This window comes from Telopea speciosissima, chromosome 4, assembly GCF_018873765.1.
Source record: "Telopea speciosissima isolate NSW1024214 ecotype Mountain lineage chromosome 4, Tspe_v1, whole genome shotgun sequence".
Taxonomy (NCBI): domain Eukaryota; kingdom Viridiplantae; phylum Streptophyta; class Magnoliopsida; order Proteales; family Proteaceae; genus Telopea; species Telopea speciosissima.
Window position 1 is genome coordinate 63,918,767 of NC_057919.1, and position 72,089 is coordinate 63,990,855.

General features: G+C 41.3%; 2 protein-coding genes and 1 pseudogene across 4 annotated transcripts; 2 read left to right on the top strand and 1 right to left on the bottom strand.

The window, feature by feature from the left end:
* Nucleotides 1–9,504: 9,504 nt before the first annotated feature.
* Nucleotides 9,505–22,097, top strand: LOC122658123 (sodium/hydrogen exchanger 2-like). The gene is made up of 14 exons (XM_043853018.1): nt 9,505–9,854; nt 9,965–10,083; nt 13,681–13,778; nt 17,062–17,124; nt 17,238–17,284; nt 17,370–17,564; nt 17,657–17,703; nt 19,812–19,878; nt 19,994–20,094; nt 20,221–20,322; nt 20,585–20,720; nt 20,809–20,871; nt 21,331–21,414; nt 21,746–22,097. The coding sequence occupies exons 1-14, from the start codon at nt 9,681–9,683 to the stop codon at nt 22,073–22,075; spliced, it is 1,626 nt and encodes a 541-aa protein (XP_043708953.1). The 5' UTR covers nt 9,505–9,680; the 3' UTR covers nt 22,076–22,097.
* A 1,298-nt stretch (nt 22,098–23,395) lies between these two features.
* On the bottom strand, nt 23,396–45,069 carry LOC122658124 (vesicle-associated protein 2-2-like). 3 transcript variants are annotated; one of them, XM_043853021.1, is made up of 9 exons: nt 44,443–44,650; nt 38,279–38,349; nt 37,826–37,907; nt 26,598–26,713; nt 26,349–26,531; nt 25,423–25,494; nt 25,249–25,371; nt 24,354–24,431; nt 23,396–23,576 (listed from the first exon to the last, which is right to left on the bottom strand). In XM_043853021.1, the coding sequence occupies exons 1-9, from the start codon at nt 44,489–44,491 to the stop codon at nt 23,463–23,465; spliced, it is 888 nt and encodes a 295-aa protein (XP_043708956.1). In that variant the 5' UTR covers nt 44,492–44,650; the 3' UTR covers nt 23,396–23,462. The 3 variants fall into 3 exon arrangements, with proteins under 3 accessions (XP_043708956.1, XP_043708957.1, XP_043708955.1); XM_043853020.1 differs by adding an exon at nt 44,740–45,069 and having other exon boundaries at nt 23,411–23,576; nt 25,249–25,494; nt 44,443–44,555; XM_043853022.1 differs by lacking the exon at nt 26,349–26,531 and having other exon boundaries at nt 23,398–23,576; nt 25,249–25,494; nt 44,443–44,649.
* Nucleotides 45,070–66,979: 21,910 nt separating this feature from the next.
* The window catches only part of LOC122657573, a 7,027-nt pseudogene continuing 1,917 nt past the window's right edge, over nt 66,980–72,089 (top strand).

Here is a 72,089-nt window from a genome sequence, read left to right on the forward strand (position 1 = left end):
CAATAGGGTAGAAAAATAAAATTACATATTATTTGATGTCTTGAGGAGTGTCAATAAAAAAAATCTCATTAAGATAACATTTATTTTTCAATGAGGCTTAATCTTATCATTTTACCTAAATAATCCATTATCTATTGCTCTAGACAATGGATTCTCTTCGCTGCAAAGTTGACCAACAAACTTTTCACCTCAAATTTAAAAGAAAAAATAATAGACTTCCTAATTTCACGATTGTGAGCAGAATTCTCATGCAGTTCAAATGACTATGACCTCTTGTTGAATTGGAATGAACGAGTGGTGGACAATTAGACACGTAGAAAATATAAATCAATGCATATAGAAATGACTATTACATGTTGAAAGTAAATTAAGAAAGGAAAATGACACCTTCTTTTAATTGCCCCTTGTTTTTTTCTCAAAAATTATTTAAGGTATAAAAAGGTTTTCGAAAAGAATTTGAAAGTGATAAAAAACTCTCGCTATGTTGCACATTCTTTGGGTACATATGTGAAATGACAATATTTATTCTCATTGTGGATAAAAGTGTGCTATACTAAAGGGCAATAAAGTAAGGTTAAAAATTATTTGACACCTCAGGGGGTGTCGATAAGAAATAAATCCCAATCTTATTATAATTAAAGCAGTGAATTAAGAAGTTGTAACTTTTTTTTTTTTTTTTGGCCCTTTTAATATAGGTAATGTCTAAATGAAACTTCTACAAGTGTATTTCGAACTTGACATCTATTTTTAATTTTTCCTTGTCTAACTTTTAAAAGGTTTTCAAGATAATGGTATAGAACGGTTTTCAAAAATAAATTGAAAGTGACCTATCATGTCAATATCAAAATGTGTCATTGTCATGCACATTTTTCGAATATACATGTGAAATGATACTATTACCCTCATTGGGAAAAAATTATGTCATATCAAATGGGCAAAAAAGTAAGGTTACAAATCATTTGATGCCTTGAGGAGTATTAATAAGAAAACCCCTTTAAGATAACACATTTATTTTTCAATATTGCCTTAAATATTTTCAACTTTTTGGAAACCCTTTTTACCTCTAAATCAAATATTGGGAAGTAGTTCTATGTCCAAGAGTGCAATGTATGCTAACACTCCCTGATTCTATCTCTTTCCTATCAATAAGAAAATCCCGTTAAGATAACACATTTATTTTTCAATATTGCCTTAAATATTTTCAACTTTTTGAAAACTCTTTTTACCTCTAAATCAAATATTGGGAAGTAGTTCTATGTCCAAGAGTGCAGCGTATGCTAACACTCCCTGATTCTATCTCTCTCCTCCCACAACAGAAGTTCCAAAATGTTATTTCATTGTCAAGGAGAGAGATAGACTCAAGGAAGGCTAGTTTACACTATGCTCTTGGACAAAGTTCATTTTTCCTTAAATATTATATGCAAAAAGGCTCTCCGAACCGTTGGGGTAGGTACATTAACATTTTTGTATTTATTTCTCTCCTCTTCACATGAAATGAACTTACTGCCCTCTTATACCAGATACCATTTTGACATTGGTATGCTCCCTCGTATGCCACTTGCTCAAAGAACTCTCTCCCATATTATATTAATTAACATTTGAAAATAAAACAAGTGGTAATTAAAAGAAGGAAAAAAGTTCTCTATGGGGAGTATATTGCCCATGCCCAAACACAGTGGGGGCGAAATGATCGCCCCACCCCCTATGAAAGGCAGAAATTCTGCCTCCCAAGATGCTTCCTCATGTTCTCATTGTTCCCCCCGCCCCACATGCAAGGGCCATACTCCCCCACAAAGAGCGATCCCCCTTAAAAGAAGGGAGATGGTTGTCTATGCATGCAACATACAGAAGTCCACCGATTAGATGCAGTGAGAACATTTCATGGGAGAAAGAGAGAGATGGAAACAAAGATGCTAGTGAGAATCTTCTCCCTTGAAAGAAAGTTACAATTTCTTACTTGATCATTTTAATTGTCCTGTCCCCTAGGAAAGGCGGAAATTCTGCCTCCCAAGATGCTTCCTTATGTTCTCATTGTTCCCCCCTCCATATGCAAGGGCCACACTCCCCCACAAAGAATGATCCCTCTTAAAAGAAGCGAGAGGGTTCTCTATGCATGCGGCATAGAGAAGTCCACCTACTAGATACAATGAGGACATTTCATGGGAGAAAAAGAAAGAAACAAAGATGCTTGTGAGAATCTTCTCCCTTGAAAGAAAGTTATAATTTCTTACTTGATCATTTTAATTGCCCCGCCCCCTATGAAAGGCAGAAATTCTGCCTCTCAAGATGCTTTCTCACGCTCTCATTTTTCCCCCTCCCCTCCACATGCAAGGGCCACACTCCCCCCACAAAGAACGATCCCCCTTAAAAGATGGGAGAGGGTTCTCTATGCATGCGGCATAGAGAAATCCACATATTAGATGCTGTGAGGACATTTCATGGGAGAAAAAGCAAAAAAGAAACAAAGATGCTTGTGAGAATCTTCTCCTTTGAAAGAAAGTTACAATTTCTTACTTGATCATTTTGATGACAAGAAGTTGCACCCATTATTTAAAAAAAAAAAAAGAAGAAGAAGAGAACATGAACTGTTTATATTACTAATTGGGGTGGTGCAAAGCAGGCACAGACTACATGCCGTCCAAACTGGTCAATGTTCCTCAATGCGCATCCTTGTAGTGCAACGCTTGCTAGCTATTGGTTTATACTTTAATTTATAGGTGGTATTTAATGTAAACTATACAATACATATAACTATCCTTGACTTCCTCGAAGGTGAGATGTGTGACCAAGTGTACGTACCACAATACGAGATGTTTTGGAATCATTTTCAAACTCTTTTTTTTTTTTTTTTGCAAAGCGGGTGGTAAGGCTGTGTATGTTATGAATCTCTCTAAACCCCACAGTGGTGAGAACCTTGTGCATTAGATACCTCCTATTTGTTCTCTCTCTTATACCATATGTGGGTTTTATATAGATGATACCGCTTTCTACATAAGAGATTACTCCATAATACTGGCGCTATTGGGAACGAATCCGAATCAGCTACCCACATGGGGATGGATGGGGACAGATCTGACCCCTCCATGGGGTGTGGATCCCACACCCTAGAGGTGGGTCCCACACCCCCATGGAGAATTCAGATCTGTCCCCACCCATCCCCATGTGAGTAGCAGATCTAAACTCAGAACGAACCCTCTCCTAATAAATATTTGGAAGTCCAAGTACATGAGTATAGGTGGTCATTCACCTAGGCACATGTCTAGACCCTAATTACACCCATAAAACTAACCTAAACATGGTTGTATAAATCAAGTCTCAAATGCCAAATATTTGTTGGATTTCATTGGGTCTATGTGTATAAGATTCCCAATCAAGTCTCGTATTCGTTTTTTTTTTTTTTTTTTTTTTTTTAAATACTATGGGTGAAGAGAATCTAGCCATTTGGGTGTCATTATTTTTTTAATTTTATTTTCCGTTAATTGCATTCTAATCTCCTTCACATTAATTCAAATCAAACATAAATGGTTTGTTTGAACAATTACTACAACATCATAAAGCTCCAAGATTGGTCAAACCCCATTGTAGCCCACTTTTTTTTTTTTTTTTTTTCTCTCCTCTGGAGGGGATGGGAATTATTGTTTCCCCAATTCTCAAATTTTATTATAATTATTGGGTAGACTCCATTTGGTTGCAAGGGGAAAATTAAAGAGAAGGAAGTGAAAATTTTAAAATCTTAAAAGGATTTTATTATTATTATTATTTTTTTGTAATCACTATTCAACATGATTGTATAAATTACTTAAATTTTTCACCATTTTCAGTAATGATACTTCGTAGATGAGATTTTTATTTTGCTTTTGAAATCTAATGAGGATTTTGGATGTAAAGCCAAAAATAAAGAAGTTAAAATTCACGATAGAAATATATTCCCCATTTAACTTTACAAGGGAATTGAGAGCATAAATAAATATAAGAAAAGAGAACGCTTCCTGAGTGTGGAATAATTGTCTTATCCTCAAAAATTTCCATCTTTCCATGGGGGCACGGCGATAATTCCATGCGCATCCATGTAACGTTCTTTCTCCAATAAATATATTTAAAAAAGAAAATAGAGTGGTAAATGTGGAAGATAGATCCAGTTTGAAGGATTGATCATACATTTGGTAATTTGTCAATAATGAAACCCTGTTGTATTACATCTCATAAAAAAATATTATATTTATAAGGTTAGAGATTTTATACATAGCTGTGCAAGCACACACGGTCATGTCCCCTCTTACAAAAAATTGAAAAATCATAAACCCCCCACCCCTATTTAATGCCTCAAAACTCTCACCCTCGTGGCCCTGCATGAAAACTGTTTTATTAGAAACAGAAAAAAACAAAAACCCCCCATATAATAATTGATAATTTGAACACAAAACAAACAAAACCATGATAAGGACCATGGCGTGTAATGTAAATTGGAAATATAAGTAGAAAGGTGGATGAAAAATATATGTATAAGTAGAAAGCAAGATAATCACAGAATATTAGTGGATATCTATGACAACCATGTTTGAGGCGGCCAAGATCTGATATTTTCCAATTTTTATAGGCCATGTTCCTCTGTTCTCTTTGTCCATTTGCTGGCCCACTTCATTATTCTTGGTGAAAAAGGTCCTGGCCTTTTTTGGCACTTTCTGCCTTTATTTTAGAAGGCCAAATTTAAATGATGGGAAAAGGGCAATAGCGGTGTCAATCGGTTGGGCTCGATCGGGTTCGGTCGGGTCTAGTCAGGCTTCACGGTGCTTAAACCCTGCACTGTGATCGCCCATTTAAGTCTTCGAGTTGGGTCTGGTCGGGCTAGGTTGGGTTTTGGGCTACAATCGGGCTAATGTAATCGGCTATTAATTGGGATTTAACCAGGCTGTGGGCATGTTTAACTCTAACCAAGCCTTAACCGGGCTCTAAACGATGTAGCCACAGATTCAATGAATATTAAAAAATAAAAACTTGTCACTTTACAAGAAACATCAAACTTGCAATTTGCACATGAAACCCAAACCTTCATGGGTACTTGTTTGGGATTAGAGACTTGTAACTCCAAGGGATGTGGGTGACTTGATGGTGGATTGAAGGAGGAGAATTCGAATTCGGATTTCCCATCTCTCACCCTCTCTATGAAGACTTTAAACTAAAGAAACTCAAACACCCCAAATGGGTATTGTAGAGTGTAACCATGAAAGTTTGAATTATTGAACAATGCTTATGGTTTATTGTTGATTTCTAATATTTTTTCTAAGTCAACTATAGTGGTAATACACCTGACAATCATCAGAACCGCTTATTCCTGTGTTTGAGAGAGAGTGAGAGAGTTGGGGCAGCAAATTGGGCTTTGGATTTGAGAAGAGACTGAGGGGTGAGAACGTTGATGAAGCACAAGATTATGCCACATTTTATAATCTAGTAGTACATGTCAAGGAATTTTCCTAATAACCAATAAAAATATGCCACATAGAATAAAATTAACAAGTAGAGAAAGGGCTAAACAGTGTCTGAAAGGAACAGAAAAGGGTCGGGTTAGATCGGGCTAGGTCGGGCTACCATTCGGTCGGTCCAGTCGGGCACCCGACGGGCTAAAACCCCACACTGGGACCGCCCACTTACTAAACGTGTCGGGCTTAAGCCTGACATGTTAAATAAACGGGCAGGGCCGGGCCTGGAATTGACACCCCTAGAAAAGGCTAGGTATGTTAGCGGTAGACTATATATAGGGATGTAAATGGATCGGATTCGGCTCGAATAGTGCTATATCCGCATCTGCATCCGATTAGCTTTTGGACGGATTCGGATAGTACTAAACGGATACGAACACAGATACGGATTTGATATTTTATCCATTTACATGTAAATATAGCTTTTCGGATACCTATAGCTTATCTGTATCCGCATTCGTTTAGCTTTCGGATGGATTTAGATAGTGCTAAACGGACACGGATACAAAAACAGGTTTTGACTATTCATTTACATCCCTAACTATATACTAGCACCCTATATGTCTATCTCTCTCTTCCTCTTTTTGAGAGGTAAGAGAGTTATTTCAAAGGAGAAGAGAGAGATAAATACATAGGGTGCTTGCATATCGTATATCGCTAGCATACCCATCCTAGCCTCTCCCTTAAAATATCAAATCTATTTTGATGTTGATTTTTATTTAAAGAGAGGGTTCCTAAGAGTAGTGGCGGAGTACATAATGATATTATTTACATGAGGTCCACAGAGTCAAGGTAGGAAAGAGTAAATAAAAAAAAAAATCATATGAGAGGATAATAATACATTGGCATTGTGGGAAATATATTTTTTTTTATTTAAAATTGTGTTTGGTATGCATTTTCAGAAAAAAAAATTGGGTTTCAGAATTCTACGTTCTAGAGCCATAATCTCTTTCAAGAACTCATACCAAACACAACTTAAAACTAGGCAGCTAATAAAAATCTAAGTTCAACAAGACTTGATGCACCAACCAGTCAAACAACAACTCAGTAAAATACAATTAGGTTTTCAGTTATGGTTCAATGATAAATACAACTTTTAATATTATATGATGAGAACTAAGCGACACATTTTTTTCGTAAATTTATGATTTATGACACATAATTAAACATGTATTATTGGTGGAAGATAGTTGATGTTGTTTTGTGCATGGGAAGAACTGAAGAAATCACAAATCAGGGTTTCAAAAATTGGGATCAGATTAACCGGGTCATGCAACTCCCTTTTAAAAACTCGGGTTATTGGTGGAAGATAGTTGATGTTGGATGATAATGACCATTTGATTTACATACTTAAATCATAGTTGGAAAATCAAGTTTTCTAACTCGACACGTGTTTCAAAAAAATCTGGTGACTATGCCTTATCAAACCTGGTCAAGACAAGTCACGCTTTTTTTTTTTTAAATTCAATAAATATGTATAAATTAGTAAAAAAAAAAAAAAATACAGAAAAAAAATATGGAAAAACCATAAAAAAATATTCAAGGAAACACACATCAGTGCATTTTTTAATTTATACCATTGAACAAGAGAAGAGAGTCGAGGAGTTGAGGGTTTCCAAAAATTTGACTTGACTCGGACGATACACCCTAATCAAAACCTGGTTTTCCAATTATGACTTAAATACAATATAGGATTTTTTTTTTTTTTTTGGTAAATACAATATATGATGTTTCTAAGAAGTTGATGTGGCCCTCTATTGCCAACAAAGCTTTTGTATAGATTTTGTAAAATAAAATTGAAAAAATATTTAGGGATTGAGTTCTCTGTTCGCTGTGTAGCGTTCATTAACGTCCCTTCCCAATGTCTATCTCTCTTCTCCTACAATATGAGGTACATATGTCATTTCATAAGAAAGAGGAGAGAGATAGACACACGGGAGGTGCTAGCATACACTACATAGTCTGACATCGTTCTTTTTTCCAATTATTTATTAACAAGAAAAGAAGAATGAGCATCCGCCAACCAAGTCATATTTGTCATGTGATAGTTTAGTGGAATCCAGCTATTAATAATAGTTAAAATCCATGTTGTTTTCCATGTGGTGGCAAGTGTCATGACAAATTAAAAAGAGTATGAAGAAAAAAAAAAATTTGAACTAACTTTCCCTTCACCCTATAGAATCTCTTCTGATTGGGGATTTGACTCTTTGTTCTACGAAATCTTTGTCGAGATAGGAATTAATGAAGAAACTCACAATTCTAAAGAGTCAAATCACAACGTCAAATTACAATAGATTAAAATATTCTAATGCCCCAATGAAAACAATATTTGTCATAAAATTATAGGATAAAGTTCCCTGAGCCGACGATGGAGGGTGCACTAACATTCTCTTTCACACACATACACACACAAAATGACTTATTTACCTCTATTTATGAAACCATTTTACTACTCTTCATTGGTGCACTCCCTATGCTGCTTAGTGAAAAAATTCTCTCCTAAAACTATAAGCCTTCTTAATTTAGCATCTAAATACCTTAGATTTGAAAAGTAGAATAAAAAATAGATGTACAACGTATCATTAATTTTAAGTGGTTTATACAATCATTTTAGATAATGATTACAAAAGTTTTTTTTTTAAGTTTGAAAATTTCTCCCAAGGAAAAAAAAATTCTAAGAAAAAAAAAAATGCAATGAAGAGGGTGAGAGTAGGGATGTAAATGAATTGGATTCGGCTCGAATAATGCTATATCTGCATCCGTATTCGATTAGCTTTCGAACGGATTCGGATAGTACTAAACAGATACGGACATGGATACAGATCGGATATTTTATCCGTTTACATGTAAATATAACTTTTCGGATAGCTATAGTCTATCCGTATCCGCATTCGTTTAGCTTTCAGATGAATTCGGATAATGCTAAACTAATATGGACACAAATACGGACCTTTATCCGTTGCAGTTATAGTAGTGTTGCTGTGCGCATGATGCGGCGTAGCAGTGGCCATGTATGCACAATGGGGCCCACCGTGCATCGCACGATGCGCATAACAGCGCCGCAGCTATAGCAGTAGATAAAAATTCCACAAATACATAAACGAATTTCGGCTATTCATTTACATCCCTAAGTGAGAGGGTTAGTAAAATCTAAAAAGGGTCAATTTAGAAAAAGTGAAATCAATGTGGTGATGGGCCCACTCTATGCACACCGTTACATCAAACCAAGTGTCCCAAAATACATGGAAACCACAGTTATGGTGTAGAAGACCAAAAAAAAGTGAAGGCATCCAGAAAACAAAGAAAACAAAAAAAAGGAAGTAACAATTAAGGTCTCCTATTGGCTTTTTAAAGTTATTAAAAGGACTGGGGAGAGGGGGTTATTCAAGAGATCTCCGTTTCGGACTCTCTCACTGCTGATAAACAAAGCAAACGATCACAAAAATCTAAAAATAGATTCTCACCGCTTTATTAGATTCTACACTATTTATGGAAATACCGGGCCTTTCTTTCTTTCCTTCTGAGTCGATCCATCTGCGTAAACAAATTTATTCCTCTCTCTCTCTCTCTCTTTTCTATAAAAACCTCTTTATTTCTTCTCATCAATCCGACTTTCACTTCCCCTTCCAGAGCAGAAAGTGACGACAACGTTTACTTCAGGTCTGTGATTCTGTTTTCTTCTTCCAACTACATCGCAGAATTCGTTTTATAAACGATTTCTAGCTCATTAGCTGTTCGGAATCCTGTTCTGCTTCCCCAAAAAAAAAATAAAATAAAATAAAATAAAATTTCCCTGCTGGATTAGGGTGGGAATTCTCAGACAATTCGACCGTGTGCGCTTCAATCGTGTCGAAATCTGATGGTATGTGTACTTTGAAATCCTGAGATTTCTAAAACTTGTAGAATTTGATTGCAAGCAAATTACCTTGTCCTTTCGGGAGCTCGGTGCAAGGTCGAATTTTTTTTTTTTTATAAATTTGATTGTTCTGGTTAATAGTTAATACAGCTATTCGTTGTTTTGCTGCAGAGTAAGAATTTGAGTCCGAGGAGTAGCGTCTCTGAGATGGATAGTTCGGAAACATAGTATTCGTAATTTACTTGCAAGCTTAAGTTTTTGCCTCAGCCAGAGCTTTTAACTACTACCTGTTGGATTTTTGTTTTCTGGGTCTTGTTTGGTTTGGTTTCTCAATCGAGGTGGCAGACATGGGTTTTCCCCTCAGCTCTCTTTTGATGAAGTTAGAGATGGTTTCCACATCTGATCATACCTCTGTGGTTTCAATGAATATTTTTGTTGCTCTCCTTTGTGCTTGTATCGTGCTTGGTCATCTACTGGAGGAGAACCGATGGATGAATGAGTCGATTACTGCTCTAGTAATTGTGAGTTGCCACACCACTTCCTTCCCCCTCCCCCCCCCCCCCCCCCCTGAATGTAATAATTTCACATGGTTTTGCTAAATCATGATTGGATTTCTGTATGTTCATGGCAGGGTCTTTGTACAGGAGTCACCATTCTACTATTTTCTGGGGGGAAAAGCTCTCATATTTTAGTCTTCAGTGAAGATCTCTTTTTTATATATCTTCTTCCTCCAATTATATTTAACGCTGGGTAAATATAATTTTCTAGATTTGCTTTTTCATGTATTTTATATGATATTCTTCTGTGTTTTATAACAGTTCTACTGCAATGTAATTTTATCGAATTTGCAATTCCATTCTATGTACTGTTGTCTCCTTTTTACTCATTGGTGCTCTACATTGTTAAAGACATTAAATTGAACTTGGATTGATGATGGCTTTATTCTTCTTTTAGTTTTCTGAAGTACTATTCAGCTTTCCATATTTTGCGGAAATAGTGAAAATTTAATTGAGTTGATTACTTGAGTTGAGTGAAAATTTAAGATAATGAATTTAAATATATTTGCTAAATAATGTAGCCGACCCCATTTAGATGAGATTTTGCGGTGTTGTTGTTGAGGGATCCATGTAGCCGACCCCATTTAGTTGGGATAAGGCTTAGTTGTTGTTATTGCTGCTAAATAATCTATTTTTTTTCAAATAAGTTTCACATACATATTGTTGATAATAAATTCCTTTAAATTAATTGTGAATACATATTGTCACATACTTGGTCAGATACAAACTATTAAAATTTTGAAAGACCATTTCTGCCTCAATTAAATATAAGGGCAGAAAGAAATACTAGTGCTGTTAATCTCTGATCTAGGGATCACTAATTGTTGACCTCTAATTGTATCAACCACTGGCTGTGATTGTTCCACCCTTAGTTTACACACCACTCCCCTCCCCCCCCCCCCCCTCCCCCCCTTTTTCTTGTGCTACCTTTAAACTTTTGAAACATTAAAATGGATTCTTAGTAGTGAATTCCATTAAGTAGGGGACTCACCTGCAGGTGATGCCGTCATTTTCAATAGTTTTTGATTAATAAACCTACTCTAATTCAAGTAGTTTGAGTTAGTTATGTTGTTCAATTATTACTGTTCCAGGTTCAGTGCTGAACTTGGTCAGCATAGAAACTGATGAGTTGATCCTGACTTGAATCAATCTGTTGTTAGTTGTATTAGTTGCTTGAAGTTTGTATCTTCTCACCACAATGTTTAGTTCCTACCGAAACCACACAAAAATTGGAGACAACTCAGCCAGTAATGTAGTACTGAATTTGAATGCTCAAATCAGTAGCCAATAACAAGATCTTTGTTCAAAGGAAGATTCAGGTTGTTGGTAATTTTAAATAACATAAAATCTGATAAGTGAAAGAGATAGAAAGTGAAGTTGAGTGGAGTAGGTAATTGGGGGGAATGATGGCTGAAAATTTCAGCGCAAGCGGATGGGTACAACCGAAGTTATGATCAACTCCTAGTTACAATCGGATTGGTATTTTGGTAATATCGGGTTATGAAGTTAGGGTTTAGAATGGGGAACTAGGTCACTGGTTTCAGAAGGATTGTAACCTGTAATCAGCTAGCTAATATGGGTATGAAATCAGAATCGATTAAGGTTTATGGAAGGTCTAACAGTGTGTTAATGAAGGTAGGGGCAGAATAGGGATATTGGAAATATCTTCAAATCAGACCACAGAAATTGGGTCAAATTTGAATCAAGTTCCATTCTAGGGTTGATGAAGATATGGTGAAAATCTTAGGTCAATTGGGTGGCTGGTTTGCTTAATCCTGAAAAACACCTAGTATGTGATCTTCTAGAAAAAGTGGGGGGGGGGGGGGGTTAGGTTCTAGTTGTAGGTTTGAAGGTTTTACTTACTTGTTAATGGCAGTGACTTGAAAATAGAATCAGAATCAATAGAACCAGCAGTAGTAGAGCATGTAGAAGAGCAGCAAACGACCACCCAGGCTTCACACCAAAAGGTGTCAATCGGATTGACACCGATTCCTTCAAACCTTGATCAAACACAATATTTTTTTCACGACGAAGACAAGTTGCAGGGACAGCAGCTCAGATTTTCTTTTCTATATTTCGTGGGCTATAGAATGAGCCCTCTATTGCTACAAAAGGAGTTAGAATCTGAGTAGGAAAAGTCCCCATCAATTCTAACTTAGACTAAGCCTTGAAGTCTTAACAAGCCTAAAAAACGAACTCAGAGCTGGAATTGGAATTCCCCCTAACCGAGCTTGGTCAATACATAGCTAAGAATTAAAATTAAGACAACTTAAACTGAACTGACATTGGACCAACATGGACCATGGTTCAATTGAATTTAAAACATAACCAAAGACATGAAATATATGGGAAATAGTAAATCAGCAACAAGTTAGGCCACAACTTGGCCTCACTTGTTCTTCTTCCTACGGGTGTAGGTTTTCAGATCTGCATCAGCCAGTTGGCCAACCTGTTTGAACTTATAATATAGTAATAATGAATCTTTTTCCCATGTAGTTGAGGTAAGGCTGCGTACATTATGACCCTCCCAGACCCTGCAGTGGCGGGAGCCTCGTGCACTGGGTACGCCCTTTCCCGTGTAGTTGAGGCTGTTGAGCAATGCCTGGGTGTTTGAGCATCCTAAAGTGAGAGGTTGACCAGGTGATAGCTTGGTGCTGACCAGGCAACCAGAATCCCCAAATACTCAATTGGATTTCGATATGTCATATTTAGGTGATAAAATCAAGTAAAAAAATGGAATCTGTTTCTAACGTTCGTGTTTTAGGACGATTAAAAAAGCAGAGCTACTACCAAGTTTGTCAATGTCCCTAACTGAAAGGATCATTCAACTTTTGAGGGTTAGTTGGCAAATTACTTATTTTCCCCCACCTACTAGGGAGATAAACAGTTTAACATATTATTTTCCAATCTTGTTGTATAAATGGAATACAACACGTGATTAAATTATTGACCAGTAGCTAGTCAATGACAATTCCACTTCCTTTTTATTTATCAAACAACTTTACCTCAATCGAGGCACTTGACAGGCAGGTCTTTCCATGTCTATATTAGAATAAATGACATGTTAAAATTCTTATAGCAGATCACTAAGTCACAAACGTCAAATGCAAAATGCCAGTCTGTAACAAACAAAGTGAGGATCTTGGCCTCTTTCATTGTAAGCTGCCTTAAGAAATTACTTGGAACCTTGCCTTAAATTAGCTGTCGCTACAAGTATGTACTTCCCCATGACCTCTTTGATCTGCTTCCTGCAGTCACTAGGTTGTGAATTTATCATCTAGAATCATCCATTGTGGTGTTAATTTCAACTATTTAGGTGGATTGTGATGTGTATACATTAGTTAATAATTGACATTACCATAAGCAACGGGAAAAAAAATTTATTGAATTACTATTGAAGATTACTCCCATTCTTAAAAGATACTTAGATCTTATTGCACTAAATTTATGACAGTGGGATTTTACATCTATTAGCACTCAGAAATAATAAACGTAGGTTTGTTATCATAATTATAATTATAACCCTTGACCACATGCATATGATAAAAACTTAAAGCAGCTCTAAACTAGACTTCTAAAGTTGCTAGAGTTCATTTGTTTCAATCCTAGACATTGGTTTTCGAGCATTTTCTGATCTTAATTCTCATTCTCTCTCTCTCTTCTCTCTCTCTCTCTCTCTTTCTATGGGTGTCACACTCACACAAAATGTCTTCCCATTCAGCAATGCCAACTTCCTCCCACCCCCAATATGGATGATTTTGATCTTTACTTTCTTTATCCACCCCACCAGGTTCCAGGTGAAAAAGAAGCAATTTTTTCGCAACTTCATGACAATCATGCTGTTTGGTGCTGTTGGTACTTTGATATCCTTTGTCATCATCTCATTTGGTAAGTTATTTTGATTTTATATATATAGTTATTCAGATAATACACTTTGAATAGAGTTGATGGCAAAAGAGGATCCATGTGGCCAACCCATATAGTTGGGATAAGGCTGAGTTGAGTCAAGTTATTCGGAAAACTTTATTCTTCTGTAGTTCCATTCAAAACTGCCTCTAAAACTAAAATGTCATACAAAAGTTTCTTAAAACTTGTGATCTGGTTAATTTGTAAGTTGAAGACATGGAATTTGAGAATGAGGAAGAAAAAAGTTTTCAGGATCCATGACTTGTCATTGCATCAAATTTAATCAGGAATAAACTTTGACTTTCCTTTTTTTTTCAAAAAAGAAAAGGTTTCAAAAGAAATCCAATATTTTAATTGCAAAAGTATGGACATATGGTAAATGAATGCTGTTCTAAGCATCCTCATTTTGAGAAGCCTAGTAAAGGAAGAAAGGCTCTAATGGCTACATGGGATGATATGGATGATAGTGACTAGTGAGTCTGAACTGATGACTCCGACAACGAAGAATGCCAACTGTGCTTCATTGGTTTAGAATCCCATAGTGATGATGATGAGGTAGTTGATGACCCTTCCTATTAGGAATTGTCAAATGCAGGTGTTATATGATTAGTTGCCTGTGCTTGTTATTTGAGAGGGAGGGGGGGGGGGGAATTATGTTCTTCTAAATAATAACCGTCACCTAGAAATTTTCATGTGGGATCTCTTTTCCTTGTGAGGATCTGAATTAGAGGAGGCTGAGAGCTAAAATAACCATCTCTAGGACTTATTGAAAGGAGCTTGAAAGAGAGGAAAAGGAGGAGCTTTATTCATCATAAGCAAGCAAACACGAATAGTTTGTTGGAGGCTGCAGTTACTGTTTGAACCTTCTTTCTTTTGGGGTTGGGGGTGTTTGGAGGTGAGATTGGTAGGTTGCAAAAAAATCCAACTGAATTCATTCAAAGAAATGGAATGGAACACACACCCCCCAACACTGCCACGGGGAAAGAAATTTATATTTTGGGTTGCATCTACTGTTGCAATGCCATTATAAAGTCTTTTTTAATTATAGTGCCAGAGGTTTTGAAAATATTTCATATGTGCATCTGGGTGGTTAGCAAAATTATCTCCTTTCCAATAGTTTAGGTTTTGTTTCCTAACAACCTAGGCTTGTATCCAGTATGGATCCAACGTCAAAGTATAAGTCATGGCAGCCTCCGACTGTTCCTGTTCCCTGTTGTTTGTAGCAGGGACGCGGTGGACCTCTCACTATAGCCTATCTCATTGGATTAGGTTCATGTCCATCACGCCAGGTAACCTAACACGGAATCAGGCCAGTTATTTCGACCTGAACTTGGTTAGTGTCATCGGCATGGGAGCTCATCTATCTGACTCACTCGTGTCTTCAGCATAATGGCATCGCCGGCAGTTTCTGACCCTATCCAGTCTGAATGAAAGGTAAGGCACAGTGCTTCTCCAAGCCAACCTGAATTATAGGAAAGGAGATAATTTTCCTAACAACCCAAATGCACATAGGAAATCTTTTTCAAAACCTTTGTGGCACTATAATTAAACAAGACTTCATGTTGGCATTGCTAGCATTTTGTTTGAGGGCGGACCTCGGCACAACGGTAAGGTTGCTCCATTGCGGCCTAGTGGTCGCAGGTTTGAATCGGGAAACAGCCTCTCCCCAGAACCCATAGTGGCGGGAGCCTTGTGCACTGGGTACACCTTTTTATTCTAGCATGTTTGTTGCTTGGGCTCTGTTTCTAGGTAAAAAAATTCATGCGTGTAAATTTTTACTTCTTGGAAGATTTTATTTATTTATTTTTTTAATGTAAAATGTCCTGTAAAATTTTCCGGTGCTTTTTTGACACTCATTTACATGATTTTTAGTTTTTACTGTAAACCTTTCCTGATATGTAAAACATTGGAAAGTTCTTTTGCTAGACAACACAATTTTCATGAGGAAATAACTTATGCTCAATTTGGTCATTAAATGCTTCACTCAATAGGTAAAATATGTGGGGACAACTGAAAATTTTTCATCCCTTATTTTGAAACAAAATTTTACAAAAAAAAATCTTTTAAATGAAAATTTTCATTTTACAATGTTTTTACTTAGAAAATGAAGCCTTAGCAAAAGAGAAAAGGATGGTAGACTTGAAATAATGTGTTTATAAAAGTCTTTGCAATCATAGAATTAACTATGAGTAACTGCTAGATATATCTTATTAATTCTGTAAGGGTGAGGGTTCAACTGCTAATTACTAACTGTATGTTCCTTTTTATTGAAAATTCACATGCACAATTCTACATGTATGTTGTTTTAGTGCAATTAGTATTAAATAAAACTTATTTTTCTTATTTCTATCTTATCCATAGAAATGATATGGTGCAACCAGCTGTTATTAGGATCTGTTTTTGTGGCAAAAATAACACTTATGTATTAACAAATTTACTATTAATATAGATTTTCCAATACAGAGTATAGTGTGTGTAACAAAGTTACACTAGGATGGATAATGAGGTGGTGAAACTTGATGAGAGGTGGATTCCGCAAAGTGATTATTTTAGGTATTTTGGCTCAATCATAAATAAAGAACGTGATATAGAGGATGATGTTTCACAAATAATTAAAATAGGATGGATGAAGTGGAGAGGTGCATCCGGAGTTTTGTGTGATTGGCATATTCCTTTGAAACTTAAAAGGAAATTTTTATAGGACAATCATACGACCAACTATGATGTATGGTGCGGAATGTTGGGCAGTTAAGAAGCATCATATAGATAAACTCTGTGTAGCGGAGATGAGGATGTTGAGATGGATGAGTGAAAAAAATAGGAAGGATAAAGCAAGGAGTGATCATATTAGAGCTGGTTTGGGAGTAGCTCCGATACATGCTAAGCTACGAGAAATTCGTTTGAGGTGGCATGGCAATGTTCAACGAAGGCCTTTGGATGCTCTAGTACGGAGGACTGATTTAATTCAGATTGAAGAAACTAAAAGAGCCAGGGGTAGACCTAAAATGACCTTAGGAGAAGTGATGAGAAAAGACATGCATAGCTGAGGTCTTGTACAAGTATGACCTCGAATAGAGCTGATTGGAGGGCAAGGATCCATATAGCTGATCCCCATTTAGTTGGGATAAGGCTGAGTTGTTGTTGTTGTATAGATTTGCTGATACTCGAATTCTAATTGATATTGATGCTGCAATGACTTGTGATTGTACTTTGCTGCTATTGTGTTATTTGTTTATGATTGGATCTCTCTTATTTTTTTATCCAGGTGCCAAAGAACTGTTTAAAATGATGGATATAGGTTCCTCCCTTGATATAGGGGATTATCTTGGTACTTTCTATATAACCTTTTCTCCCCCCCCCCCCCCTCCTTCTGTTTTCTGCTGCAATGTATAGTGCAGCTCTTCTTGATTTCTCATCTTTAATTGTCTTCATCATTTGTAGCAATTGGAGCAATCTTTTCTGCGACTGATTCCGTTTGCACCTTGCAGGTATGGAAAACCTTAAGAATCATTTACTGCTGTTTCATCTAAATTAATAGCTCTTCCAATTAATTAATTCCTTCTGATGGTGCAGATTCTCAATCAGGATGAGACCCCTTTACTCTATAGTCTGGTATTTGGGGAAGGTGTTGTTAATGATGCCACATCAGTGGTACTCTTTAATGCAATTCAGAGCTTTGATCTCACGCACATCGACTCCAGCATTGCTTTGCAGTTTGTTGGCAATTTCTTTTATTTATTTCTGACAAGCACCATGCTTGGAGTTTTTGTGAGTCTCTCTCTCTCTCTCTCTCTCTCTCTCTCACCCCATGTGCATCTGGGCCAATCTCCTGGAATTCACGTTGACATTCACTCCCGCAGGCTGGATTGCTAAGTGCATTTATTATCAAAAAGTTGTATTTTGGAAGGTATGCAAATGCCTTGATTTTAATTTTTCCTCATTTTCTATTCCTTGTGTTTTATGTTGGATATTTTATTCCATGTGTACTGCACGTTCTCATCTGTAATGGTTATGGTGTATTTGTATTTCTTTCGCATTAATTTTTTAATGTGGGTGACTAAATTTTTAAAGGAAATTTAAGGTAGGATGACAGTGTGTACCAACTCAGCATTGGGAGTGGAGGTCCTCCCCAGTGTGGGATTCACTGGCATTCCTTTGTGCTGATTGCAGAGTCACAAAGGATATGCATGCGAGGGGCAGTGTCAGGTTCTTAGCCGGTAGCTCCCTTCCTCCTGCTGATGCATGTGCATCCTGTTCATGGTTTTAGTGCACGGTATCAGATTGGGTATTGGTCACCTGCAAAACCGATACAATATCAATAGGGTATCGGCATGGTAGGCTGTATCGGACAAATTTGCCCCTGATTTCCCTTTAAAAAAAAAAGGGAAAATTACGAGATTAGGCAACATTGGGTTTTGGTTTACAGATTTAACCACTCAATGTTTAGCTTAACGGAACTAGACCGATCGAGTTTGAGTACTACAAAAATAACCAAAACAGTACCCCGCCCTCACCGGCATATATTTATTTGACATTTTTATCCCTTTCCTCTTCCTCCCCTCGATCACACCGTGACTGCCGACCTCGCCTCTTCCCTTCGTTGTGAGCTCGCAGCCCACTCTCTTCAAACCCCATTTCCTTCTCACCACTCTCTTCCCTGATTCCCTCCCATTCTCCATGCATTTAAAAGCATACCAGAATCGTCAAAATTGAACCTCCACCACTGCTTCGTTGTTCACTGCTGAAAGGTTTGCAGGTAGACGAACTTCCACTTTCAACCATGAATCTCGCATCTGGATTATTTATGTTGAATTGGATGCCTTTACCAACTGCCTGAAACTTATCATTGAAATCATGGGAATGATTGGCCCCAGAAGGCTCAGGAGCTTCTTTACTGATCGATTGAGCAAGTTCGCAGAGCAGGGACCAAGTATACCGAATAGGGAATGAAGTATACAGAGTTGGGCCCGATAAATCTGTGACGTTCCAGAATCTGCAACATGGCTTGCAAATTCACCAGCCAGTTAGAGGAGGGTGAAAAACAAACAAACAAATAAAAACCAGAACAGGGAGGATGAAAAATACCATCACGAATCATTTAGGGGATGAAGGAAAATAAAAAGTTGAGGCTCTTCCCCCAGAAAAAAAAAATTACAGAAGCACCTCACGAAAGCCGATTTGTAGGTTCCGAAATTCACCCCTGTGATGACCATAATGGATGATTTTAGTAGTTTTGGGGCTCTACTTTGGTCGTTTCGGTGAGGAATGTAGGAGCAACAAGAGCCCCACAATTATTGAAAGAAGCACCGAGTGGGGGTTATGTGAGGAAGCAGGGGCAGGGTCGCGGTGTGGGCGGGATTAGCGACAGAAGTTGCAGGGGGTGGGGTGGGATTGCAGAACGACGGTAGGGGTGCATAACATGGGGCGAGGGCCAGGGAGGGATGGGGTGTTGCTGAGTTGGGCGAGGTGATTTCAGGAGAGTGATCGGAGAAGGAGGAGGTGGAGGGTAGTTTGGGGGGTAAAAATGGTAAAATATATTTTGATGAAGTGAAGATTACTATTTTGGCTTAATTTTGTAAACTCAAACAATGACAGGCTAGATTAGTAAGGAGAAACTCAAATGTAGATAATCATATAATTTTCCCCAAAAAAAAACAGGATTTTTGACTGTTTTACCCCTTTTCCGTACTGTGTCACTGATATGGTATTGGCACGGTATCAGGATCAATGACTAGCAAAACGGTATGTATCGCCCGTATCGCCCGATACAGGTGATACGATACCGATACCGATACCGATAGCTCAAACCATGATCCTGTTGGTTCTGCATCCCGAATATCTTGCTACAGCTACTTCAGAACATTTTCGCTATAAAAGCTAGTTTATTGTAGCTCATGGCTTCATGTGTTTATTTTCTTGCATGTGAAAAATAAAAATACTGGAGTCTGATGTACAAAGAATTTCCAATTTATTTTCTGTAAATACTCTAATGGCTAATATTCTTGAAACTTCCAGGCACTCTACTGATCGTGAAGTTGCACTTATGATACTCATGGCCTACTTATCTTATATTTTGGCTGAGGTAAAATTTTCTCTCTTAACTTGTTCCCTTCATGAAGGCTATTTTCTGGATGAATTTCCAAAAGGAAAAAAATATCACTAGTAACAAAAACTGATGACTTAAATTTGTATTGCAGTTGTTCTATTTAAGTGGTATCCTCACTGTATTCTTCTGTGGGATTGTAATGTCCCACTATACTTGGCATAATGTGACTGAGAGTTCAAGAGTCACCACCAAGTATGTTGAATCTCCTGATAATTATCCCTTTACAATTGAAATATGTTCCTGTTCATCTAATCTTGTTTTGCCATAGTTTAAACTAGTTATTAACTATAAAATGGGCTCTGCTACTATTTTTTGCAGGCATGCCTTTGCAACATTGTCATTTATTGCTGAGATATTTATCTTTCTTTATGTTGGTATGGATGCATTGGACATCGAGAAGTGGAGGTTTGTTAGCAGCAGGTATGGTTGATATTCCCTCTGATGTCAAGCTGCAGATAGTTAGACCTCTATAGTGTAAGAATAATTTTGATAAGACCAATAGTGTTTATCTTATTGCCCCTTGCCCTCTACTTTTGTTTTAAGTTTTGAATGTCAACTACCAATTTTAACTCACAAGACTATTCAATATGTAAGTTGCAAAATAGAGCTTGCTAGCTGCAGATGTTTTTTTTTTTTTTTTTAATAATTTTTTCATCCTTAATTTGTATTATGCTCTTTGTAGTCCTGGAAAATCAGTTGGAGTGAGTTCGATACTCCTGGGCTTGGTTCTGGTGGGACGAGCAGCTTTTGTCTTTCCATTATCATTTTTGTCCAACTTATCTAAGAAGCCTCATGAAAAAATTCACATCAAGCAGCAAGTAAGCTGTTGATCTTTAATTGTTCTTTTATTGGATTCCCATCCTCCTGAAAAGATTGATGTACTATTTGGCAATTTTGGTCCTGCAGATTACAATATGGTGGGCTGGACTCATGCGGGGGGCAGTATCTATTGCACTTGCTTATAATCAGGTGAAATTTCGTAAATATTTCTGTTTATTTTAGGGGCTGATGCAAGGGTGACAGGTTTATCAAACCAGAAAGTTTAGACAGCTCAACCAACTTTTTGCCCAGAGCAATAAGGGAACTGCGAACTTGCTTTCTTCTGCTTGCTTCACTGGTCCAAAAATATTGAAGAAGGAATTAAAATCTGCAGGAAAAATAAGGAAAAGCAAGTAGCACATTCCCTTAAGGGTAGTGCAATAGATATATTAAGATTTCTGTTTGATCTGGGAAAACTGAAATTCTCCCCCCCCCCCCCTCTCTCTCTCTCCCCATGTCTATCTTTCTTCTTTCTTAAGCTAGATGATTGTGTTGCCAATAGACCTCTCTTCGACAAAAAGGCCAACCTGTTTATTATTATATGTTTTGTCATGGTTCATTTAATGAATTTTCCCCCTCTGTTTTTCTTTCTTTTTGGTTCATATGCAGTTTACTCGGTTGGGCCATACTCAATTGCTTGGGAATGCTATCATGATCACCAGCACCATCACAGTTGTCCTTTTCAGTATGGTGGTAAGATTGTCATCCCTTAAAAAATATTATATATTTGCTCTGTATTTGGTAAGGACTCCATGTTGGATTGTTGTGGCGTATGGCGACATCCAGCAAATGTTTTTGCCCAATCTGTGTCCATAACAACAGGTCCTTGAAAAAGAGTAGACTTCTTTTTCTGGGGAGAGTTGTGTATGAGCAAAGCTACTATAAAATTTCCAGTCCTTAATATAGTTTATTGGTTTAGACTGTTGATGGTTTGTTGATTTCCTTCTTGTCACCTGAGAGTATCCAATATTATCCTAAGTTCTGGAAAGTGGAATGTATAATTCTCTTCTTTCGTTTTACTCAGGTTTTTGGGTTGTTGACTAAACCTCTAATCAGGATCCTACTCCCTTCACCAAAACCTTTGAGTAGCATCCTGTCCTCTGAGCCATTGAGTCCAAAATCTGTCACCACCCCACTTCTTGGAAATGGGCAACATGATTCTGAAGCTGATCTTGGTGGCCGTGATATCCCCCGCCCAACCAGCTTACGCATGCTCCTAGCTACCTCATCTAACACCGTCCACCACTATTGGCGTAAATTTGATGATGGCTTTATGCGTCCTGTGTTTGGTGGCCGAGGATTTGTACCCTTTGTCCCTGGCTCACCAACCGAACGGAGTGTCCCACAATGGTAATAAGAAGAAAACGGCTGAGAAAGACGAGGTAATCTATGGATCTCCCTCCTCAGAAGACCAAACAATGTTCTTTTCAGGTCCACTGTGCAATGTTTATCGGTGTTTAAGAGTGTCCCACAATGGTGATATGAAGAAAACAGCTGAGAAAGACTAGGTAATCTATGGATCTCCTCAGACCAAACAATGTTCTTTTTCAAGTCCAATGTGCAATGCTAAAGGGTGTTTAAGATTTTATGTTGGTGGGGCTTTGATGTATGGGGGTTTGTATTCTTCCTGGGCTCTGATTGTAATATTCTTTCTTCTTTTTCTTGAAATTACTAATTCCATTTCATACGAATTTCTGTAATATTTTTGTAGAAGATGAGTGTAATGTAAACTTTCCCTCCAATCAAACGTGTTTTATATATTTTATCTTCTGTACTGTGTTTCATTTCTAATGGGCAAACACACACACACACACACACACACAAAAAGGGCTATCTATTCAAACCATGAAGACTACTGACTTGGCAACCGATATGAGAGGCTGATTACTGGAAATATTAGCCCTTATTATTGTTTAATTTTACAGTAATACTTGCACTAGTGTCGCCCTTTATTTCATTGGCTTATTTTCATAAACTATTGATTTCATGAAAGTCCAATCCGATGGCAATGGATGTTGGAGTTTTAATTGAGCTAGCCCAAAAACAGGGATGGAGAAGTCAGATAGTTGTCCTACGACAATTATTTGATGTAATTTGTAATGCAATATTGATGTGAAATGATAGGAGTTACCCTCACTAAAAAAAGAATTGTTTATATTAAAAGGGTAAAAAAATAAGGTTACAAAATTTTCATCTACTTCGATTATAATATGATTTTCTCTTATGTATAATATATCATTGTTGTAAAGTTTCAAGCATAGTTGGAAAACTGGATTGTGACTGAGACGAGTCGCCCAAGTCGAGTCAAATTCTGAAAAACCTGATCTAGAGTCGTGTAGATTAGGCATGACGAGTCCAGGTCATAATTGGAGGTAGGCTATAAATCACTGAGTCACAGAGAGAGAGAGAGAGAGGGTAAATATTATTTCCATTTTGCCCTCAATTTTGGGAGGGTGTTGTAGTTACTGTAAACAACCATACCACTATTATTCATAGAACGTAGAGTCGTAGACTGCTTTACAAGACGTTTCTACCACCACTATAAAGGGTTCTCCTTAATATTCACAACTAAATCAGTTTATCACTAGATCTGATTTGCAAAATCATCATAATAAAAAAAAAACGAAGATCTCCTTAAACCACCATCAGTTTGACCTTACACAGTGGACGAATAATGTCTTTTCCTCTGAATTTCTAATTAGCACAGAACTAGTATTTCTCCAGTTGCCTTTCTGGACGAGTCATCTCTTCAGAATGTATCCAAGTACCACACCAATAAGTCCCACCATACAAACAAACAGTAAGGGGAAACCCACATTAACTCTTCTCACACCGTTCTTCCTTCTCAAAACAGCCTAACAAGGGGAAAAAGGCGACGTCAACAGCAGAATTATAATCAGGAAGAATTTGTAGTCACAGGACTCTTAGAAGACAAAATTGCACTTAAGTAGGGTTAAAAGGGAATTAAATAAAGATTATCCATTTACCACAGCGGTCCAGATGGGGGGGAGGGGATTAACAAATAAGGCAGAAACCAGTAAACAAGCAGCTTCATTTATAATTTATACTTGGTCAAATGAAGATGAACCAAGCAGTATGATGCTGCAAAAAATCTGGTAAATGGGAGGGAAGGATCACTATATAGCAGCAAGGGATTCCTGAATCAAATCAATTTCTTGGAGGTTTGTGGATACAAACTCTTTAAGTTGTTCAAAGTACTTTGGATTGATTGAATCATGGTGTAAATGGAATCCTACAGGATATTTGAGCTCAAGTACCACGCTAAAGCCAAAGGGTGTACCCAGTGCACGAGGCTCCCGCCACTGTGGGGTCTGGGGAGGATCATAATGTACACAGCCTTACCTCCACTTCACGGAGAACCAGCGACCACTAGGTCACAATGGAGAAACCTTAGTGCAGCCACCAAGACTAAAATCAATAACAGATAGATCTACTCACCATATGGGAGGACCTTTTACCAAATCACGAAGATTTTATCTCACGTTTCACATATTTAGTCCTAGTGATGGCAAATTAGTGATGACTGGAAGATTTTCAGGGTTTAAACCTATAGTCGTGACCATACAAAAATAGTGAAAACGTCAGCAGGGTACAATCAGAAAATTACTCACAAGTTCTTGCCGCAATGCTTCTCTCTCTTGAATGATTGTGTTCCCCTCAGCTTTTAGCTTTGCAATGGAAGTATCAGCCTGCAAAGAAAATCTGACACCATAAATATTATTCTGCAGATTTAGCAAGGAGACTTATGACTGTGAACATGTAAGACAAACCCCTCCTAGGTTTCCCTCCAGCACCTGATGAATGAAAACCCACCATCCTAGGGTTGGCAAACCTCTCCTAGGTTTTAATATTTTTCCCTAAATACCCTCCGATACCCCTGCGCGCATCTGACCCTGCCTCAGTGCATGGATTCTCATTCATTGTGGCTGAATGGAAACTTGGTCCAAAACAATACTAGCGAAGATCACGTGAAAGTGAACTCCAGATGCAAATTTTCAAAATTTATCTCCCCATCATCAGAAAAACAAAAAGGGTGTACCCAGTGCACAAGGCTCCCGCCACTGCGGGGTCTTGGGAGGGTCATAATGTACACAGCCTTACCCCCGGTTCGCAGAGAGGCTGTTTCCCGACTCGAACCCACAACCACTAGGTCGCAATGGAGAAACCTTACTGTTGCACCAAGGCCCCATCATCAGAACAGCATTAAAAAAAAAGGGGGGGGGGGTACTCATGCTGATTAATTGACACAATTATTGTTCAGATATTTCCTGTAATTCTGGATAGAGGGGTCTATAACTAGCTTATGAAATGATTTCACTATCTCAGGAGATAGACTAAGAGGCCAGATAATCCCTCTGGCAGTTCCCAACCCTTTGCAAAGACATCGGAAAAAATCCATTCACAGATCACACAAGCACATGGGAGAAAGCAAGAAAGCAACCGGTTAGAAAGTCTCAGGTTATAATTCTCCTAACTTGGAAACAAGAAGTTGTAAGATTTACTGACCTCACTAAGCTTCACTTTCCATTCTTTTAGCTTTGAATTCAACTCCTCAGTAGCCTTAGCCAGCTTTTGCTCCTCAATTTCCTTTGCTAGTTTCAATTCCTCTATTTCCTTTGCTAATTTCAACTCTTCCACACTCTTAGCTGGTTTTGAATCCACAACTTTACTAGGTTTCAACTCCTCCACACTCTTAGCTGGTTTTGAATCCACATCTTTACTAGGTTTCAACTCCTCCACAGCAGTAGGTACCTGACCGGGGTGGGGGTGGGTGTGGGGGTGGGGGTGGGGGCGGGAGGGGACGGGGAATATTGTCATGTGATAGGCAATCTAATGACATCTACTGTAAGTCCAACTGAAGAAAAAAGTTCTCTAGTATAATTGTATTGCTGAACTTCCTTTTGAAACAAGAGGCCTCAAAAGGATATACCAATACTTGATTCCTGGTTGATTTGGAAATCACAATGTTCCAATCATAAATGAAATCTAGGCAATTTATATAATGCATGGGAGAAAGAACGTCACTCGGTCACGCAGCGCACGCCGCTCCTGCACCCTGACACGGGCGCACAAAATGACCACCACACCCCTGGTCATTTCCGGGGTTCCAGGGAGATGCGGCGGTCATTTCGCGTGCCCCTGTGTCAGGGCACAGGGGCAGCGTGCGCTGCGCGACGGGGTGGCGTTCTCTTTTCCTAATGTTAATTACAAAACTTATCAAAAAAAAAAGGGGAAAAGAAACATGATCTTCACAAATGCTCCACCATGCAGCCACCTAAACATAGTTTAAGAAACCACTGCTTAACTTCAATGACCCATAAATGAATGAAACACTGCCTTCACTAAAGTCATTGTAGGAAACAAGAGTTTTGAAGTAAAGTAGGACAGATGCAGTGAAATCATTGCTGCAAAAACAGCAGGTGTACCACAATTAGCAAATACATCCGCATTAAAAACGACCCCAATGGTTTTTCAGAAAAATTAAGAGGCACAACTGCAATGGAAAGGAGAATTAAAAAAATGAAAGGTAAAGTTAACTAATTAAATTATAAAACAAAAATTATGCCTGTGTCCCTATCTGCCACCAATGGAATAATGTAATTTACCATATGAGATGGAGGATAGTTTTCAACTCCATTGAGTATTTGGTCTCTTGAAATTGAACCGTCATGTGCTGAATCCAGCTTCCCGGTTCCATTAATAGGCTGCAGTACTGGCGAATGAGCTGGGCTAACAAGAACCACTTTCAACTTATTCTCTTCAATATATTTGAAACCATCCTTCATAAACTGTCAAAGGAAACAATAAGAAACACGAATAACAATTTAAATACAATTGCAACAACTAAAACTTACCATGCTAGGTTTAATATCCTCCTCTGTTGTCCCAAAGGGAACTATTGTGCTCTGGATTAGGAATTTATCTTTACACTGCATATCAGGTGGAGCTTCCCGTTGAGCTTGCATTGTAACTATGTTGACACCAAATGCAAAGTGTAAGTAACCGATTTAAGCAAGCCATGCACCTATCTAGTCAGTAGCATAGCATCCAAGAGAATAAGAGCATTACATGATAAATGCTACCTTCTGTGATTTCTTCATAATATTATTCTAACTTCACCATTCCTTCAATATATGAGACACCAAATGGAATTCATTACTATAGAATAAGAAATATGCAAGGTCATTGTATGATCCATAGACATCAGTCATCAGGCATATATGATTCACAAAACTCACAAAGAGCACATCAACTTCAAATTGAAGACAGAAAAGAGTCACAGAAGTTACAAAGAGAACATCAGTTCCCCATTAAAGACTGAAAGAGACCTACAACATGAAAAGGGGAGTAACAAATTAATGTGTAACATGATTTAGTTTCACTGTTGTTCCACTAGGAGCTGCAATCCTTTTCTTTGAGAGAGAGAGTGTCCCAGTGCACAAGGCTCCCACTACTGCAGAGTCTAGGAGAGGCAAATGTATGCAGACTTACCCTTTGTTCGCAGGAGAGGATGTTTCCAAGTTTCGAACCTGCAATCAACAGGTTGCAATAGCGCAACTTAACCGTTGCGCCAAGGTTCGCCCACTTGGTTGCAATAGTTTGTAATCCTTTTCTTTATACAGGGAAATTCACATCGGAGCTGGAACAGTGTCATAGCAGCTTTATTTAAGCAGCTCAACTCTTATTTCTTATTTAAGGAAATAATGTATTCTTGGATACTGTAAATCTCAAACTCTCTTAGCTTAAGTCAATGCCACTGGAAATAGAATGATTGACAAAGACCCCCCTTTCTGTTTTGATAAGCTAAAGGAAGTTGTTTTCCTCGTTTTATAATTAAGTTCAGAAATAATTAAAAATTTTCCTAGGCAAAGGTTCTTTGAGCAGACATAGGAAGGCCTTCCTGTGTGGTCCTGATGCAATTGAAGAACAAGAGTGTTAACAAAACAGGTTTGTGGAATAATGCTTAAATGATCAATGAGATCAGTCAAGCTCTCTATTTATAATAATAATAAAAGAGATTACAAGGGAAAATACTATTCACGATACTGTTCACGTGAACAGTGTCACAACCCTAATTACATTTCTACCCTTGCTCATAAATACATAAATAAAAAATAAATAAAACACCCAAAAGGTGTACATAATTTAACACTCCCCCTCAAGTTGGTGCAAATATATCAATCATGCCCAACTTGACTAGAATGGGATGGAACAATTTCCCAGATAATCCCTTAGTGAAGATATCAGCAACCTGATCAGCAGACTTCACAAAGGGAACACAAATCAACCCTTCTTCCAGCTTTTCCTTGATGAAATGTTTGTCCACTTCAACATGTTTAGTGCGATCATGCTGTACCGGGTTGTGTGCAATACTGATTGCAGCTTTGTTATCACAGTACAACATCATGGGAAGATGAACAGGAACACCAAGATCTTGTAGCAAGCCTTTCAACCAAAGTAACTCACAAATACCTTGTGCCATAACCCGAAACTCGGTTTCAGCACTAGAACGAGCCACCACATTCTGCTTCTTGCTACGCCAAGTGACCAAATTGCCACCTACAAAAGAATAGTAACTAGAGATAGACTTCCAATCTGCAGAACCAGCCCAATCAGCATCGGTATACGCCTCTACCTGTAGGTTACCATTAGGAGACAAAAGAATGCCTTTTCCAGGAGCTGACTTCAAGTAGTGGAGAATCCGTAGAATAACCTCCATATGGGAAGAATAGGGATCATGCATGAACTGACTCACAGCACTCACAGCAACAGCAATATCTAGACGAGTGTGTGAGAGATAAATCAACTTTCCCACTAGGCGTTGGTACCGGCCTTTATCAATAGGTTCACCCTCCTTTTCTTTGAGACGAACAGTAGCCTCCATAGGAATATCTGAAGGGTGACATCCAAACAGACCAGTTTCAGCCAACAAGTCTAGGACATACTTCCTTTGGGAGAGAAAGATGCCTTTAGAAGATCTGGCAACCTCAATCCCAAGAAAGTACCGTAGCGGCCCTAGATCTTTAATCTCGAATTCCTGCCCAAGAAACCTCTTCAACCGGCTGATCTCATCCCCATCATTGCCTGTAACCACAATGTCATCCACATACACTATAAGAACAGTGAGCTTCTCACCAGCCCTCTTTATAAAGAGAGTATGATCAGCATTACTTTGCTTGTAGCCAACAGATGTCATTGCCTTGTGGAACCGACCAAACCATGCTCGAGGTGACTGCTTCAGCCCATACAATGCTCGCTTCAATTTGCACACCTTGCCTTCATTATTGTCAGAAGAAAAACCTGGTGGAATATCCATGTATACCTCCTCACAAAGTTCCCCATTTAGGAAGGCATTCTTCACATCCAACTATTGGAGATCCCATCCAAGATTAACTGCACACGATAGTAAAACCCGAACTGTATTCAATTTTGCAACAGGGGCAAAAGTCTCCTGATAGTCAATCCCATATGTTTGGGTGAAGCCCTTTGCAACCAAACGTGCCTTATACCGATCCACAGACCCATCAATCTTTTGTTTGACCACAAACACCCACTTAGATCCCACTGGTTTTTTTCCTGGAGGGAGGGTTACAAGATCCCAAGTGTTGTTTTTTTCTAAAGCTCTTATTTCTTCCAACATAGCTGCCTTCCACTTTCCATCTACATATGCTTCCTGCCAGTTTTTAGGAATAGGAACAGAAGAACGAGATGACACAAATGCACGAAAAGATGGAGAAAGAGAACTATAAGAAACAAAGCGAGAAATGGGATGCAGGGTGCAAGTCCTAGTACCTTTTCGATGAGCAATAGGTAGATCGGAAGGAGAGGTCTCACCACAAGGAGGAGGAGGATCTGACTCCTGGGTCGGCAATTGGATAGGTATTGATGCCACAGTGGATTGATGCTGCCCTCTATTGGAGTGTCTCTTGTAGGTGATGATATTAGAGTTGTCAATTCTCTTCTGAAATTCACTAATAGTTCTCTGGACTGGAGTCAACTCCCCCTGACAATGATCATTACTACCATTATTTCCTACATACTCCCCCTGTAAAGGAGTCCCTACAGATGAAGGGACAGCAGCCAAAGGAGGCTGGGCAGCAACCAAAGAAGGCTGGACAGCAGCGGTAGGATGGTGGGCAGCAGCGGTAGGAGGCTGGGCAGCAGCCAAAGGAGGAATTTCAAGGGGAGGAAACACAAGCACATCTTCACTGGAACCAAAATTCTCCCCCTGAAGATGTGTAGACTGATAATAGGCAAGACTTTCATGAAAGACCACATCCATACTGACCAAAGTACGACGAGAAGGAGGGTGGTAACACTTATAACCTTTCTGGGTTGGAGAATAACCCAAAAAAATACACCTTAACCCACGATGATCAAATTTGCCATGAGGTTTAGTGTCTCTGGCATAACACACACAACCGAAAACTTTGGGAGGAACCACAAAGGTGGAATTCTAAGGTAAAATATCGGCCGGACTGCAGGAGTCAAGAACACGGGAGGGCAACCGATTAATAAGATAGGTTGCAGTAAGAATAGCATCCCCCCAATATTGGGATGGAACATGGCGCGAAAACATCAATGCCCTGGCCACTTCCAACAAGTGTCGGTTCTTCCTTTCAGCCACACCATTTTAGGCTGGGGTATCAACACAACTTGTCTGATGAACAATCCCATTATCAGCAAGGTATTTCTGAAGTTGAGTCTCTGTTTACTCAGTTCCATTATCACTTCTCAAGACTTTGAGAGTAGCATTGAACTGAGTTTTGACCGTGTTATGGAAATGCTGAAAACAAGAAAAAACTTAGACTTTTAGTGTGTAAAAGATAAACCCATGTGTGTTTAGAATGACAATCAATAAAAGAGACAAACCAACGGTGACCAGAAACCGAAGTCTTACGACTGGGGCCCCAAACATCAGAATGTACTAAGTGAAAAAGTGAAAAACTCCTTTTATTAGAAATAGAATAAGTTGAACGTGTCTGTTTGGCCAGAACACAAGCCTCACAAAAGAAATCGGTCTTATAATAATGTTTGACCAAAGTAGGAAATAAAGATGCTAAGATGCTTAAGGGGGGGTGACCTAATCTAGAGTGTCACTGATAAATTTCAGAAGATACTAAGGAATTCTGATGTAGTGGTAGTAATGGAGGTGGAGTGAGACGTCCATCATCAAGCAGGTACAGGCCACCATGCACTTTACCCAATCCAATCGTCTTCCCAGAGTCCAGATCCTGAAAAACACAATGGGAAGGAAAAAATGTTACTTTGCAGTTAAGATCAAGAGTTATACTACTAATAGAAAGAAGGTTAGTAGTAAAATTTGGAATATGTAAAACATTGGACGAAGGAAGGGAAGGAGTGCAGTACATGATTCCTTTTCCAGAAATGGAGGAAAGGGAACCATCAACCACCTTGACTTTGTCTTTCCCAGAGGTAGGAAAATAACAATGGAAGAGGCTAGAGGACCCGGTCATGTGATCTGTAGCTCCAGAATCAATGATCCAAGGATGGAAAGCTACAGAGGCACAATAACCACCAAACGAAATACCTGACCGAGCAAAGTGTGAACCTGAAGGAGTAGACGAAGTGGCGAGGCTGGTGTAGTAGAGGCGACAAATGGAAGACTTTAGCACACGTAGGAATGCTGTAAATCCTCCTGAGATAGGCCGGTGTCAATAGTAGGGGCTGCGATGTGACTCGATTGATTGGCCTTGGTTTTGGTTTCGTTTGGCAGCCCGTTTAGCCTCAAAGTCAGCGGGCTTCCCATGAAGTTTCCAACATTTGTCTTTGGTGTGATAAGGCTTATGACAATGCTCACAAGTAATGGTGCCGATAGTAGTACCACCAACACAGAGAGTGCCAACTGGTGTAGAAGGAGCCAGTACAGTAGTCTGGAGGGCTGATCTGTCAGGGACAGCAGGGTGCAACATAGCAGCTCGGCGATTTTCTTCAGAGGAGACCAAGGCATAAGACTGCTCAAGTGTGGGAAAAGGGGAATGGCCCAACACTTGAACACGAATTGGGTCATACTCAACATTCAACCCAGCCAAGAAGTCATAGACCCTGATTTTATCCGCATGTTTCTTATAGGCAGCCAGCTTAGTAGCATTATCAGGTTGGTAATCAGGGAAGTGGTCCAACTGTTGCCAAAGGTTGTGCAGAGTAGCATAATATTTAGAGACTGTTAAGTCCCCCTGAGTAGTATGAAGAACCTTCTTCCTGAGTTCATAGACCTGTGCATCATTACCAAGCTGTCCGTACGTTTCCTTACAGGCTGATCAAACCTGAGAAGCTGTATCAAAAAGGAGGAACCCATGTGCAATGTCCGAAGTCATAGAACCAATCAAATAAGACATGAGAACACCATTGTTAGCAAGCCAGCGAGTCAAGGCAGCACCTGGGGCAGCAGGCATGGGAACAATGCCATCAATGTGGCCAGTGAGACCACGGCCAGCAATAGCAAAAGAGGCTGACCGAGACCACAATAGGTAGGTGCTGCCATCAAGTTTGATGGGATTAGGCTGAAAAGTATGATAATCTGATTTTTCATGTCCAGGTTGATTAGAAGTTGCAGTGGAATCAGCAGAGTCACCCATAGTTGCAACAAGGCTGTGGAGAATGAAAAACCAGCAATTACACCAAACCAAGAGCTGAAATCAAGGTGGAGTGGGCCAATATGAAGAACAAAACAGCTCCCAAAAAATCAGCAGCAACAGAGAGATCCCTTCTACTGAGATCGACAATGTCAGGATTTTGGAAGAGAACCCGAAATTGGAGATCGATGTGGTGATGGGGATCCAAAAAAAATTTGACGAAGAAGCTTGATCGAATCTGTCCAGAAACCTGTAGAGGATGTCCTTAATGAAGAGAAGAAGCTCCAATAAAAAAACAACAGCAAACAGCCCAACTCCCAAAAATCGATAATGATCAGGGTTTTAGAAAACCCTAAAAAGAGGAATCGATTGGGAGAAGGGGTCTTCAACAACCAAAAGAGGCTTGAGGGCAGCTGGTCCAGATCGCAGATGAGTGTCCAATATGCAGAAAACCAGCCTTGATCAATGGTAGTGGCTAGGGCTTCAAAATTTTGGAAACTCCAAAAATCGTAAACAGGAACCAGCAGCAATCGAACCAAATAAATTATCTCATAAAGGGGAAAAACAGAGGTGGGAATAGGGCAGCAACTAGATCATATGATCACCTCTGTAGAGCTGCCCTTAGGAAGGGAGGAGAAGCAAAGGGGAAAAAAGGAGAGACAAGAAATCGAGAGAAGGGGAGGAAAGAAAAAACGATAGGAAGGGGGTGGGTTTTGAAAACTTAGATCAGAGAAATTTTGGCTCTGATACCATGTTAACAAAGCAGGTTTGTGGAATAATGCTTGAATGATCAATGAGATCAGTCAAGCTCTCTATTTATAATAATAATAAAAGAGATTACAAGGAGAAACACTATTCACGATACTGTTCACGACACTGTTCACATGAACAGTGTCACAGCCCTAATTACATTTCTACCCTTGCTCATAAATACATAAATAAAAAATAAATAAAACACCCAAAAGGTGTACATAATTTAACAAGGAGGATCTGGCCTGCGAGGGTGTTTCCTTGTGAGGTTAGGAGTTCAATGACAATACTGGTCATGGTTAGAAAACAGGTATTATTTTGAATTTTGATTGTTACTCCACCTCATAATCATGGCAGCAATTGAATCAATCCTTTTTCCAGTTTGATTTTGAATGTAGGTTAGGAGTTCAATGACAATACTGGCCATGGTTAGAAAATAGGTATTATTTTGAATTTTGATTGTTACTCCACCTAATAATCATGGCAGCAATTGAATTAATCCTTTTTCCAGTTTGATTTTTAAATGTTTTCTTAATCCTAGATGCACTTGGAGTTCTCAAAGCTGTGTGACAGCCTGGTGCAAGTCAGTCTTAGTTTGAACTTTTGTTTTCCAATATAACTTAGTAATTGGTCCAGGTCCAAATCAAGGCCTCTTCTACTCATCTATCTTATCTATCTGATGCGGATCCGGGGTTACGAAACCAGACTCAGATCGCTTATGGGCCCACCAGAGTACTAGACGGCGCAATTACAAGAAATAATGCCAGGTAATACTTGAAAGGCTATTGGATAGGAACAAGAGGGAGGACACAAAAGGTATTAGATTTATTGATCTAGGATAGACTTGGAAGGGTATTTAAAATATGGACTAAGTGGAATAAAGGGAGAAAGGAGCGGTAATAAATGAAAAGCTAAAGCTATCATGGGGAAGGAAAAGTCATCTTTAACCTCACAACTCCTAGTCTCCTATGGTCAGGCAATAAAACCGAACTGGATTCAAGTAGCAGATGAGATCTCTCCTGTTTGGAGACCATTCAATAGACTCAGCCCTATTGATAGCAACCAATCGCAGACTTGGAAGACCATCTAACAAGCTAATAGAGTTTCTGCAACTCAGAACTGACAGTGAGCAGAAACCAGATTTGGTTTTGAGTTGATTTTTTACAACAGGAGAAGACCTAAGACTAGAAACCTGAGGGTTAAGGTCAATTATGGTGAGACCATCTACGCCAAAATATGAAGAGGAACAAAGGGAAGGTAAAGGAAATCGATGGACTCCTCCTATGTGCTGTTACTATCGTTAGTCGCAGAAAACAAAAGGTAAAGCCAATATTAACAGTAATGAAAGATGAAGAAGATTTTAAAGGGAAGAAAGAAGGTGAGAACATAGATGGAAGGCCACTGAAACAAGAAAGAAGATCTCGCAAGGGGAAAAGGAGAGGAAGGAGGAGAGAGAGAGGTCACACGACCTTGTTATCGTACCAATCCGGCACAACTCAAATAAACTTCATTCTCAAATCTGAATAAAAGGAAGGTTACGAACTTGTATTTAAAGATGAAATTAAAAGACTCCCAGCCATTAACTAAAACAAAACAGGACTCTAACTTGGACTCTAAACTGAATTCAAACTTGGATTCAAACTCTTGCAATACTTAACGTATTAAAACTTTTACAGGAAATTACAAGATAAACCCAACTAATAAAACCCGAATAAATAAAAACTAAAAATCCTACTGAACTCAAAAGCCCAATTGCAATACTTAACCTATTAAAACTTTTACAGGAAATTACAAGATAAACCCAACTAATAAAACCCGAATAAATAAATAAACTAAAAATCCTACTGAACTCAAAAGCCCAATTGGACCCTGTTTATCTTCATATGGGTCCCCCACAGGTTTGGCCTGGTCCAAGGAATTGCTCCTACATCACTATCAATCACAACAGGTCATCTTAATCGAGTATTCTAACAAACACGGCACCCCCCTGTTTTCATTCAAGTTTTCAGGTTGCTGTCTAGCTCTCAGGCTACTGATCAGATTTGGCTCAAAATTCGCATACAAGTTTCTGATATTTTGCTCTCTGGAATTCTGATTTGTTTACTGAGAACTACTAACTAGAATTCTAGCTCCAGATCTGTACCTCTGATTTCCTAGTTATAACTTATAACTAGGAAAACTCTGCAAAGCCCATACTAGAACTTACTGAGATTTTCTGCAGACATATTCTATTGATATAAGAGTAGCACTCGACCAAACCTATAGGCCTTTCTGATCTCTCTGTTCCAAGTTATCATTTATTCAATTTCCTCCCTAAGCGGCTCTATTTCTCTGCTTTGATGATCCTGGTTCTGCTAGTCAGTTCTGGTTCTTCTAGTTCGGAACTGTTATTGCATTAGGTCCACCAAATTGTTCCATGTGGAAGGGTGATATGGCAGCTCCAACTTCCAACTGTTGGATAGATAGGGTATAGTTTGAAGTTTGAACTGCCCATGTATAGACCATGCATCGAATTTCAGATCATACTCGGTCATATACCCATCCCCCCATGTATTTGGTATTCTCCATCATATATTCAACCGTCCATCTATTCTCAACCATTGTCCGAAAAGTTTCATTTCTATTTTTCCATATGGCCAACTACTTCTGGGCTGAGCTTGACATGTAATCAGCAGACTTTAAGCCCTACCTGTCCACAAAATGTGTGCTCCTCCAACCCACCCATGGCAGTTATTAGGGCCATACAGGAGACTCTTCCTATGTGGGAGTGACCAAACCAAAGCCCTTTTTCCCAGGCAGTTTATTTTTTTCTTTTATGGTTTCAGTAAAACACATTCACCTGAAACAAATGGAGCCCAAAAGAAGAAAAGAGTTTTTTTTTTTGGTGGGAGGCACAGAGAGAGAGAGCAGAAACCCAGATGCTGCATAATAACACCTAGTTGAACTGAATTTACAAACACATAGGGTTCTAGTTCCATGCGTGGTCTTTTATCCGTCACATGGAAGCTTAATTAGCTACCGGAAATGGTTTACATGCTGGCCACGGCTACACCCACTCTGGCTTATGAGGAATGTTTTTCACATGGCAACAGAAATCCCTCATTTGGCAAAATTAAGAATAAATGTCAATTAAATAGTGTTTCCTATAGTTGAGTTGCTCATGAAATTTAGCATTTCAATGGCCACATCAGCTTCCCAAATGGCTCGAATCAAGGAGCTACCTGATTAAAAATAGTGAGTGAATCATCCACAAAACTTTTCCAAGGGCCTGTGTGTCAGGTTTTAAGGTCTTTCTTCCCGACTTACCTAGCCATTTTCTCAACTGCCAATTCTTTCCATTCCAAGCTACAGATATAGTAGAGAAGAACAGACGCCAAGTTTCTCTTCAGCTTTAGGGGAACAACCATCAGTTGAACATTGCATCAGTTTTCAAGGCCAACATCACATGTTCATTAGAAAAGCATTAACAATGGACTAGTTGTGCATAGGTAACACTTCCATGAATAAAAAATGAACCCAGGCAACAAAAACGCTCCATTTGCTAAAATTCGGCAGTATCAGATACGGGATAATGCAATCCGAAAATCCAGATTTGGATCTTAGATGCAAGCAGGCCCAATAATCAAATATGTGATCAGATCTGAGATAAAGGAAGCAACTGCGTTATTAATAGAAGAAATCAGATCGGTGAAAAGGGAGGGAAGAGAGATGAGATCAACCTTCTTGGGAGGAAGAAGAGAAGAGAAAAAAATTGGATTTAGGATACCAATCCTGTATGCACTGCTCAACAGCACCAAAACTCTTAGAAAAACTCATATTTTTCACTTCAATTATATCTAATCGATGGGGGATGTATTAGTTATTACATATGTATAGACCTTCCAAATTCCTAATTTGACTCGTAAAGACTCCTAATCATTCTAATACCATTCAATAAAATAAATAAACTCCAAACAGAAACTCTATCTAGCTATTAAGTATCCTAATCTAACTAAACACTAAACTTAACTACTAATCTCATGCACTAACTTTATCCCCATACCAAATTGGTGGAGGTCCAATGAGAGAAGGGAAAACACCTGAGATGGAACTCAGAGTTGCAGGGAGAAAGAGAGTCACACCACACTCACGTTGAGCAAAAATCCAATATCAACTTTCTATTTTTCAAATATGTCCATCGGTTACAAGCAATGCCCATATTTAAAGTTGTAGAATTAAGACTCCCAACTGGAATGTAAAACCCAACTGACTCAAACTCTGTCTCCTGTTCCAACTCAAAGCAAAACATGAGAAAGAAATAAAAAATCTACATATAATTAACTAAACTACTACCAGTCCTTGTTAGATCAAAAACCCGGGTTGGATCCGTTCCGTTTGGGATTGGGTTTCCAAACCCGGTCATGCTGGTCCAATCAGTCAAGTGCTACTGCATCATGGGGCAGTTTTCAAACGTCAGATTTATTTTAGCAAAAAACGAACCAATTGATGTAATAAGAGAGAATTGTGCATCTATCCAAAAAAAAAGAAGAGAGAATTGTGCCAACGATTCTGTACTATAGGCTTTTCCAAGTCACAATATGACACCCCATATCAGTCTTTGAGATCAACAGGTGTCCTTGTTACATATAATCTAGACAATACCTGGAAGAAAGTATTCACTCGAGAGATAATTCACTGTCATGAAACAATTCCGTAAGGTGGAGTTATTGAACCATATTTAAGTGGAAGGCACATACCTGTAAAATTACAAGTTGAAGTTGGCCGGACAATGCCAATATTGGGTTGCACACAATAGTTCTTTGGCGACGTAGTTTTAACCTGCCAATATGACGCTTGAGATAAATTAGTTGCCATCAACCTCTTTCTAGGACAAAGATTAATGGTCCATTAAATTAAGAAGCTGCATTATGCAGCAACAAGGATTTAAAAAATTAAGTAGGTGTAGGATACATTGTACAATATCTAGAGTTTGCATTTCATAATTACACCCACTTTCATAATGCAAGTGCAGAGATAAATGTTAACAAAAGGAAGAGGGGGGGGGGGGCACCAAATCACAAAACTTAAGAAAATATATACATTGTGGTGAGAGGAAATGCAACCTTAAAGGACAAAAATTTACTAGAGAAAACTAGGAAATTCTACAACTAAAGCAATGTCCTGATATTCATGTAAGAACTTATTCACACCTTGAATGCAACATACTGATTAGAGTTGTTGATAAGTTGGATTGAGCACGAACTTCGCTTCTTCCGCTCAACTAGCAAAAATGAAAAGATGTAATATATCAGATCCGTCAGCTTTAAAATATACTTGATAATAAAAGATGTATGGAACAAACTTGCAAAAGATACAAAATAACAACATGAATTTCCTGGCATTCCTGCATTTACAAACATGAACCAAAGGAAGAACAACTACATCGCATTGTACAAAGAAGAAAAGGGAAGAATAAACAAGGCAGCTCATATAACTTTGATGACTTTGTAAAAACAAATCAAAAGGTACTAATTGAAAGAAGCTAGATTAGACAGTTTTAACATCTGAACAACATGAGGATAAACTAAAAATGGATTAAGTAACTTCAAGGCAAATAGGAGAGAGCTTCATGAAAAACAACATCATACTCACCAGGGTATGATGGATGGGTGGATAGTAACATTTATAACCCTTCTGGGATAGAGAATATCCCAAGAAAATGCAGCGAAGGCCACGGGGTTCAAGTTTGCTTAGGTACCAAGTATCCCTAGCATAACGACACAGCCAAAGACTTTAGGGGGAACCACAAAGGCTGAAGAGCCCTGTAAAATGTCAGCCGGGGTTTGAGAGTCAAGAACTAGGGTATGGATCTTATTAATAAGACAGGTGGCAGTAAGGACAACATCTCCCCAATATTAGGGAGGAACAGTACGGGCAAACATAAGAGCCCGAGCCACCTCTAAGAGATGGCGATTTTTTAGTCAACGACACCATTCTGGGCAGGTGTATCAACACAACTAGTCTGATGAAGGATCCCATGGGTAGCAAGATATATTTGGAATTGACCTTCATATACTCCTTGCCATTGTCACTTCTCAATATTTTGAGTGCGGCATTGTATTGGGTCTGAACCAACTTGTGAAAATTTTGAAAACACGAGAAAACATCTAATGTAGTCCTAGATAGGTAAAAAACCTACTAGGAGTCAGACAACCAGGACATGTTAAACTATTGGTTCGATGGGGGTAAAGTTGAGGTTGTAAGTCAATTTTAGGGTTAGGGTTAGGGTACAACAACAACAACCATAACCTTATCCAAACTAAATGGGGTCGGCAGGGTTAGGGTTAGGATTAGGGTAATGGGGATTATCTTATATGGTAAAGCTAGGCAAGTGTAGGGGAGTCTAATGAACTAGGTTATATGGGTTTTGAATGGGTAGAAGTAGGTTAGATTTTTTTTTTGGTAAAATAGAAGTAGGTTAGATGGAATTGGGCAGCAACTAGGGTGAGGGTTTTGGGTTTTAGGAAAGAGGAAAGTGATGGAATCTAGGGTTTAGAGGTGGAATTAGGGCAAGGGCTTCAGGTCGAGTTCTCTAGGGGTAGAGAGAGTCACTCGGCCAAGGTATGGAGGTCTGATGATGGCTGGATGTGGCTGAACTGTAATTTAGGGTTTTGGGTTTTAATGGGGGTTGAGGGAATTTAGGGTTTTGATGAAGGGATGGGTCTGAAATTAGATCGAGTGGGGGGAATGCTGTGAGGGTACTGTAGTTGAAAATTGGATGAAATTTGATGGTGGAATTGTGTTGGACAGAATTGTGAAAGTTTAGGGTTTAATGGATCAATAGGTTTTAATGGTGGATGACAATGGGGATTGATGAGGCTGTGTTTAGAGGATTAGGAGAAGGGGAATGGCTAATAATATTGACCACTTACTTGGAGTTGCAGGTCTTCAATGGCAGCAACTTGAAGACAAGTAGCAGGTCTTCCCGATCTACAAGATGCAAGGAGTCAACTAGAGATCCACCAGTCCTTTCACCTTGATATGACTCACAAGACAACACTCAATAGAGCAAGGCAGCAAGCAAGAGACTGATTTTTAAATTCTGAATGTGAGGGAGCCTCCCACGATTTGTTTTATTTATAATATGGCCAATGGCCTAATTCCTTTTCAGCCTAGGAGTTTGATCACTAGGCTGATTCCTAATACAAGCCACTCCCTCTTTAGAAATCGTGGAGCGGTGTGGGGACTAAAAAACAACTTAAAATAAAAGAATATTCCCTGAGCTATAAAAGAATAAAATCACTTAAATTGGACCAGGGTTTGAACCGGTTCAATTTAAGTTTACAAAATAGACTAAGTAAAGAAAAATAAACTAAGTATGAAAACTAATAAACTAAGGCTCCAAACACTTGGCCCTGCTCCTAGGGCTGCTTCTTCTTCTTATTCTTGCGGATGTAGGCCCTTGGATCTGCATCAAATACACCCAAGTACTCCTAGAATGACAATCAATTAAGGAGACAAACCAACGATGGCCAGAAAGGGAAAGTTTCCGACTAGGACCCCAAACATCAGTATGAACCATATGAAAAAGAGAACATCTTTTATTAGAAATAGAATATGTGGAACGAGTTTGTTTGGCCAAAACACAAGCCTCGCAATAATATTCGTCCTTATTACAATTTTTAACGAATGTTGGAAATAAGTGTGATAAAGTTTCTAAAGGGGGGTGACCTGATTAGTTATGTCATTGCTAAAGTTCAAAAGAGACTAATGAATTTTGGGGAATGGGAGATAGTGGTTTCGGTGGAGGAGGACAACCATCATCAAGCAAATACAATCCACCATGTACTTTACCATATCCAATCGTCGCCCCATTGCCAGATCCTGAAAAACACAGTGTGAAGGAAAAAAGTTACTTTGCAATTCAGGTCACGAGTAAGACTACTAATGGATAGAAGATTAGTAGTAAAGTTAGGTATATGTAAAACAGAGGATAAGGTTATAAAAGGGGAGTAGCTGATAGAACCTTTTCCAGAGACAGATGAGAGAGAACCATTAACTACTCGAACTTTGTCATTCCCAGAAGTAGGTGAATAACGATAAAAAAGGCTAGAGAAATCCAGTCATGTGATCAATGGCACCGAAGTCTATGATACAAGGAGAGGAGACTACCGATGCACAATGACCAACAAATGAAATACCTGAATGAGCAAGATTGGAATCTGAAGTGGTAGAGGGATTGGCAGGAGTAGATGTAGTAGATGCAGCGGAAGCCTGTAACATACGACAGAATGCCTGAAGTTCATCCTGGGAGAGACCAGTGTTAGTAGTAGGAGCAGTGGTGAGAGCCTCAGTATGATTGGCTTTGTTTTTTGATTTCCCACGAGCAGCACGTTTAGCTTCAAAATCAGTTGGTTTACCATGAAGCTTCCAACAAATAGCCTTTGTGTGATAGGGTTTGTGACAATGCTCACACTTCACAGCCCCTTTTGTAGAATCACCAATAGTATTTGGCCCATTAGATAAGGGAGCAACAGTGGCAGCAGTATGTAAAATTGATCGGTCAATTGTGGGAGTGTTCAACATAGCAGTCCAACAATTTTCTTCATTATGTACTAAGGCATAGGACTGTTCCAAAGTAGGAAAAGGGATTCGGCTGATAACTTGAACCCGAATCTGATCATATTCCATATTCAAACCAGCCAGGAAGTCATATACCCTGATCTTGTCAACATGCTTGCGATGGGTAGCAATATCAGTAGCATTAGTGGGCTGGTAATCAGTGTAGTGATCCAAATGCTGCCATAGACTACGTAGGACAGCATAATACTTTGAGATGGAGAGGTCCTTCTGAGAGGTTTCATGAATCTTCTTGCGTAATTCATAAACCTGAGCATCATTACCAACCTGTCCATAAGTTTCCTTCGCAGCCAGCCATATCTGGGCAGCAGTGTCTAGAAGCAAATAGCCGCTGGCCAGATCTGGTTGCATAGAGTTAAGAAGGAAAGACATGACTTGAGAGTCATTAGAAATCCATTGATCCTGAAGAGGACCATCGGTAGAAGGCTTTTCTGCAGTGCCTGTAATGTGTCCAATGAGACCACAGCCAGCAATAGTGAGATAGGTTGATCAAGACCACATGAGATAATTAATTTCATCAAGTTTGATGGAGGCAGCAAAGGCAAGATACTCTTTTCGAGGTTGTCCATCAAATCCAGAATTGGCTTGACCATCCGAACCAGTAGAGATGTCAGAACCAGCCATGGGAACCTAAATTCGATGGAGATGAGGTATGAAGAAGATCTCACAATCCAGCCAGCAATAAGTACTCCAACTAGAACCGAGTCTCCTCCTTATGAAGATCAGATAGTTCCCCAAAAAAAGCCAAAATAGAAGAGCCAATAAGGAGATCGACTCCAATTAGGGTTTTGAAGAAAACCCAAATCACAAGAGCTGTAGAGGATAAAGAAGCAAGTAGAACTGATGCAAAGAGGCCACAAGCTTGATTGAGTTCCTCTGGAATGATGATAAAACAGTCCTCCAAAAATCAGCAACTTCTGATGAGTAAATAAAAAATCCTAATTTTGTCAGAAAAATTAAGTCAAATTTTGTTTATGGAGAAATCGCAGGGCTGAAATTGTACTTGATCCAAGTCTGCAATCTTCAAACAGGAAGAGTGTGCACCAATAATAGCAGCAAACAATCTCCAAAAAAAAAGGAAAATTGATCTTCAAGGATGGAGGAGACCTGCCGGCAGAATTAGGTCACATCAATAGTCTTCAGTCTTCAACGAGGTAGAATTGAGGGCAGCATCTAAATCTTCATCAGATCACTTCATAGTTGCTGCTCTGAACGAGAGAGAAGAGCCGAGAGTGGTGGAGAAGAGAAAACCAGAAACCGTGGAGAGGGGAAAGTGAAAACAACCAGAAAAAACTGAGAAAGCTGCTCTTAGATCAGAATTAGCTTTGATACCATGTTAGCAGCCCTTAGAACTGAATGCTTGAGTGTGTAATGAACACTCAAGCCTCTTTATTTATAATAAGAGGAAAAATACAACTCACACTCCTAATCTGATTCTACATAAGTAGAATCAGTAAAGGGAAAAACATAAAAAAGTAAAAAAAAAAAAACCCTAAAATACCCCTATCGGGTAGAAATACATTGTTTCAACAGAAACCATGGCATAATGAATTCTGAATATAATTTTATTCATTTGCAGAAACTCATCTAAGAAAGCATAAGATTGGGGGAGTGATTTTCAAGCTTGAGAAGGATCGGAGAGAATGACATATTCAAGACTTTGAAGACCTACTGAATGTCACAAAAGACAGCAACAAAGTGGAGGCAAGGGAGGTTTTTTGTTAGAAGGTTTTTTTTCCTCAATGAATGAAAGAGATTCTGCTTGTTATTACTACAGTGATTCTGTTATCATTTAACATAACTCTAAGCATACATTTCAGTTTACATAAGGGAGACCAATGCATTGGAATTACAGTAAAGAGTAAAGACTTGACATACTATGTACATGGAGCTTAATTCTAGTGAATTTATTTTGGAGGTTTAGGGAATGGACAACGGTGCATGGGACTACAAATTGGGTGTATACAGTAAAGTTTTTTTTTTTTTTTTTTTTTGTGGGGGTGGGGGAAGAGGGAATAGGAAATATATATTACATTTTTAACAACCTCCTAGCCTCTCACATTGAATGTGAGATTTACTCCCAAGAACTCACTGCAACCAGCTCAGGCGCTTATCCACTGCACTAGCCAGCACCTTCAACAAGTACTCCATTTGATCAACAGCATTGTCCCATGAGATTTCCTGGACATCGAAAATTTTGTCCTTTTCTAGGCACTATTTGGGGTGGGGGAAGGGGGAATAGGAAAGATATATTATATTTTTAACAACCTCCTACCCTCTCACATTGAATGTGAGATCTAATCCCAAGAACTCACTGCAACCAGCTCAGGCGCTTATCCGCTGCACTAGCTGGCACCTTCAACAAGTACTCCATTTGATCAGCAGCATTGTCCCATGAAATGTCCTGGACATCAAAGATTTTGTCCTTTTCTAGGCACTATTTGTATTATAAACTTAGCGTGGGTTCAGTTTCTTTAAGAAAGAAAAACTATGAAGCTTACTCCGAGGGCCAAAAAGGACTTCACGCTCTAGTAATTGAACCGATACCCTTTTTCAAAAGGCTATTCAAATCTACTAGATTTCTTCGTTAAAAGGATAATGATGAAAGTTGGGTTTGAAATTGTAAAGCTCCTTATCCACTTGTTGCTTGAAACGGAAAAAAGGGAAATAATCTTAAACCAAGACAGAAATATTGAATAAACAACATGGAAAGATCTAGCTTTTGTGAACTTACACGTGAACTTAAGCTCGCGGGGTTGGATATCCAAAAGCTCTTTATTCATGATTCTTATTTACAGGGAACCTAAATCGAGGAGTAAGCTGTGATCGAACTCCAAGCCGTTTGACCTGCAACAACAAAGTGGACAACAGAAACAAAATTTTCACATTTAGAAATCGAGCCTTAAGCAGATATTACTGGCCTAACAACATCATACTAACGTAAGAAGGCTCCAAATCTCACTGATGCAAATAGATTAACAGAAATAACTATACAACTGATAATAGCGTTCGTAAACGAAGGAGCACACACCGCAATTACTTCGTAAATGATCTTTCTACTAATCTGCTGCAATAACGTGCCGATTGCCAAAGGAGAACACCTTTAAATTCAGTTCAAAAGCCACTCAAACTTATCCAGAAATGGTGAAACCATTGAAGCCTCCAAATCTCATTGATCCAAATTGAAAACAGAAAACTCCGTACAAAAGACAGAGCGTTCGTGAATGAACGAGCACACACCAGAGTTGCTCCGTAAATCGACTTTATTCTACTCTGCTGCAATAACCTACAGAGCGCATAAGAAGAACAACTTCAAATTCCGTTCAAAATTCATTAAAACTAATCCGGAAATGCTGAAATTATCCTTACCACAATTTCCAAAAGCATTTGCACTAGGACCGTCCGAATGACTTAGGAACAACGAGAGGGGAAGAAGAAAACGAGGAAGATTGGAAGAGAGAGTTAACGACGACGAAGAACCCTAGTTCAGGAAATTACCGGTGGCAAGTAGCTGTAGCGACGAATTTAAGGAAGATGAAGTAGCAAGAAATAAATTGTTTACGAAACGTAAGATCCTTACTGGAATCAGGAAATGAGGAACCCTAAGTTGCAGTTACACACAGAAGAGTAGAGAGAGAGAGAGAGAGAGGGACAGAGAGAGATGCGTTCGCTGAGGGAGTCTGTTGGACCAGAAGTGAGAAGACTCTGTAGCAGTGGCAGAGAGTGAAAGCTACGTATGGAGACTCTAGAGTTCGGTTGTGCTGTGGAGAGAGAGAGACAGTGAGAGGAAGATTGTAAAGTTGATTCGGCTCCACAGTCCATACCGGCTCGGCTGATTGAGCCACCGAAAGCAAGGGGTTGTGCAATCAGTAGTTCAGTACGGACTTCTGCCTGTACGTACGCCTTTAGAAACCATCCGATTCGTGCTTGTGAATATCTATTTTACTAAGGATCAAATGGGATTCGAATCTGACGGTTCATCATTGATATTCAGATGCAATCAGACGTTTCCTACAAAACCAAAGCTATGACGTTATATTCCTTTTTTTTTTTTTTTTTGTTTAACGAAAGCGCACTGGGGGTGCGGTTAGCGTTAGGCATTATTAGTTAGGACCAGAAAGAAAACTTTCCCCAAGAAAAAAAAAACAAATCCTAGGTAGAGGTTTTTTTTTTTTGTTTTGGTAAAAAATCGTAGGTAGAGTCGGAGGGGAGAGAGAGAGGTCAGAGAACGGGAGGAGAAACAGCGGCAGTTAGTCGTAGTTGGTTCCACGTTTTATGGGTCCCACACAAGCCCTTTACCCAATTCTCACGTGTAGTAGATCTCGCAACGCCAATGTTCTTGACCGGATCATTAAAAAAGGTCTTTTGATTTTCATTAAAAAAATGAACAATTACTACCACATCCTTACACTTACTCTATATTTATTAAAACTCTTCCATCCTAAATTTTTTTTTCTTACACTTACCCTATATTTATTAAAACTCTTCCATCCTAAATTTTTTTTTCTGATTTTTCCATCTATGCAAACTTTTACCTCTCTTTCTCCATTGACAATTCTAAATTCCCGAGCTACACCGTTCCCACTCCACTCTTTCTATATTTCTCCTTTAGCAGCAGTCCACCAGCGTCGTCCTCTCCTGTCGAGCTGCCCCTACTATCGTGTGCATCCTAGACTACGAGGTAGCGAAAAGACCACCTTACTCTTGTCCAAGTACCTTGTTCGAGAGGGGGTAAGGCAGTCTTTACCGCCTCGCTATGTCTAAGGCACATGTCAACAGAGACAGCTCGGAAATAGAAGATCCAGATCCCAGCCCACCATCACCCTGACCCTACCCTTTGCCCTCTACATCCCCCAACCCTCCTTGCTTCCTGACCCCGGTTCCACCACAATCCCCACTCCCACCTTCATTCCCCACAACCGTCCCGACCTCCCAAACCCTCCCTCACCCCCGTCTTCTTCCCCAACCCTACCTCTTTATCTCGCCAAATATTGACCAATGAGCAATGAGGTGGCTGTAGGCCCCCTTTGTCTACTTGATCCCCGGGATTTTGACATTCTATATCTTTCAACTCTTACCTTGAAAAACAAAGCTCAATAAATACATATCTTTGCTTTAATATCCATGCTCGTGTTGTAACTAAGTTTCAAGATATGTATTTGTATTCTTCTTTTTTCTTTTTTTTTTTCTGTGCCCCCTTCTCTTGGTGTTATAGTAATAAAGTTAACAAGTTAAAAAATGGTCTCACATGGTTCACAAACAAGTGTGAGAATGAGCTTATAAGTATTCATAAGATTTATAAGGGATGTGAATTTAAAAGGAAAGTATCCCTTGTTAGGGATATTCGAGTTGGGGACGGGTGATTTTTCACACACGCTCACATGCATCGAGCTTAGTTGAGCCGTGGTTGAGGCCGAGGTCGGTGTCAAGGTACATACATAAAAACATATTTATATGTGTACAAACAGACACACCTATATGTATATAGATATATTCGTATCTATATAGGTATGTTAACTATTATATCGACTGAGATTGTTTCTATTCCTGCAAACAGTGTTCTATATGTGTGTTCATACAAGGACCGTTCTTCTTTCTCTACATTATTTTCTTCTTTACTTTAGTCAATCAGTGAACTATTAAGTATAGCATTTAGATTCTCTGCGTAATCACATTTAGTACTACAATTTATGTGATTTGAGAATTGTTTTATCTTAGAGGTATAGATGTTTGGTCAACTCAGATTATAAAATTGGGACATCTAAAACCTTAGGGACAGTATCTTCAACGCAACTCAACTCCACACAATAGGAGGACTACTTTGAACGACGGTTCTTGGTGTTGTTACATTCTACATCAACTACAACATTATAGTGATATACATATTGCAATACAGTAAACAGATAAGTCTTATACTTGTTGTCCATCTAATTATTTTAAGCAATTTTCATACATTTTCCTCTCTTTTGTGTGTGTGTGTGTGTGTGCGTGTGCGTGCGAGACCCAATTAACGCCTCATTTTGGTTTAATTTTTGGGGGATAAGAAGGTTATTTTACAAGGAGGAGGAGGAGAAAGATAGACAAAAGGGTGCAGGCGTGGGTGCCACGTTCCTAAATAGAAAATTTTCTTCCATAAATTAATTGGAGATTCTCCACACTAATATAAAAGGGGAAAAAATAAAAATAATCAGCATTTGTTCGCTACAAAAATATGTCTTCCTTTAGATGATTGGAGTAAAATATAACAATCATTATTTACTTTATAGGGATTATTAGAAAAATGAAGGCCCTTTCACTTGAAAGAGATTTTAGACTTACTCCATTGGCTAAAAAGATACTAACAATCACATTATCTCTTTTTTTATTTTTTTTTATTTTATTAAATCATCAAATATGTGGCCCCATGTAGTTGCTTGTTTGGTACATGTTTGGTCTTGGAGGATACAATTTTTTTGCAAATACTATTAGATTTCAATCACTGGTAGGAAAAGGAAAAACTTAAAAAGGAGTTATGTCCAGTAGATGATTTGTGAACCACGATTTCTGCATTTAGAATTCCGATTGGACAAATCAGAACAATTGAATGCAAAGAGGTCATACTGCGTTGGTTATATGTTAAAATTAGGGCCCTAATTCAATGTCATCCCCCCCCCCCTTTTAAACTAAACTCCAAAACCTATGTAAATTATTCATCAAATAGAATTATTTTTTGTTGGGAAAAAGAAGATTGTCAGGCGTTGCACTCAGATACATTAAGGATAAAATAACTGTTTCTCCCTTCATGGAATGAAAAATCTCATCCCCATTTCAATAACATCCCTCCCCCCTTAACTAAACTCCAATACCTATGTAAATTATTCATCAAATAGAATTTTTTTTGTTTGGAAGACGAAGGTTGCCATGCATTGCACTCAATTACATGAAGGGTAAAATGACTATTCCGCCCTTCATGGAATGAAAAATCCCATCCCTATTAGTTGCCCCTATGCACGCTCTCATTGGCCTGCACTTTGGTGCAGGGGTCATGCAGACTACAACAATCCCCTCCCTTAAAAATTTTTTTTTTTTTTTTTTTTTTTTTTTTGAGAAGTTTACTTTGTTCTCCCAATCACAAGAGCAAACATTATCAACCCTAGGATGGTGGGTGAACCATCGTCCTCTATGGGTGGAGGAAAATTGTCCTTATCAGACTAAACCACCATAATAAACTATTATTAATCCAGATATATTAATAAAATAAACGCAATTAGTGGCAATAAAAATTATCGCTAAATTAACCATTTTTAATGATGATAAAAAACCATGGTTGAAAGGTACATTATATAGGATCTTTATCACCTCCAGTTCCCTACCGGACCCAATTCCTCAGTTCCTCTAACAAGGGGGGGTTAGAATGACCATCCTACCTCTAGCCAAACACTCTGTCCAGGTGAGATCCACAACCCCCTATTATAGGAACTAGGGAACTGGGCTAAGCAGGAACTGGAGGAGATAGTAACTTAAAACAACTTTTGTGTCGCATTTAGTAGTGGATTTTTGACGATGAAGAAATCTCTAAGAAAAGCTTGACTGGTGTTGAAAAATCCACCACAAAGCCCTACCCTATTATCTTGTAATATTCTCAACCTAACATTCATTTTATATCGAAGCTTTATTTTGCAATTTGACTAACTAAGATTCTATTAGGCTGAAAGCCCTCAAGTCTACAAGTTTCCTCCTCTGATCCTCTTAAACTGGTTTCCCTTCTGTAGGAATGGCTTGATGATCTCTCCCTTTCTGAGTCTGAGAGGATGCAATGTTTGAATTTTGCGGGTGCTCCTCTGAATAATACTGTTACCGAACTAGATGCGATACTAAATCCAATCCAGGTTTGCTTTTCTGATTTTATCCTTGACTTATATACTTTCTTGTCGGTTTTTGCATTTTTCTGTTTGCTTGTCTATCTCATGGTTTCTTTTGTTTCGTAAAACTGTGTCATTTCTTTCTTGTAGGTCAGTTAGGGGTCTCAATAGCCCTTTTACTAAGCAATGTCTAACTCATCACTTAAAGAAAATTAAACCTAACCTTATATTTTTGTGTGAGACTAAGTGCAAAGACCATGCAAATCTGAAATTTAAATTCTTTTCAGATAGATTTCAATCAATTACTTTCGTGTTAACAGTGAAGGCACCAAAGGGCTGAAAGGCGGTTTATGGATCCTCACATCCCCGAATATTAAATCAGAGATCCTTTACACCCATCCTGCTTTCATTGCTCTTAACATCTGGGATGAAACAGGACTCAGTTGGTGCCTGGTCTGTTTATATGCCCCTCCACAAGCCTCTAATCGGATTTTAGTTTGGAATGCTCTATCGTCTTTCTTTCAATCGTTTCAAGGCAGCTTCATTATTTTGGGAGACTTTAATGAACTTACTAAACCTTCAGACAAAATTGGCGGAGTACCCTTTTCCCCTCACCCCTCTTCCAATGTTCTTCTTTCCTTCATCTCTAATTTCTCTTTGGAATTTTTAACCTACCATGGATCTCCCTTCACTTGGACCAACAAACAAAAACCCCCCAAATTGGTCAAAGAGTGTCTTGATAGAGCTTTAGCCTCACCAAATTGGACCCACCTTTATCCATTGGCCTCCGTTCATAAACTTCCTTCTAATGGGTCGACCATAACCCAATTTACATTCGGACAGTAACCCCAAGAAGATCTTTCAAAAAATTATTCCATTTTCAATTAGCTTGGACACACCACCCTGATTTCCAATCTTTTTGTGTCAATAAGTGGAAAACCCTTCACCAATCCAATTTTCAAACTAAACTTTCTTCACTCAGCAGGGTGCTTCACCAATGGAATAAACATGTTTTTGGTCACATTAATCTTTTATGTGATAATTTTTTCAATCAGTTTGGCATCATTAAGGAATCTGATGTGGGCAGTGTTAATTTAGATTCTCTTCAGCTCATTGCATCCAAGATCAAATGGATTTCTACCACTGAGGAGGCCTTTTGGCTCCAGAAATCTAGGCATGCCTACATTGTTGATGGAGATAGGAACACAAGATTCTATCACTCTGTCTCCAAATCTAATATCAAGAAACGGAGCATCCTTTTCCTCCTTGATGACTTAGGCAGTAGAGTAGAGGATCCTCGGGGAACTGTTAAAATTTTCTCAAACCACTTGGGTACCATTCTTATCACCTCTAACCCCTTGGACACTAGTTTCATTGAGTGTCTCTTTGACAATGTGCTTGAACCTGGTATGGTTGATTCTCTCACCAAAACCCCTCTCCTTGAGGAGATTAAATCAACAACCTTTTCTATTGGAGCTTATAAGGCTCCAGGACCTGATGGCTTTCAAGCTTGTTTCTACCATAAATTTTGGGATGTTATTTGGAAGGACATTGAAGTCTTTGTCCATTCCTTTTCTGAAACCGGAAATCTCCCCCCTGATTGTAATCATACCCTTTTATGTATGATTCCCAAAAAGGAAAATGTCTGTTATGCGAATGATTTCCGACCTATTAGCCTTTGTAATGTATCTTACAAAATTATTGCAAAAATCCTAGGTAATAGACTCAGGCATACCCTGCCAAATTTATTTCCCCTTTCCAAGCTGCATTCATTCCTGGAAGACAAATCATTCATAACATTTCGGTGGCATAGGAAATTTTTGGGTACCTAAAGAAACTAAAAGGTAAAACTGGGTTTGCAACCATAAAAATTGACATGGCCAAAGCATATGACAGAGTGAAGTGGAGCCTTCTCCAAAATTTATTTCAGTTCTTGGGCTTCAATCAGAAATGGACATCTCTCATTACATCCCTCATGTCAACAACTTCTTTCTCTTTCAAAATTGATTGCAGCCCATCTTAATTCTTCAAACCCTCTCGAGGGTTGAGGCAAGGCTACCCACTGAGCCCCTACCTCTTTCTCTTTACTATGGAGGTTCTCTCACGACTGTTGGCTGCATATAGAGAACTTGAAATGTTTAGAGGAATAAAAGTTGCTAGAAATGTCCTAGAAATTTCTCATCTTTTATTCGCAGATGATACCTTCATTTTCTACAGAGCTTCTGAGGATGACTTTCTAACAATCAAATCCATCTTGGATCTCTTTTTTGACCTTTCTGGGCAAGAAATCAATTTCTCCAAAAGTGAAGTTTTTTTTAGCAAAAATGTGTGTGGTTCCCTTCGCCGGAACCTGTGTTCCCTCCTTAAAATGAAAGAAATGGCTCTTGATTTCCTCTATCTAGGGACTAGACTTTGCCATTCTCGATCCAAGAGCAAGGACTTGGCTTTCATTGTTAATAGGGTAAGATCTAAACTCTCTCTCTGGAAAGCAAACTTTTTATCTTATGCTAGTAGGAAGGTTTTGATTCAATCTATTTTAGCATCTACACCTTCTTGTCTTATGTCTTGTTTCTTATTTCCTAAGAATATTTGTAAATCTTTGGATTCGATTTACTTAAGATTCTGGAATAATGACAATGACAATAGGAAAAAAAAGTCATTTGATTGGATGGTCAAAAATCTGCAAACCCAATTGCTCTGGAGGTCTGGGACTTTGCAAATCAGAAACACATAATAAAGCCCTCATTCTTAAATTGAGATGGAGGCTTCTCACTGAAAAATCTTCCTTGTGGGCTAGAATACTCAAGGCCAAATACTTCCCTAAGGCTTCACTTTTTGACCCTAAAACACTTGCTAAACATGGCTCTTGGATCTGGAACAGTATAGTGTTAGTCCTTCCAAACCTAAAGAAAATAGTATACTCTCGGATTGGTAATGGAAATGATACCCATTGTTGGTTTGATCCTTGGATACCATCAGAACCTAGTCATACTTTTCCCTCAATCAGTTTTTTTAACTCAAACTTTGTGAATGTCAAAGATTTGATCTCTGATGATAATTGGAATCGAAATGCTCTTTCTTCTTGTTTTCCTAATCATGTTATTAATAATATTTTGAGGCTCAATATTTCGGAATCTAATGATCTTTGGAGATGTTCTCTTTCCAATTCAGGGGTGTTTTCCACTCAACAAGCAGCCAGGTTCATTTCCTCATCTAATCCATCCAGCCCTATGATTACCAAATGGTGGGGGTTTTTTTGGAAAATTAAGATTCACCCAAGATTTAAAATGTTTTTTTGGCGTGTCTTACATGCAGGACTTCCTGTTAAAGCTACTATGTCAAAATGGATGCCCGTTGAATCTATTTGTGTTCTCTGTGGGTCTTGTGATGAATCGATTTGGCATCTATTCCTGTCATGTGATTGGACTAAGTGCATATGGGCATCTAGTCCTCTAGGATTGAGAACCGAGCATCTATCTAGTCTTTCAATGACACATTTATGTGCCTCTCTTCTTTGCTCAAAATGCCTTGATAAACAATCTTTGATCTGGTTTTTCTCAGTGTTTATTATCACCTGTTATTTCATCTGGTCTGTAAGGAACAAAGTTGTTAAGGGTTTGGCCAAGGCTGATCCCATGCTGGTTTTGAAAGATGTATTTCGGTGGATTTATGATCTGCAAATTCAACTCCCCTCTTATCCTATACATGCACCCTCACCATGCACACATTCTTCCCATGAATTGAATCTTGTTTCTACTCCTGACTTACAATTCCCTGGTTTAATTTGCGCAGGCACTTATAATTATGACCCTGAACTAAGATTATCCAGTTGGGCTTACTCCATTTTGCTAGATGGCCAGAAAGTTCTAACATCTGTAGGTCGCCTACCAACCAATGACGAGAAGGAGGCAGAATTTTACGGGCTACTGCAAGGATGGAAACAAGCTGTGAAGGCGAATATTAACATCAAAGAAGTGTGGTGCTACAACAGGGACCTCTGGTCTCTTTTTTATCCAAGTGACAAAATGTGCTTACCTTGGAATTTACTTAAAAACTATTTCACTCTAGCTGATGAAACTACAAATTTCTCTAGTGTTAGTTTCAAATGGTGTATTAACAACACCTTCTACGATACAGTCTTAGATTCAGCTAGAAGTAGGATCTCTAGTAAATGTCTTACTCCATACCATAGTGATTTACATTTTGTTTTTAATATAAGGTTTTATTCTCATAAAAAAAAAAAAAGTCTACATATCCATAAAAACATCTTTCCCATACCAATTGGGAAAATAATCCTCTCCAATTTCCTAAAAGTGTGCAGCGCAACAGTGCCAGGTGGAGATGTTGACATTTACTAGCTCGGATATCCAACGGTGCTGAGCTTGAGAAGAAAAAAGAATTGGACCATCAGATGTCTGAGCTGCCAAGTGTCAACATCCTCACCTGACATTGCAGCACTGCACACTTTTAGGAAATTAGAGAGGAATAAAATCCTACAAATTGTCACATGGTTGTTATTTGTTGTTTTAAAGGATTCCATAATGAACATGCCATGAAAACTAGAGCTCGGATCATACTCTCATATGGGAACGTAATCTTGTATGTATTCCCTTAGCCAGCCATATGGATCCACTCCTCTCTCCCATTAGTGGATTGGATTTTGATCTTCTACAGTCTGGGGTTGAGCGACCATCGTGTTGTACTCAACTCCTAGGTCATCAAGTCAAATTCCATGCCAACCCAATGGTTGGGATACGAGCTCCAATTTTGAACGACAATTTTGAATTTTGAATTGAGCTCGTTTACCAACCATTGGATCGGTATGGAATCTAATGTGGAGGCCTGAGAGTTGAGCGCAACATGATGGCCGCTCATCCCTAGGCCGCAGAGGATACAAATTCTAGTGGATTTCATGTGGCTAGCTTTTCATACAAGAAAGTGATCCGACTTGAAGTACTCTAATGTTCCCTTATTTAAAAGAACCGAGTTTCCCTCCACCCACGGTGAATGGGATCTCATTCACCATGGGGTGGGAGAGGGCGAGAATGAGTATCGTGAGGGTATATTGGAACATACAAAAACCCTAGAAGGGGTTTGTGAACCCTAGGATGGTGAGTGAATCTCTATGAGTGGAGGAAAACTTTGTCCCATTTAAAAAAAAATGCATGAACTTTTTTTAATTTCCACTTTCAGAACCGCTGTCCTTCAAGAGTAGAGAGTGGTTTAAACTATGACACGTAAGCTTCCACGTGTTTGCTTAAAATGCATCACTCTGATCATTGTACATACAGACGTTGTTGGTGAGAGTCATAAATCTCACCAACCCTTGTGCACTAAATCACTAATCATTCAAATGGCTTCATTTTGCCGAAAATACTGTTGCGTCAAGAAATCATCGAGCAGTCCTGCGAGTGCCGTCACCTGCAAGTGGACCAAGGGGTCAATAGAGAGAACTGGTGTGGTTCCGGCCTAGGGCTCTCCGATGCCAAAGTTAGATCTCTTAAGCAAATAGATGAATAGTGATTATTCAGTATGAGTTTTAATGTCCTCTGATGGGGGTGTGTACCTTGCCTTTTATAGTAGTGTATGGCGGTGTGGAGAGTCCCAGTTTGATGGCGATTGTGCCGTTGAGTGGATAGAGGCCCTGGGTAACGGGGCTCTATCCTTATTGGCCATATCCCTGGGGGAGGGAGTGTCCTGGTGGTATCAAGATCCTTGGTGGATAGATACCCGCGTGTGGTGATAATGTCATTGGTGCTTGAATCCGTCTGGGTGATGTGACCTCTGAGCGGTGGTCCAGAGTCCTCGTGGTGGCATAAGTCTATAGTGACACGATTGGGTCATAGATGAGCGGCCTCGGTGTCCATGTACATCACGTCTGCGTCCACGATGCCGTGCCTGGGTGCAGGCCGGCCTGGGTGTGGCCACGCCTTGGTGAGGCCGCTCCTGAGTGGTGGCCGCGCCTGAGTGTAGGCCACGCCCGAGTGGTGGCCACGCCTGGGTGTGGCCGTGCCTGGTGCAGGTCGCGCCTGGGTGAGGCCGTGCTTGGGTAAGACCGCGCCTGGGTGCTGGCTGCGCCCAAGTGCTGGGACCCCGGTTCGTTCCCCTTGGTTTTGAAGCGGGTCGCCTTGTGACACGTGGCGGCCGCTGATTGGCCCGGTGAATATTGGATGTATCATTTGCCCCCCACTCTCTTGGGATAGGATGTCCAAGAGAGTAGATGCCTTTACATAGTGAGGGGTCCGCTACGAATAGACTTTCCTTGCGGGGCTTGCCTGTAAATCTAGTAATGAGGTAGGAGAGGTTGGGGGTTCAAACCTTTCCTCCTGCACTTTTTCATCTTTTGTTTTTTGTAGACATATGTCCCTCTCCTTCACTTTCTCTTCTTTCACTTTTCATTTCTCTTTCTTGCTTTTTGTCTCCCATTTTGCTCTTCTTCAACTTTTCCTTTGCATTCCACTTTTTGCCTTTTGTCCTCTTTTTGGTGCCCACCATGTGTTTGTTTTTTGGTCACCTAGACTAGTATCCATTTTTGCTTGATTTGGGTTCCCTGTGTTTGCTTTGTGCTCCCTTGGTGTCTTGTTTGCTGGGAGAGCTTGAGTGGTGCTTGGCTTGAGTGCTTTGCCTCTGGTGGTCTCTCTCACCTGATCATGCTAGTGGTGTGGCCTCGTCATCGTGTGTTTGCCTCCCCGTGCGATCGCCTTCCCCCTGAGGTAAGTTCGATCCCTTTTCTTTCTTTTCTCTTTTTTTTTTGTAGGGCGGTGCCTAGGTGAGGCCGTGCTTGGGTGGCCGTGCCTGTGGGGTGGCCGCGCCTGAGTGGCCGCACCTACGGCCGTGAGGCCGGGGTCGCTGCTCTTGTGGGGCGTGAGGCCGCGCCTGGGTGACCGCGCCTATGGGGCGTGAGGCCACCTAGTTGCCGTGCCCGGGTGGCCGCCGCCTGCGGGTGTGAGGCCGTGCCTATGGTGGCCGCGGCGTGGGTGTGATGGACCCTCACGCTTCTTCACTTTTCTTCTTCTTGTCTGTGATGGATCTGCTGTTTATACTTTGCAGGTGGCCCTCATTTCATTTTTTCTTGCTAGCTTCTGGGAGATCGCTTTCTCGAGTAAGTAGTCCATTCCTCTCTTATCCTTCATGTCGTTCCCGGGTGACCTTGGCCCTGCTTCAGTCGGGGTTGGATCTTCAGAGGAGCGTTCCCCAGGATTGCCTTCTTCTGTGGGTACTCCATCCTTTATACCCTCCCCTAGTGCTATTGATGGAGGTGTGGGACCTTCTAGTGTCTCCAATCCCAGTAGGGATCGTCGGTCCTCTGGGCAGCATCCTCAGCCGCCGGTCCTACTGATAGGTTGGGCCCTGTTGCTAGCATCTTGTCACCTTCTGACTTGGTCTCCCTCCGTGAGGAGTTTTATATTCCCGCTGAGGTCATGTTGCATGCTCCTGGGCCTGGCGAGTATGCCTTCTCTCACTGTGCGGATGAGATCTATCTCTACCATTCATTTTTTCTCCAGGGCCTTCGCCTTCCTATCCCTCGCTTTGTCGAGTTGGTGTTAGAGCATTGGCACCTCACCCCTGGGCAGGTGTTGCCCAACTCTTGGAGGGTGATCTTGGGTTTCTATGTCTTCTTCGCCCACCTGGGGCATGCCGCCACTGTTCCCCTGTTCTCCCACTTTTATCTATTGAAGAAGGGGAACCATGGATGTTATCACTTTGCTCGTCGTGTGCTCAAGGGGCCCTATGCCTCTGTGGAGCTTCTCACGGGGATCACTAGCAACGTGAAGTATTGGAGGGATCGCTTCTTTTTTGCCACGGTCCCCCGATGCCCACTACGGACTGTTAGGGAAGTTATTGACCTCAAGAGGGTCAATCAGGGGCTTGAGCTGAGTGATTTTGAGGGTGACTCCCTTAAGCTGTGCCTGGGTCGCGATCCGTTCCACATCCAGGAGTTGGACTCGGAGGCCTTCCTGTCCCTCTGGAAGCTGAGTCTTGGTAAGAACACTGTCTTTTGTACTTGATTGGCATGTTGGTATCTGAATATATATGTCATCTGATTGGTTAGGCGGTCTATGCAGTGGATATGCGTCCGGACTTCAGTTTGCTTCGTGGCAATCTGCGGAGGAAGGCCGCTTCTTAAGGTGGTCCATCTGCTGGAGTGACCGATGTTGGTGGTGCTTCTGCGCCTGTGGTTGTTGGAGCAAAGCGGAAGGGTGGTCCAGGACATGCCCACGTGACGAGCTCTGGTGTGTGTGTCCTCCTTCCCCGTACTTCTCTCGATGATGATAGCATTTCGGGCTCTGTGCCTCTACCTCCCTCTGTCGCCCCTTCCGGGTCTTCTGTATTGCCCCTCTCCAAGGGGAAAGGTGTGAGTTCCTCTGGTGGTACTGCCACTGATCTTCCTACACTGGATGAGTCCCTGGTGATCACCTTGGGCGTGCCGGAGGGCTCGACCTTGGCCGGAGCTGGCGTGTCGTGGGAGTGGGTGGACAGGGGCAGGCTCCCTACCGCGAGGGTGGCCTTGCAGAGGCTTAGCGATGCTTGTTTGGCCCAGACTCTCTACCATGATATGGCCTCGGTGAGTTATCCCTTTTTTGTCTCGTCATGTTCATTGCTACATTTATTCTTAGATTGTTTTATCGCTTGCCATGTTGATTGTAGGTCCATCACCGTGTTGATGAGGCGGTGCTTCGATTGGAGGGTCACGCTTCTTGGGAGGTGCAGATACAGCGCACCCTGCGTGACGTGGAGAGGGAGCTCCAGGGACAGATCGATACCCATGAGAGGGCCGAGGCCGACGCGCAGAGGGCTTCGGGGGAGCTTGCGGTGGCGTCCAGGAAGCTCCTGGAGGTGTCTGAGGAGCTGCGTGGGACCTCTGCTGGTGCGGCTGAGAGCTCGACTAGGGTTCTTGCCTTGGAGGAGGAGCTTCATTCGTTGAGGGGGAGGCATGAGGCGGAGCTGGCATCTGCAGGTGAGCGAGCTGTGGCTGAGTTCCAGGCATCCTCTGCATTCTTGATGCTGTATCAGGCGCAGCTTCAGCCTGCCTATGAGGGAGGCATCCGGGACTTAGCCGCTTGTGTCCTGGAGGTAACCCCCGATTATGACTTCTTTGTCCTAGGGTTCTCTGAATTTGCTGCGGCGCTTCCGGGTGTAGCAGTGGTGGAGAGCGTTCCAGTGTTAGAGGTGGAGGCTGCCCTACCTGAGGGGGGTACCGCTGCGCGTCTTCTTGAGGTGGACATGATGTCTCCTGCTGAGTCGGAGGTGACCCACCACTCTGTGGTCCCTTGACCCTACGGTCGTACCGATCCTGTAGACGTCTCAACCTTTTTCCTTTTTTGAACTTGAGTTGTAACTATTATGACTTTTTTATGTGATCGCTTTTGTTTTTCTTTGATTGCATTGTCTCCTGGTGATTATTTGCGCGTTGATGCTCTCTGACCCTTGGTAGTCATGGGATTTTGGTAGTGGCGTTGCCCCTTGGTGATCCTTGGACCTTGGTGGGTTAATGCCTTAGGCGTAGAGCCTCAGTGTTGGCATGATGCCTTAGGCATACAGCCTCAGTGGTAGCATGTAGCCTTAGGCATAAAGCCTCAGTGGTGGCATGACGCCTTAGGCCTGAAGCCTCAGTGTTGGCATGTTGCCTTAGGCATAAAGCCTCAGTGGTGGCATGACGCCTTAGGCCTGAAGCCTCAGTGTTGGCATGTTGCCTTAGGCATAAAGCCTCAGTGGTGGCATGGCACCTTAGGAATGAAGCCTTAGTGGTGGCATGTTGCCTTAGGCATGAAGCCTTAGTGTTGGCATGTTGCCTTAGGCATAATGCCTCAATGGTGGCATGACGCCTTAGGCATGAAGCCTCAGTGGTGGCATGTTGCCTTAGGCATGAAGCCTTAGTGTTGGCATATTGCCTTAGGCATAAAGCCTCGTGTGGTATGACACCTTAGGCATGAAGCCTCGGTGGTGCATGACGCCAGGCATAGAGCCTCAATGGTGGCATGTTGCCTTAGGCATAAAGCCTCAGTGGTGGTATGTTGCCTTAGGCATAAAGCCTCAGTGGTGGCATGACGCCTTAGGCATAGAGCCTCAATGGTGGCATGACGCCTTAGGCATGAAGCCTCAGTGGTGGTATGTTGCCTTATGCATGAAGCCTCAGTGGTGGCATATTGCCTTAGGCATAAAGCCTCAGTGGTGGCATGTTACCTTAGGCATAAAGCTTCAGTGGTGGCATGACGCCTTAGGCCCGAAGCCTCAGTGTTGGCATGTTGCCTTAGGCATAAAGCCTCAGTGTTGGCATGTTGTCTAAGGCATAAAGCCTCCAGGGTGGCGTGATGCCTTGATGTAGTGGCAGTGATTCGATTGAGTGGTAGAAGAAGACAAGTATTCCTGAAACATCTCTTTATTTTGAATGAAATTCAAATTGACTTTGAAACAGTGATGTCGTCTACTGCAACTGCTACTGTTACCACTACCACTACTGCTACTGTTACCACTACCACTACTGCTACTACTTGACTGCTACTCTTGATGGAGCTGTTTGCTTCTACTGGTAATACTTCTTTAGATGTTCTGAGTTCCAGGTACGGTCTACCTTCTTGCCCCCTGGAGTCTTCAAGCGGTAGGTCCCTGGACGTATCTGCTTGGAGACTATGTAGGGTCCTTCCCAATTGGCTGACAGCTTCCCTGCCTTCTGTGGCTGTGATGCACTTGCCCTCCGTAGGACTAAATCTCCCTGGTGGAATAGCCTTTCCTTAACCTTGGCATTATAGTACCTGGCAGTACGTTGCTGGTAGGCGACGTTCCTTAGTAGTGCTCTCTCACGGACCTCATCTATAAAGTCTAGGTTCTCCCGCAATCCGTCGATATAGGTATGTTCGTTGAAGTGCAGAACCCTATGGGACATGGCGTAGACCTCTACTGGCGCCAATGCTTCAGTGCCATATGCTAGGCGGAATGGGCTCTCTCCTGTGGGTGTCCGTACTGTAGTTTGGTATGCCCACAGGACGCTTGGTAGCTCTTCGACCCATTTTCCTTTGGCTCCCTCTAGCCTTTTCTTGACTCCTTCCAGTAGTGTTCTGTTGGTGACCTCCACCTGACCATTGGCCTGTGGGTATGCTACCGACACAGGCCGATAGTCAATGTTGTAGCTGTGATAGAATGCTTGGAATTTGGGGTTGTTGAATTGTTTGTCGTTATCTGAGACGAGGATCTGTGGTACCCCGAACCTGTAGATGACATCGTCGCGAACGAACTTCTCCATCTCTGTCTCTGTTATCTTGGCCAAAGGTTTAGCTTCGACCCACTTGGTGAAGTAGTTGATCGCGACGACCAGGTACTTTCTGTTTCCCAGTGTTGCGGTGAAGTTGCCTAAGATGTCTAGTCCCCACATGGCAAAAGGTATGGGGTTGAGGATTGATGTCAGCTTGGTGGCGGGTAGATGGGGTACTAAGGCGAACAACTGACATTGCTCGCACTTCTTGGCATATTGGATGGCCTCCTCTTGCATTCGTGGCTAGTATAGTCCCTGGCGGAGGATTTTGTAGGCTAGGGCTCGTCCCCCCATGTGGCTTCCACATATCCCCTCATGGACTTCGGCTAGGGCGTACTCTACCCCCTTGGGTCCTAGGCACAGGAGTAGTGGTGTTGTTGCCCCCCGCTTGTACAGTACCCCATCTAGGACGGTGTACTTTGTAGCTCTCATCCTGATCTTCCTTGCCTCGGCCTTGTCTTCTGGTAAGACATCGTTCTGGAGGTAGTTGAGTAGAGGGTCCATCCAGCTAGGTCCCTCCTCGATTTCGTTAACCTACTTTTCCTTATACGTTGGTTCATACAGGATCTCAACATAGACTGCGCTAGCCAAATTTTGGAGTTCCTCATTGGCTAGCCTGGATAGGGCGTTGGCGGCGGCGTTCTCATCCCTGGGAACTCGAACCATCTCAAACTTCACGAAACCCTCGATCAATGCTTGAGCACGTGCTAGGTATGATGCCATCCTATTATCTTTCGCCTCATACTCTCCATTCACCTGATTCACCACGAGCTGGGAGTCGCTCCAGGTGGATAGGTGTGTAACTTGGATGGCTCTGGCCACCCGGAGTCCAGCCAGTAATGCCTCGTATTCTGCTTCATTATTGGATGCTTGGAAGGTGAATCGGAGAGCATATTGGATACGAAATCCCTCGGGGCTGGTTAATATGAGACCAGCGCCGCTTCCCGCCGCATTACTCGACCCGTCCATGAACATGTCCCACGATCCGTGATCCTTCTCTTCGGGCTCCCCTGTTTTTTATTCGATCTCAGACAGGGTACACTCTGCAATGAAATCTGCAAGAGCGTGGCCTTTGATGGTTGTTCTTGGTTAGAACCTGATGTCATGCTCACTTAACTCCACCGCCTATGCTATCAATTGCCCGGAGACGTCTGGCTTGTGCAGTATCTTCTTCAGGGGTAGGTCTGTGAGAACTATAATGGTATGGGCCTGGAAGTATGGTCGTAGCTTCCTGGCTGCTATTACCAATGCATAGGCTACCTTCTCGATCCTAGTGTACCTGGTCTCTGCATCGATCAGAACATGGCTGATGTAGTAGATGGGCCTCTGGACTTTGTCTTCTTCTTTCAGCAATACTGCGCTGACCGCGACAGGGGTGGCGGCCAGGTAGAGCTACAACTCTTCGTTAAGTTCTGGTCGCCCAAGCAGTGGTGGGCTCTCTAGGTACTCCTTCAGTTCTTCGAACCCCTTCTGGCACTCTTTCGTCCATGTGAAATCTTTAGGGCTTTGGAGGTTCTTCAATGTTTTAAAGAATGGTAAGCACTTATCACCTGATCGTGACATGAACCTGGAAAGAGCGGCGACCCTTCCATTCAACCTCTACACTTCCCTGATCGTCCGAGGAGGTGCCATCTCTTGGATGGCATTGATCTTGGATGGGTTGGCTTCTATTCCACGGACTGAGACCATGAACCCCAGGAATTTTCCAGACGTTACACCGAAGGCGCACTTTGCAGGGTTTAGCTTCATCTAGTTCCTCCTCAGTACTGTGAATGCTTCCTCTAGGTCAGTCAGGTGTTGGTTGGCGTGGATGCTTTTCACGAGCATGTCATCCACATATACCTCCATGTTACGCCCGATCTGCTCCTCGAACATCTTGTTGACCATCCTCTGATAGGTGGCCCCTGCATTCTTTAACCCGAACGGTATGACATTGTAGCAGTAGTTCTCTTTGTTCATCCGGAATGCGGTGTAAGACTCATCATCCTCATACATGAGGATCTGGTTGTATCCAGAGTAGGCATCCATAAAACTCAGCATCTCATGGCCGGCGGTGGCATCGATCAGTAGGTCGATCCTGGGTAGTGGGTACTCATCTTTTGGGCATGCCTTGTTCAGGTCGGTGTAATCGACACACATCCTCCACTTCCCACTTGGCTTTGGTACCATGACCACGTTGGCAAGCCAGGTTGGGAACTTCTCCTTTCTGATGAACCCTGATTGGCTTAACTTCTTGACCTCCTCCTTGATTGCTGCTTGTCGATCGAGTGCGAAGTTACGCCACTTCTGTTGAACGGGCTTCCTGGTTGGGTCGACATGTAGTCGATGTTCCATTATGGAACGTGGTATTCCCGGCATGTCAGAGGTCGACCATGCGAAGACATCCATGTTCGCTTGGAGGAGGCGTCCAAGCCCTTCTTTCTGTTCCTTGCTTAGCAGCGAGCTCACCTGAATGACCTTGGAGGGGTCATCCCGGCTGAGGGGCCATGGGATGAGGTCTTCCACTGGCCTTCCCCTTCTGTTTGTCAGTTCATCTCTCTGGTCACTGACCATGCTCTCTAGGCAGAGTGCCATTCCACGGGTGTTACCATTGTTCTTTTTCATGAAGGTGGCGTAGCACTCCCTTGCTTTCTTCTGATCTCCTCGGACTTCGCCTACCCCATTCTTGGTGGAGAACTTCATCTTCAGGTGAAGTGGCGATATGACTCCTCTAAGGGCTGTCAGTGATGGTCGCCCTAAGAGGCCGTTAAAGGATACCACAGACTTGACTACCATGAAATTCACCATGATGGTTACTTGTTGAGGGTGTACCCCGAAGGTGACAGGTAGTTCTATGGTACCTCTGATGGAGGCGGTGGCACCTGAGAATCCATGGAGATAAGTGGGCTCTGGTTTGAGCTGGTCGTCCCCGAACCCGAACTGTCGATAGGCGTCCAAGGAGAGTACGTCAACAGACGCCCCTGTGTCTATCAGTACCCTATGTATAGGTCGGTTGGCTACCTCCACCTGTACTACTAGGGCATCTTCATGCGGGAAGTTTAGTCCTTCTAGGTCTTCATCCGAGAAGGAGATCACCGCCTCGGTCCTGGCTACCTTGCTTGGCTTCTCTGCCACTCCCACGAACCTGGCATGAGCTTTAGCTTTTCTGGTGGACTCTTGCCCCGGTCCTCCAAGTATGGTGCGGATAGGAGGTCCCTTGGTGCCACTAGGTTCTGTTGCATCTCTCCGCTCTTCTGGGTGGTCTCTCTCTTGATCTGTTCTTCTTTCTTCTCGTCTCGGTTCCACTCTATCTCTGTCGCGACCTCTATCTCCTTAGCCTGAGCGGTTGTCACTTCTCCCCTTCACATACTTGTTCAAGCTTCCTGCTCTTACCAGTTGTTCTATCTCTCTCTTCAATTGATAGCACTCCTCTGTGTCGTGCCCATTCTCTTTGTGGAAGAGACAATATTTGTTAGGGTTTCGCTTCTCTGGCCCTGCTAGCATGGGTCATGGCCAATGGAGTAGGTCACGGTCCTGGATCTGCATGAGTATCTGGGACCTGGTGGTGTTCAGTGGTGTGAACTCAGGGGTGCTTGCCCTCTCACTTCTCTATGGGCGGCGGTCTGTCCTCCTAGATGGGTGGTCGTTCTTCTCTTGTCAACGCTCTGTCCTCGACCTCTTACCCTCTTTGCGGTCATCAGGTGCTGACCTCTTGTTGTCCTGTGGCTTGGCCTCGATTATTTTCGTTCTAGCTTGTAGTACCTCGGCCATATTTGCAAACTCGTTACACCGCTCCAGGAGCTCTTTCATAGTCCTGATCTCATGAAATGCCAGGTCCTTGATCAGGTCCAGATCCCCGATGCCTCCTGTTAGGGCTACATGTTGTGTTTGGTCATCCAAGTCTCGAACCTCCAGGGACTCCTTGGTGAACTTGGTAACGTACTCCCTGAGAGATTCCCCAGGGTTTTGTACCACATTCGATAGATTGACGGTGGTTTTCTTCTATTTGACACTGCTTTGGAAGCGGGTGATGAACTGTTCGCATAGCTCTGCGAACGCGCATATAGATCTCGGTCGTAGCCTGGAGAACCATGATGTGGCTGCTCCCTTGAGGGATGCAGGGAATGCCCGACAGGAGACCACATCCGACCCACCATACAACGTCATCATGCCATTAAAGTAGTTGATGTGGTCATTAGGGTCAGTGGTACCACTGTAGAGTTCAAAGGTGGGTAGTCGAAACCTGGAAGGTAGCGTGGCTGACATGATCTCTGTTGAGAATGGGTGTTGTCCAGGTATGAAATGTGTCTGACCTTTGGTCTGCTTCTTCAACCCTTCCAACTTCTCATCTAGGTCGCGGAGTCTTCGATCGAGCTCCTTGTCCCGTGTCTGTCCCTCATGTCTGGCCGGACGTTCGCTGCGACCCTGTTCACGCTCTCTCCTGGATGTCCCCTCCCGCCTTGAGTGTTGGCAGGATGGTGAATGGTCATGCCGTGATGAACCCTATCGTGAAGGTGAGGGGCTTTCCTCTCTGTAGGTCCGGCTTCGTCGTGGTATGTGACCTTCTTCAAGTCGTTCGTCGAACACAGACCTCCGGACCGATCTCTGTGGGCTAGACACCCTCGCCCTGGGTGTTGGCGTCCTCCCACGTTCTGACCGTGGCGAGGGGTCTCTTGTTCTCCTGGGATGCTGGGAAGGCTCCCCCCGCTACGGAGTGGGGGTTGCCCGTTGCGCAAGTCTCTCTGATCTCACGCCCCTGGGAGATGATCTCCTAGGGTTTGGCTCTTGTCGAGGTACGGACTCCACCCTTGCTGATGGTGAAGTCCTTCGACGGTGAGACGTCGCCCGCTGTGTCAAGTATTCTCGAAAGAGTCGTTGTTCATAAAGGATCTGTCGTTGCAGGTCTTTGATCTGACCCATAGTGGCTGGAGCATTGGGGTCAGGCATCACCTCCACCACCACATCGTCTACCTCATCATTGTTGGGCTCGTCGACCACAAACTAGTCATTAAGGGGGATCTCTTCCTCCAGAGGGACATGGTCCTAGTCGTTGGCTCTGCGGCGAGAGCACTCTGGGGGTGGTGATCCATTCCTTGCTTTGTTGTTGGTGGTGGTAGTCTTCCTTCGTGCCATTGAATGAATATGGAAGCGAGCTAGTAGTTGTAATGGCTAGCGACGTTCCCACAAACGGCGCCAATCTGTTGCGTCAAGAAATCATCGAGCGGTCCTGCGAGTGCCATCACCTGCAAGTGGACCAAGGGGTCAACAGAGAGAACCGGTGTGGTTTCGGCCTAGGGCTCTCCGATGCCAAAGTTAGATCTCCTGAGCAAATAGATGAATAGTGATTATTCAGTATGAGTTTTGATGTCCTCTGATGGGGGTGTGTACCTTGCCTTTTATAGTAGTGTATGGCGGTGTGGAGAGTCCCAGTTTGATGGTGATTGTGCCGTTGAGTGGATAGAGGCCCTGGGTAACTGGGCTCTATCCTGATTGGCCATCTCCCCGCGGGAGGGAGTGTCTTGGTGGTATCAAGATCCTTGGTGGATAGACACCCACGTGTGGTGATAACGTCATTGGTGCTTGAATCTATCTGGGTGACGTGACGTCTGAGCGGTGGCCCAGAGTCCTGGTGGTGGCATAAGTCTATAGTGACACCATTGGGTCATAGATGAGCGGCCTCGGTGTCCGTGTATATCACGTCTACGTCCACAATGCCGTGCCTGGGTGCAGGCCGCGCCTGGGCGAGAGGCAGCGCCTAGGTGTGGCCACGCTTTGGTGAGGCCGCGCCTGAGTGGTGGCCGCGCCTGTGTGAGGCAGCGCCTGGGTGTGGCCGCGCCTGGGTGCTGGGACCCCGGTTCGTTCCCCTTGGTTCTGGAGCGGGTCGCCCTGTGACACATGGCGGCCGCTGATTGGCCCGATGAATATTGGATGTATCAAATACCTTTGGAAGAGTCATACCGAACACCGAAACTAACTCCTCTGTTACTGTTAAATTAAAATCCCACCAACTCCCTCTCTTTCTCTTCCCTCACATTGAAACCAAACCTTCTCTGTTTGTTCTTCTTATGATCCTTAAATCCTGAAACGAAATTTATAAACAACGTCTAAGACCCAATTTTCGTTTTCCACAACCCAAATAAAGAAAGACTCTAATCTTTAAATCAGTTCTCTTCTTTCTCTCTCTCTCACACTCACTCTTTCATGGCTATCATATCGAAGATCAAAATTTATAGGTCTCCCTTGAGTTCTTCTCCATATTTCTCCAAATCCCATTCGAGTTTAAATGGTTTTAGAATAACCCATTTGAGATTTCAGTCTTTAGTACCCTCTAACTCTAAGGCGATCAAATGGGAGAATTTCGTCAAAACAGGGGATTTCGTGAAAATAGGGGATCTGGTGAGAGATGAAGAAGGGAATAGTAAAAAGGTGAGGAAAGCAGTGGCAGAAGAAGATAGGAGAGGAGAGTCGATAACTTGTAGGGTAGAAAGGGTGGAAAAAGGAGGGACATTGATAGGAACAGAAAGTGGGATTTTTGTGCCGGAGAGGTTGAAGGTAGTGAGTCTCATGGCATTCGTCATGTGTCTCTGTAATGTTGATCGAGTCGTCATGTCCGTTGCTGTTGTTCCTCTTGCTGCTAAATACGGTTGGAACAGTTCTTTCTTGGGGATCGTTCAGGTATCCTTCTCATATTCTCAGATTTTTTGGTTTTTCTTCCTTCAATTCCTCTAATCTTAATCCTATTTGAGCAAAAGAGTATCCTTTTTTCCCATGGTTTTTGAGAATTTGAGATTAAGAATGAGAAGTTGCAGAATTGGGATCGGATACTGACTCACCTGAGTTGATTCTCGCTAACTTTTCAACCGTTTAATGGGGGTGGTTGTGGATACCAAAACCACCATGCAACCCATAGTGTCCTGATTCCAAAATTTGGATCCTCTGCTGTCGGGCAGTCGGCTGGCATGCCACTTCAATGCCTCACACAAGCAGGGCGTGGACCCTACTCAGGCAGTGGATTAAGTATTGAGCGGTCATTTTGCCCCTGCCAGTGTTTCGATTGGATCCTCTGCTGCCGGGCAGCTGCTCACACAGGCAGGGCATGGACCCCACTCAGGCAATGGATTAACTATTGAGCGATCATTTTACCCTTGCCAGTGTGAGGCTGCCGCCGACTGCAAAAGATCTATCATATACCTCTATTATGTATGAAATTTATGGTTTCCACTGGTGCAAATCCAATCACCTCCATTTGAGATGAGAAGCAATTCCCCATTGGTAGCAAATGGTTATCCATTAAGCGGGAAAATAATATTTAAGATTAAGAAGCAGAAGAATTATGCTCCTACTCTTGCAAGAATAGACTAACAGGGTCAGCTACCTAGCCAACCTTCATAAGTAAATGCCGTTACTGTATAGGTAGATCTCATTGTGAAAAGACCTAATTACTAGCGGCTGTCGGGCAGCAAAGAATCATGATCCACTCTTCTCTAACAAACGGGAAGCAGTTTTCTGTACGGGAGTGTGGCCTACGCCAGCACTCCCATGTGTCTATCTCTGTCTTCCTTAAAACAAGGGGGCAGATCGAAGTGTCTTTTCACATGGGGAGGAGAGAGATAGACTCATAGGACTGCTGGCATAGGCCACACTCCCGTACAAAAACTGCTTCCCCTAACTTTATTACTAGATTCCACTCGGTTATGTGGGGGTATATACCGCATCTAAGTCCGTAGCTTTTGGCCTTTTTGGGTCTTTAATTTTTTTTTCTCCATTTTGGTGAAACAGTTTAACAGAAATCAGTCAAAAGTCATTAAGTGTTTTTTTTGTTTTCTGTGGTAGAAGTCATTGAGCTTGCCCACCATGCCAGGCAATGAGGACAATAAGGGGGTGAAATGATCATCCCACCCACCATGAAAAATAGAAATCCTACCCCAATGATGACTATGCGTGCGCTTTCATTGTCCCTTGTGCACACATAGGCCATGTTCTCCCATAGGAAATGCCGAACCTAATCAGTGTGAGTGATTAAAAGAGAGCATAGTTTCTACGGGTGTCAAGTTGGCCCTGTCAAGCTTAGTTTCTCAGCCCTTATGGAAGGATTGGGCTGAGATTTTCAGGCCCAAGGCAGGGTCAGGTCGGGGCTGGTCTAAGCTTAGGTCTCAAGGTGAGTCCAGCCTGGCCCAATCCAATCCTATCCTAAATATGTATAAGTAAATTATAAAAATATATTCTTCTTACCCAAAAAAAAATTTATAAATATATATTATGTACATCACTCAATTGTCTTCACAGTCTTTGGTTTTGAATCATTGATGTTCTTTACCCCAAAAAAAAAATAAAATCATTGACGTACACCATTCAACAAATTTTTTTTTTTAATCACTGAGATTTTTTTATTTTATTAAGAATTAGAGCCATCCTAAAGAGTCAATCAGGTCCAACCTTGACCCAGCCATCCCAGCCCAATCAGGGTCATCTAGGTTTGGGCTAGGTTGGGTTGAGCCCGACAAGGCTGAGCTTGGGCTGAGATATCCCAGCCCAACCTAGGATTCGGCTGAGGTTTTAAAAAACCAGGCTCATTGACACCCCTAAGAAAAACCTTCCTTAGGCCTACATTTTAAATGTCAACAAATGTCATATGGTACACGAGATGTACTGTTTCTATCTTATAAGGATTTTCCACATAGGGTTGAAAATTGAAAGGCTGTGAAAGAATGTGCATAATAGTGATCGATGTATAGTGTAGGAATGTGTGGACATACACAAAGATGCATTCATGGGGGTGGGGCGGTTATTTTACCCCATCTTGTGTTTGGGCGCAAGTACTACACTCTCACACGATCTCCTTTTCCCATTGATTGAATTAGCAATGAAGCAACCTTACCATTGTGCCATCCATCTCTATGTTACCAATCCAGACCATTCCCAAATACATCCAATGGTTAGATTTTCTAAATTAGGCTTCCATGTGGCAAAATTAATTGTGCTCATCCAGAATACGATATAAATGAGATCATTTAGAAACACTTTTTCTATTTAAAAAAGGGAGGAAAAATGCCACCCGGTCATGCCAAATACATCGGCTTAGCCCTTGACACAAGGACATGTGAAATGACTGTTGCACCCCTGGAACCCCAGAAATGACCAGTGGTGCGACGGTCATTTTGTGTGTCCCCTGTGTAAGGGCACAAGGAAATCGTTATCCCCTCCAATTCGCTGCCCCCTCCAATTCCTCACATGGGGGTGGAAATGACCACTCTACCCCTTGCCCGAAAACACTGCCCAAGATGGGGTCCACTCCCCCCTATTAGAGGAATTGGGGGAATTAGAGGCACCCGCAAATTGGAGGTGATAATTATTTGGGCACAAGGGCGGTCGGTGTGCTCTGCGAGACCGGGTGGCGTTCTCTTTCCCTTAAACAAAAGAAAAACTTTGTTCATGCCAGTGCACCAGGTGTGATTGTCCCACCCATGACCCAACCTTGGCCCGGGTTGGGCTAACAGAAATAGACCGGTGTAAAGCATAATCCTGGGCCTGGGCTTAGGTCTTGATTTAAGAAGAAAATAGTACTGGTAAATATAAAGCTCGTAAACATCTTTATCCCCTCAATTACACTGCCTGTACTTGACGTCAAGTACATCTAACAAAGAAGGTAGAAATGACTATCCTACCCCCTGCCCGAACACACTACCTGAGGTGGGGTCCATGTGGGGTCTACCTCTCTCTATTAGATGTACTTGACGTCAAGTATGGGCAGTGTAATTGAGAGGATAAAAATTCGTCAATGTAAGTTCTTAGCTACATCTGATTCATGCTATTCTACATGATCTATACGATCTTTCTCCTATATATATTGAATGCTCTAATGGCATTGCATGCATGGGGTTTTCTCAGTCATCGTTCCTATGGGGATATGTTCTTTCATCTGCTGTTGGAGGGGCCTTAGTAGACAGGTATGGTGGGAAGAGAGTCATGGCATGTGGTGTGGGTATTTGGTCTTTGGCCACTCTCCTCACTCCTTGGGCTGCGGAACACTCTGTTGCTATGTTATTGGCCGTCCGTGCACTCTTTGGACTCGCAGAAGGAGTTGCTCTACCTTCAATGAACACTCTTTTGTCTAGGTAAGGATTTTCCCTATCTTCACGCTCAAAATTTAAAGTATCGAGTATCGTATCGAAATGATGATTTTAAGAGATGTATCAAATCGTATCAAAGAATGGGTTTTGGTACAACGATAAAGGTTGCTTCATTATGACCAAGTGGTTACAGGTTCAAGTTTGGAAACAGTCTTTTTACGAAAACCAGGGTAAGACTGCGTACATTATTACCCTCCCTAGACCCCGCAATATTAGGAGCCTCGTGTATTGAGTATGCCCTATTTTATCATATCGTATCGTACCAGAGTACAATCTTTGTAGATGATCAAGTTTGATGCATCAACTAACTTAGTTTGACCTAAATTTATCCATTCATAGCAAAAAAGAAAGGATTGAAAAACCATGATTTGAATATAAAGATTAAGCTTTCTCTAAAATCTCATTTTTTAAAACCTACATTTTTTTTTTAATTTTTTTTTTTTGAATCTCAAAAAACAAAATCAAAGTCAGATAGTCACACGAGCTTCTAATGGCCATATCAACATGTATCGATTGTTATCGACGTATATCGGTTGGCATCGATTACATTGGTATATACTGGTCTGTGTCGAATCATATCGATCAATACATCCGATTTAAAAAAAGGCTTATGCCCGAACTCTAATACCACTTGTTAAAGATTTGGAGGGAACTTATACTAATAAGCTTTCTCTAAAGAAAAGAATGCTCTTCCTCCACACCTGTTATTCACAATATCAAATAATTGCTTTCACGAGCAATATTTACTGAGACATTTTCTTTCCTCTGCTATTCTTTCAGGTGGTTCCCATGCCACGAACGTGCAAGTGCAGTTGGATTTTCCATGGCCGGATTTCATCTAGGGAATGTTATAGGCTTGCTTCTAACTCCTATTTTAATGCTGAAACTTGGAATTTCTGGTCCTTTTAGACTCTTTTCAATGCTTGGACTACTCTGGCTCACGATTTGAACATATCGTGTCACAAATGATCCAAGAGAAAGCTACACAATCGATCAGATGGAGTGGCGATTGATCCAAGCTGGAAAATCAGATCCTCTGCTTAACAATGGCAAACTTCCATCTTTTCACCAACTCTTCTCTAAGCTACCCACATGGGCAATCATCTTCGCTAATGTCACTAACAATTGGGTATTTATTTTTCCTATACTTAACATAAGCACAAGATGTTTTCTGCTACCT

What these genes read in the sequence shown, in the direction of transcription:
- LOC122658123 (XM_043853018.1), top strand. Translation starts at nt 9,681, where the DNA reads ATGGGTTTTCCCCTCAGCTCTCTTTTGATGAAGTTAGAGATGGTTTCC. An exon ending in AAATTCACATCAAGCAGCAA is followed by an intron (nt 20,721 to 20,808) that starts GTAAGCTGTTGA and finishes TTGGTCCTGCAG; the next exon opens with ATTACAATATGGTGGGCTGG. An exon ending in TTGTCCTTTTCAGTATGGTG is followed by an intron (nt 21,415 to 21,745) that starts GTAAGATTGTCA and finishes CGTTTTACTCAG; the next exon opens with GTTTTTGGGTTGTTGACTAA.
- LOC122658124 (XM_043853020.1), bottom strand. Translation starts at nt 44,491, where the DNA reads ATGAATAAAGAGCTTTTGGATATCCAACCCCGCGAGCTTAAGTTCACG. An exon ending in CCGCGAGCTTAAGTTCACGT is followed by an intron (nt 38,350 to 44,442) that starts GTAAGTTCACAA and finishes CATTTTTGCTAG; the next exon opens with TTGAGCGGAAGAAGCGAAGT. An exon ending in GGAAAGTGAAGCTTAGTGAG is followed by an intron (nt 24,432 to 25,248) that starts GTCAGTAAATCT and finishes TTTTCTTTGCAG; the next exon opens with GCTGATACTTCCATTGCAAA.